Below are 69,914 nucleotides of genomic sequence, written 5' to 3' on the forward strand. Positions count from 1 at the left end.
GTATATATAACCTAATGGCACTTTGAAAAAATTAAAAGGAAACTGCCATCTGCCAATCAGCTCACAGGCTTGTGAAGGCAGGTGAGTGAACACCTGCGACACTGTAGTGAATTCTCTCTTATTTGGTGTTCACAGATCAGGGGTTGCGTTCCTAAAAGACTGCTTCCATCAGGAAGGAGGTTCTGCAGCATCCGGTCCCGAACCAGCAGACTGAGAGACAGCTTCTTCCATCAGGCCATCAGACTGCTGAACACGTCATAGACACCTCAGCTTCACTGCTGGAACTTTAACATTATGCACTCCATACTGTACAGTAATGCCACTGTTTTGCACATATTCAACTCTGTATATTTTATATATTTTATTTATTTTATTTATTGTTTACAAATTAATGTAAAATATGTGTATGCACACACACACACACACGTAGAAAAACATTTAGTATACACATCCAGAAATGCATATACTATTATATATTGTACATATATTTATTAGTTTCAGATGTAGCCATTCTTGTATTTTGCTTGTTTACATTATTGTATTTTGCACATCTCTGTTGCTTGTGAAGCTCGCACACAAGAATTTCACTCACATGTGCTGTACCAATGTACCTGCACATGTGATGTGACAATAAAAGTGATTTGATTTGTTGCCTGGGTGATTTTACCTTTGACATACCTGACACCTGTAGTGCTAATGCTAATGCTAAACTAAAATGGTAACCAAAGCAAACATTATATGTTCCAGTCATCTCGAGGGCTTTTGCATGCTGATATTCAAGGGTGGAGTAAAGGGTTGGTGATGAACACCATCATCTATTCAACATCCTGCCCTCTGGATAAGGTTCAGATCCATCAGGTGCAAACCAGCAGACTAAAGATCAGCTTCTTCCTGTGAGCTGTCAGACCTCTGTGTGAGCACACTTCTCCCATACAACCACTCTGACGCTGTTATTGATCAACTGCTATGTGCTATATCTCAGTCTTTCCTTGTTCGGTGCAATATTTTGTTCTCAGTGAATTACCATCCACCATAGCTCCTTCACCATTATTCATTTATTTAATATATTATATAACTGCCCTTGTATACAGCCCAACAATGTTTCTGTTTCAGTGTTTCATACACCATGTCTACAGTTTACTCACATATATGGATACATATATTTTGCTTTTTCCTCGTTGTAGATTGTTTTCTTTACTTTTGCACCTTTGTGGTCCTGCTACCCAATTTCAGTGTGCAAGAAACCGAACAATAAAAGCTCTAAAGTCTAAAGTCACTGGACACCAGTCAGTGATGAAGGCTAAAGGGGCACGTCCCTTGAACCTGAGTTACATCTAGTAACCACTGTTTCTCTCACACAACCTTTTTGCTTCCTCGCAGACACAACTTGTCAGCTGTGTTAGATAGCAAACTGGAACTATCTCCTAAGCTTTAGGCAACATCAAAAAAGGGACCTTTCATATTTGAATCTTTTTTATTGAGGTTTATCACCCACAACCGTTCACAACAGATGGTTTCCCCTCTCTGAGCGTGGCTCTGCTGGAGGTTTCTGCCTATTAAAAAGGAGTTTTTCCTTCCCACTGTCACCAGGTGATTGCTAAAAGGGCTGGTCTTATTCAACTTGTTCAGCCTGCTTCCTCAGGGAGGCGCTACAGGGCATCAGCACAAACACCCACAGACAAAGACCCTGAACGCATACACGCACCGATAACACAGTCCCACCCACCCATTTTCCCATTTCCCTCTATAAACCACCACTGTGCTCATGTATCTCTACACTGTTGTTACGTGCCAAGGGGTGTGGCTTTGCTTTTGTGCTCTGTTTTGTGTTCTATTTATCTTTCAGGCGTCAGGCCTCCACTGATTGGCCAGTTCAAAGTTGATTGGCAGGTGTCTATTGGCTGGTCTGGGCTCAGTTGGCCAATCACACTCCAAAGAACACTACAAATGAGCAGCTCCCTGGCCAGCTGGGGCTGCTGGCTTCTGCTTTGACAAACATTTGCGAACAGGCGTCTTTATAGTAGTGATGGGCAGATGAAGCCCCATGAAGCACTGAAGCTTTTCATCCAATTGGTTCACCCCAACGCGAAGCTTCATGAAGCTTCATTTGCTCTAGCAGGACACCTACTGGACGTAAAAATAATAGCTGGCATGAATTTGAAGAGTGTGGCATTTTGCACACAGCCTGTAAATGTCAACAACAAAAGGAGTGTGTAAAACATGTATATTGTAGTGATGGCAGTATACTGTGTATATTTATACTGGCAGTATGGGAAATGATTATTTGGAAATGCTTAAAATGGAAATGATCATTTACTGTGAGGTGAGGTGTGGTTGGGGTGTGGACAGTGGTTGTGCTTTTGTAACGTTGAGGTATGGACAGCTACACACTGAGGCTTTGAGCCTCAGTCCTGCCTGTTCACATTTTATTCTGTAAAAACTAAATTTTCACTGCTTTTACGACCTTTTTAGTGGGGAGAACATAGCTAGGATTTAATGATTTAACAAATCTTTTGAATCCTTTGTCCTCCACAATGCTAAATGGCTGTGAGTCCTCAATCACCATGCTGACCAGGTCTTCATCTATTTGAGATTGTTCTCCTGAGGAAAGACAATAAAGATAAAGCACAAATATAAATATCACACACGTAACTTATTACAGTTGTATAATATTGTTATATCATTTAGTAACATTACTGCATCCTATATTATCATTGCATTTGATGGCTCACCTGGTCTTGCTCCACAATCGGTGTCCCCCTTATTCTCATGCAAAGCTCTGTAGTGCCTAAGCATGGATGAGGTGTTGTTGTTATATCCCAGCTCCCTGGCACATAGCAAACACTTCACCTTGTACAAAAGTACAGACAGCTTAACATAGGTTTTATTGCACCATCAGTATCAGGAAAATACATCTTCTGTAGAAATTTACATACCTTGTTGGGAGGAATAAGATCAAAATGTTCCCACACAGGGGAGGACATCCTCCTCTTCTTAGCTGGCTCCATTCTCTCCTGACTTTCTCTCCTCACTCTCATAAACCTCCATACGGTCTCCAAACTCTCACTAACCGCAACTCTCCATCAAACACCCACATTTTTGAATGAAGTCTGAGGGGTTTATCTCTGTCATATCTCGCGGCAAAGTTCGAACCACTTCATGAACCAGTCACGTGGTACAGCCGGGCAGCGAGGCTTCGGACGTCATCATTTTCAGCTCCTCCCATAAATGAAGCAAGCCTCGATACGCGCTTCGCGGAAACGCCCCCTCCAGTACTCGACACACGCTCCGAAGCCTCGATACAGAACGTCACATCACTACTTTATATTGTGTGTGGTGGGAGGCTGGACAGGTAAGCTGGGGTACCCTGTACACTGGTTGTAGATTTTACTCTGTTAGTCACACTAGGTTATGCGATTGATGCCACTCTTGTATGTTTTCACTGACCTTTTGTCGAGTAGCTAGGTAGGCCTTTTGTTTTGCATTTTTCTTTCAATTAGGTTAGGCCCTGGAAGCTATCGACCTCTTTTTGTTTTATTAATTTCTTTGATTTGGATCAACCGCCCAGTCCTCCTCCCCCACCTCTTTTCTGTTGTTAAGTTTGACTATCCAGGCAAGCAACCAATAAATCCTGCCTGATACTTAACTCTTCTGTGGTCTTCCTCCTTCATTGATTGTGGTTGTCCAGTGTTGCTGTCTCCTTCCTACCTTTGCCTCCGCCATGGTGGGGGGGACGTAACACTGTAGTTACAGATTCTTTAGCGCTGATAAGATTAAATGGCCAAAAAAGGGGGGAAAAGGCTATTTGGTGTAAATAACCTGAGATTAAAGTAAAAATAACTAGTAGCTAACATGACTCTGTAAATCCAGGCATGGTGACATATTCTTACTAAGCAGTACTCAGCAGGAGGTCCTCGACAGGTTCTCACTTCTGAAATATTGTGTTTAGTTTAGGATGGAGCACACAGGAACAGGATACATGCCAACCAATGATCCATCGTCATTTCACTGGACAATTACCAGGACATCGTCAAACAACATATAGACTTTGTGCACCCTGGATAAAGTCTGCTTGATGTCTAACACTTATGTTCTCACATACAGACACACCTGGCAATGACGAGAACGGTTCAGGGTCACAGTGCATAAAGAAAACTGCTCACCTTTATACTAGCAGTCTTTTTCTAAATTAAAGTTGTGATGTAATCCCGTCGTGATTGCTCAGGGATCAAAAAGGGAAAGAATCCAAAAACCAACCATGCAGAAGGTAAAGAGCATAGAGAGCTTTCCTCCCTGAGGACAGGAGAGGATGGTTAACAGGACAGAATTTAATAATGTAACACAATAAGGCTACAAGGTCAGTACAGAACTGCTGAGAGCACCTGAAACTACGGCAGACATTCAGAGTTTCTCAACATGTGCTTGGATACATTATTAAAGACGTTTTAATGGGGAAAAACTCAGTTATTCTAATATTTGTCTCAGTGTGACGTGTTTGTGCATCTCATGTTGTGATTGGCTTTAAAATAGGAAACAAACTCACTGTGATGCTTATTTGAACGCCAGTGTTCCACACACACATAAGTAACAATAATGGATTGCATTTATATAGCCCTCAAAGCGCTTCACAATGCCACTATTCATTCACTCTCACATTCACACACTGGTGGAGGCAGCTACAGTTGTAGCCACAGCTGCCCTGGGGCAGACTGACAGAGGCGAGGCTGCCATATCGCACCATCTGTCTTACCGGCGATTCCCAACCCCCTGAGCCACAGTCGCCCCACATAAACACACACAAACACACACACACACACACACACTAACAGTACACTGACTAAACTGGGTCCTCGTGAGAAAACTGCTCAATAAATCCATAAAGTTGTGTTCAAAAAGCTCAGTTTGTCCTGTTTATAAGATTGAAACCTGCAGTCAGCTGAGACTGAAGACGTCACCTGGATGAGTGACCAAACGTTTCTCCCACTGAAGACGTCCAGATGAACAGAATCAACTTTTGGAGATGTGTTTATTTTACTGTAAATGGTTTTCCAACACCACATGAACTGTGTTTTATGTTAACAGACCGCACACTTTTACTATAGCATGTAATGAATCTCTTGCATTACCTGATACACTGAATTAGTTCACAGCTCCAAATAAAGAGAACAAAATCATCTTCGACATGTGATCGGGCACCTGTGCAGGTTCTCATTGTTGGTATCCAGCCAGTTATATAATCACTTTTTATCTGGGTGAGAAGCAGAAAAGCAAGTTTTGTGACATATTTAGATGTCAAAATAAATTAACTGGCTTTCACTGAATTCAATGACCTTGACCCAGTGACTAAGTAGAAAATAAAGCTTTGTATGTTATAAAGCACTGCTGGGTGGGGCTCTTCCCATCATGCATTTCTCTTTCATTCATAGTGCTGTTGAAATATGACTGGAATGAAAGGCAACATCATGTGATCATGCTCATAAAGCTTATCAGCTCTCTGGTTGATAAGATTTTACAGTGACAGGATGTGTCGCATTTCTTTCTCTGCTTTGCTTCTGGTTTCCTGTCTGCTGATAACGAGCACATAATCTTTAACATCACTCGTAAAACTGTGTGACAGTGCATCCTGAGGTCACGAGTAATCTCTTTTAAAAGCTGCGCTCATAATATTTAACTGTAAAGATTTCATTTGCAGATGTGTTAGCCACATACAATCATACATGAAAAAACATGAAGATATTAGCTCTCATTGGGCCTCTTATTGTCTAGACGTCTCCAGAACAATCAGAAAATCCCTTTAATTTAATATTTTCTATTTGCCTCATGAAACATTTAGACCAGGAACGTTAAATTAATTTTACACATACCACTGAAACTCTTTCTGCTAGTGTAAAAACGTTTAACTGGACATCCAAAAGTTACCCTAATATCATTTTTTTAAATCTCAGTTTTCTGCATGATAACTGTGTAAAATTAGCGTCCAGACTGTCCCATATTTAAAAAATAGAAACTTTTGTTTGATTGATGAAAATGTTAGCCAAACTGTCGCAGACAGTAAAAAATGGTTTCTGTCATTTAATTATTAAACTGTCGCTCTAGTGCGCACACAGCCGTGTGTGTGTGTGTGTGGGGGGGGGATCTCTGTCGGCAGGAAAAGCTGTAAAACCTATTTTGAAAAAATACAGTTAAGCCATATTTTGCCCTCCTTCATATTTTTCTAAGAGGCCGAACTGAAGTTATTCCTGGCCCATTTTGGCCCCCGGGCCTCATGTTTAACCACCAAAATTGCGATACGTTGGAAACCCCCCAAAATAAACAGAAGTGAAATTACAACCCGAGCAGAAAATCTCATTTGAACGCGTCTCCTCTCGCCCCCTGTCGGCAGCACGTGGCATTGTCCCCGTGAATGGCTGAGCAGATTTTGGCTGGTGAGAAAATACTACGATCCTCGTGTTGTGGCGCAAGATCCAGAGCAGAGAATGATGATGATGATGATGATGATGATGATGATGATGATGACAGCACACGCCCGCTCTCCGCCCTCGCTGGTAGGAGCGGGTGCGTCCACACGCCCCTCCTCTCTAAATTGCCGCTGTTGCCTCGCTTTCCATCTCCCATCACAGGATCGCGGACAGGTGAGCACAACATCTCCTCTCTGCGGTGTGTTAGATACGCTGTTTCGAAGCTCTCTGCGTGGTTTGTTGAATGGTTGATGGACCCGTGGGTTTGCTGTGCTTCCGCGAATAACAGCTGATGGATCAATTATTGCGCGTTTTAATCTGGCGCACTCGCCGTGCAGTCGGCGCACAGTGGTTACGGTCTGTCTGGTCATCTGACTGCGCAGGCTTTCACATCTGCGCTCACGTTCCTCCACAGCTACGACCTGATCGATACGCGGATCGATTGGATCTCAGCAGCAGCAGCTTTTAAACCCAGACCGTGCAAACCGTTTACAGGGAATAACAGTAGTGAGCTTACAGCATACAGTGTGTGTGTGTGTGTGTGTGTGTGTGTGCAGACAGAGACTTGAACGCATGAAGGCTGCGCTGCGCAGATTTTGCTGAAAAGCAGGCACAGACACGTCTGCTGATAATATCGATGCGCTGCTCAGGTGTTTGGACCTGAACACGAGGTGTCTTTTCTGAAAGGCTGATAAGCTGATTGTCCCATTGAGTCAGGAACAAGCGGGTTTGCATCTGATTCATGTTTGTGACAGGCGGCAGCTGCTGCGCCTCTGTGGTTACATTTAACAGGAGATGTAACCTGTTAAAGCCTGAAACAGGAAATAATTCAAATTCATTTGAAGGTGTCGTATTTGCTGCTGTGCTTTTTCATTTATTGCTTAAAAATGTTTTGTGAATATTTTCTGGGGGAAACACTGCACTGCTGATAAACTAGATGTAAAGAGGTGAAATCACCGTCATTGATCATGTAATCGAAACATGTTGCCATGTGAGCTGATGCAGTAGCAGCGATGACACTGTGCAGTTGTTCTTTTCCATCATTTCTGTGCGTGAGCAAACAGTTTCCTCTTGTCCTCTTTGTCATTAATTTGAATCCACTTCCCGTTCTGGTAAACTGTGTTTGTGCGGCCAGACAGTACTCACCTCTTCCTCTTTCGTGCCCCACAGAATGGAGGCCCTGCTGAACGAGTGGCTGTGGCGGGAAGAGTTCTGGATCCCTCCTGGGAATCACTGGAAAGACATGGAGATGAAGGAAGGAGAGGGCCACTTCCCTCTACCCAGGCATCTCATCTACACCTTGCCACTAGCTCTGATCTTTATAGCCATCAGATATATCTTTGAGAGGTGAGGCCGAGCTCACGGCGAGCTCTGGTTTTTGGCTGTTGTCATTAAATAGGCTGAAATCAGCAGAGCAGTAAGTTATGTGGCGCACAGTTTTGTCCTTTTCAGTTTTACCTAATTAGTTGAAGGAAGCAGTGTGATGCTGTTTGTGGGGGAAAAGTAATTTTCTGCTTGACTTGTTTTGGTCATGGTGGCTGGCTGGAGGGTGTTTGCTGCTAAGCTGCTGAGGAACGCCTCCTTTTCCCTTTGTTCATGTGCTACATGCTGTGTGAGAGTCCCGTCTCCCCCCAGGCTCCTTCCAGCCTTGTGTTTAAGTGTGTCCGAGTGTTTTTGAGGGAAAACACTCGGACATGGCAACTACAGAAGTTTATAGCTGAGGTTTTACGATGCATGGCTACTAATGCTGATTCTCTGTAAGCTGCCTCTGCAAGGTGTAGTGCACACCAACCAGTCAGTGACTGCTGTCGGGGTGATCGCACAGAAAGTCCTACTAGTGCTTATTAAATGTGTCCTCCCGGTGCTTCAAGAGGTTCCCTAGAAAAGGTCAGAATATTTCTGCTGTCACAGCTGAAGGGATTTGAATGTTATCTTCAGATACCTGACACTTCTTAAAAGACTGCGTTTGGTTTTCGAATATTTCAGTTAGAAGAAAGTAGATCTTCACTCCTCTTTATACGCATTTCATAGCGTTCTACTTTAACGTAACATTTGAACACTTTGGATGAATTAAAGAGAAATAATAATAATTCGAGGCTACAGTTAATCTGTGAGTGCATCTGGTCTGATAATGCGTTTGTCTCAGCGTCTCAAACACTTTCTTGGTTTTACAGGATTGAATGTTTCAGAATGTTAGTGGCACAAAATCAGACAGACGAGAGCTTTCACAGTATTCTGCCCATCACATTTATGCTTGTGAGCAAAGCTGCTTTAAAAGAAACGTCACAGTAAACCTGTTTGTACAGTTAACCAGTTCCTCTGGTAACAGGACAAGAATTTATTCGGGGCTGGCAGAGACGCGGCCCACATGACCACAGCTTGAACGCCTTTCCATTATCATCATCGTCAGCTGCTGTATTGTCTGTGAGAGCTGAAGATTAGCATCCTCGTCTGTGCCTTCATCAGCGATGTTTTAGCAGATTGGTAACATTAGCTGTGAGAGTAGTCCGGGGTCGGAGGATGATGGCGTGTGCTGTGTGCGAGTCGTAGAGGTCGTAGAGGTGGGCACCGTCATTTGTGCTCGCGTAGACGTCGGCCAGCTGGAAGGTGTCTCCACGCAATCTTCTCAGGCCACAGCTGTGTGTGTGTGTGTGTGTTCCTGTAACCAGAGCACTGTGTGTCCCTCTGTGAAGCTGCCCTGACCTTCTCATTATCTCCGATCTCTCCCTGCGTGCACACTTCAGGATCATTATCTCTGAGATAGAATTACACACACGCACATTTATCTAAACATGTATTCATTGCTGATACCCTCATATTGTATTATTCTGTCGATCTTTCTGTCTCCTTCCGTCTGTAACACACACACACACACACACACACGCACACACGCACACACACACACACGCACACACGCACACACACACACACACACACACACGCACACACGCACACACACACGCACACACACACGCACACACACACACACACACACACACACACACACACACACACGCACACACACACACACACACGCACACACACACACACGCACACACACACACACACACACACGCACACACACACACACACACACACACAGATCAAGTGTCTCTTGATGCTGGATCGGATAATGGCTGTCTGGGCACAACCCGCCCACGGCAGCAGCTCCACAGGCTGTCAGGAGTAACGAGCTCCTCTGTTGCTCTTCTGTGTTTGGAGCACATCGAGCAGCTGTTGATGACATCACACATTAATCCTTCAAGTACTGCAAAACGAATTACTCCCGTTTGTTTTATTAACAGGGTTGCATTTGCTATTATGCACATATATGCATATAAATATAAAACAGCAGCAAAATGCATTTTTTCCCCTCCTCATCTCTTCTGGTCTCTGTCTTCTCAGGGTCATCGCCATCCCCCTCAGCAAAGTCTTAGGTGTGAAGGATCGGATTTGGATTCGAGCCGCTTCCATCCCAAAGCTGGAAGCGTTCTATAAACAGCACAGCCAGCAGCCATCGCAGGTTGGTGTTCACAGGACCCTCTAACTGTCCGTGGAGTGCACTACTGTAACTATGGTACACGTAACAGGGAGTCATTGCTTTAAATGTGACACTCATCTGTATAATACAGTAAATTTTCCACCAATATATGAATAAATGAATTGTTGAAGTCACTTATAAGCATGCAGCCCAATAGGTTAAAGATCAGTTTAATGCACCGATTTTTCTAGTGTGCTGAAAACATTCAATTCAATTCAATTCAATTTTATTTATATAGCGCCAAATCACAACATAAGTCGCCTCAAGGCGCTTCATAGATACAGAGAAAAACCCAACAATCACATGACCCCCTATGAGCAAGCACTTTGGCAACAGTGGGAAGGAAAAACGCCCTTTTAACAGGAAGAAACCTCCGGCAGAACCAGGCTCAGGGAGGGGCGGGGCCATCTGCTGTGATTGGTTGGGGTGAGAGAAGGAAGACAGGATAAAGACATGCTGTGTAAGAGAGACAGAGGTTAATAACAGATATGATTCAATGCAGAGAGGTCTGTTAATACATAGTGAGTGAGAAAGGTGACTGGAAAGGAAAAACTCAATGCATCATGGGAATCCCCCGGCAGCCTACGTCTATTGCAGCATAACTAAGGGAGGATTCAGGGTCACCTGGTCCAGCCCTAACTATATGCTTTAGCAAAAAGGAAAGTTTGAAGCCTAATCTTGAAAGTAGAGATAGTGTCTGTCTCCTGAATCCAAACTGGAAGCTGGTTCCACAGAAGAGGGGCCTGAAAACTGAAGGCTCTGCCTCCCATTCTACTTTTAAATACTCTAGGAACAACAAGTAGGCCTGCAGAGCGAGAGCGAAGTGCTCTAATAGGGTGATATGGTACTACAAGGTCATTAAGATAAGATGGGGCCTGATTATTTAAGACCTTGTATGTGAGGAGCAGGATTTTGAATTCTGGATTTAACAGGAAGCCAAAACAGGAGAAATCTGCTCTCTCTTTCTAGTCCCTGTCAGGACTCTTGCTGCAGCATTTTGGATCAGCTGAAGGCTTTTCAGGGAGTTTTTTGGACTTCCTGATAATAATGAATTACAGTCGTCCAGCCTGGAAGTAATAAATGCATGAACTAGTTTTTCAGCGTCACTCTGAGACAGGATATTTCTAACTTTAGAGATGTTGCACAAATGGAAGAAAGCAGTCTTACATATTTGTTTAATATGTGCGTTGAAGGACATGTCCTGGTCAAAAATGACTCCAAGGTTCCTCATAGCGTTACTGGAGGCCAAGGTAATGCCATCCAGAGTAAGAGTCTGGTTAGATACCATATTTCTAAGCTTTTCAGGGCCGAGTACAATAACCTCAGTTTTATCTGAATTAAGAAGCAGAAAGTTAGCGGCCATCCAGGTCTTTATGTCTTTAAGACATTCCTGCAGTTTAACTCATTGGTGTGTGTTATCTGGCTTCATGGACAGATAGAGCTGGGTGTCATCTGCATAGCAGTGTAAATGTATGCTATGTCTTCTAATGATGCTGCCTAAGGGAAGCATGTATAATGTAAACAGAATTGGTCCTAGAACTGAACCCTGTGGAACTCCATAATTAACCTCAGTGTGTGAAAACATGAAAACCTACAAAGCAATTCCCATTTTTTAGGATTATACTTATACTGAGCTCAAAAATGACATCTGTGCCCAGACCTCCGTCTTGGTTAAAGAACGACTACATAAACTGTATCTCATGATCATCTATATAAATATGTAAGCATCCTGCAAAGTCTATGCAAATTTAAATGGAAAATCTCACCTTGAGCCAGGCACTCTTAATGTTAATAAATAGGAACATCTGTTACTGTGTGACACAAACAGTTTATGCGTGCTGGGTGTGGCTCCATCCAGGAGAAAGAGTGAGATTGTGTGCCAGCTTCCTCTGGAACGAGGAACAGTTTGAAAACGGGCCGTCCCCACAGAGATGCAGCTCAGGCTGCGAGGCTCGAGCTTACAAAAAGCGTGTTCGCTGCACTGTGAGAGAAGCAGTTATCTTCCTTTTAAACATAATCCCGTCTGTCCCTTTGATGGTAAATGGACTGGTTCTTATATAGCGCTTTTCCACTCTTCTGAGCACTCAAAGCGCTTTACACAACTTGTGCATTCACCCATTCACACCAGCACAACTGACATTCACACACATTCATACTCCGATGAATGCATCGGAGAGCAATTTCGGGTTAGTATCTTGCCCAAGGATATTTGGCATGCAGACTAGGGGAAGCCGGGAATCGAACCACCAACCTTCCGATCAGTAGATGACCTGCTCTACCACCTGAGCTACAGCCACAGTTTATCCAGCCACCCTATTAATCTTTCCTATTATGTTGCTGATAATCAGAATAATTAGTTAAAATCTGAGGACAAACCAGCGCTATTAGTCTGTAACTGTTACTTTTCTCCGAATCATGGAAGTCCTCCACCCTCCTCTTGGTGTAATTTGGCATTGCAGCAGAGCAGCCGTGTTGCTGTGCAGACAGGCAGGGGTGTACACCTGTCAGGACGAGGCATGACTGAGCATATCGAGTGGAGACGCACCGCTCCACGAGCGCCTTTCTACATTGTTTTTACCCGTGTGTGTGTGTGTGTGTGCGCATGCTCTGGCTTATTTGCAAATCTATTTCCATGGGGCCGCGAGCAGCAGCAGCAGCAGCAGCAGCAGCAGCTAACGACTTTGCTGTTCCCCATGTAAATAACTTGGCCACAAACACGCTGTGAAACAAAGTAGATTTATTTCCTGAATACAACGACTGTATTTCTGTTGCACAACGCAATCGTGGGAAAATCATTTCACTGCTCGGTGTGGTGTCACAGTTTATCCTTTGATACAGTGCTGGAGCTGATGCTGGGGGTGCAGAGAGCCTGTGTAGCCAAATAAAAACATGCATGTGTCACACTGAACCCTGTAATTAGGTTTCACTCAGCAGAGGGACCTTCGGCGCTGTGATGTAGGATGTAGGGAGGGAAGGTCACGCTAACAGTGGTCGAGCACATTTATCTCTGTGGGTGCAGAGCTACACGTCGACAGGACGAGAGCTGTGATGAAGCTGTAACAATGCCTGCTATGAGAAAGCAGCTCGTATTTACATAGTGTGTGTGTGTGTGTGTGTGTGTGTGTGTGTGTGTGTGTGTGTGTGTGCGTGTGTGTGTGTGTGTGTGTGTGTGTGCGCGCTCAGAGTGAAGTGGTGGGCCTGGGGAAGCAGTGTGGACTCTCGCAGAGAAAGATCCAGACCTGGTTTAGACACAGAAGGAACCAGGACAGACCCAGCAGCACCAAAAAGTTCTGCGAGGCCTCGTGAGTTTTTCTTCTCATACACTCAGTCGTTGAGCAATTTCCTGTTGGACAGATGTCACACGTGTGCCTGGTCACATCTTTGTCTGATCTCATAGAACTATGTAGTTCATTTACACAGCATCCGCTAATAAGGGGTGTCAAACATAAGGCCCAGGGGCCAGAATGGGCCCAGCAAAGACACCGATCCGGCCCACTAGATGGCTTTGGAAAATGTGAACAGAATTTTTACATTTTCTTACAACATTTAAGTTTTATAGCTTTTCTGAATGATAAAGACATCCACAGTGGAGCTTCATGCTACACCAAAGTAATTACCACCATATAAACGACATTTTCAGTCTCTCTGTTGATTCATCTACAAAACTATCATCCAGGTCATGATAGTTTTGTTCATAAACGAAAACTTTCTTGTCACTCGTCTCGCCCATTTAAAATCAAAGTGGGCCACTGTGACATCCCAGCGCTAATCGATGATGCGTCTGTTCTTATCTGCAGCTGGCGCTTTTTCTTCTACCTCACGTCGTTCACAGCAGGGCTCGGCTCTTTAATTGATGTAAGTGTGTCGTCACTTTTTTCTTTAAAAGACTTTCACTGAATTTTGAGAATCTACATCTGCTTACTACGCTGTTGAAGTAAGATCGAGGCACAGAGATTTATCGTTTCCTCCATCCTCTAGACGCCGTGGTTCTGGGATCAGAGCGAGTGCTGGAGGGGTTATCCCAAACAGGTAGGACACAGATTTTGCCGTTGGGGTGTAAATGCTGGGGTTTGCAGCAAGTGTAACATGAGTCGTAGATTCTTTAATTCATGGTCATTTGATTCTTTGCTCTGTTGTTAAGTTAACATTTATAGTCATGAAGAATTAAGTGGCAGAGATGTCTGTGAGCTAAAACTGAAAATCTGCATCACTCAGGTCATAAGAACAATAGGATCTACTTAAAGCAAGGAAAGTGCAGAAAGAGCACGCTGATCGTTTTTAATGCAGACTCCATCCACAATGTTTCAACTGCGACTTCCTTGACTGCAAAGCTCTGAATGCTTTTGTGGTTTCCTTCCTGCCTGAGTTTTTAACTTGCCGTGTGGATGATGGCACACGTTCTTCCCTGGAAGCCACGGCTCTCTTTATCTGCATTTAACCGATAACAGCTCTGCTACTGCAGACTTGATTTTTTTCTCAGACGGGTAGAAAGGACGTATTTTAGGGTAAATACCTCAGTCAACTTCCTGTCATTGTGTCGCTGCAAACTTTCACTTTTGAGTCTTCTCCAAATGTTTTTCTTTAAGATTACACCATGACTTCCTGTGCATGAAGCACGTCCTCTGTGCTTGTAAATGAGAGCGAGGAGTTCTTACGTGGCCACTGAACCTTTGCTAGACTTTAGCCCTGAAGCTATTAGACAGGTGAAGCTGTAAATACTCAGCAGAGTTGAATATCTGCCTGCACTACCCCAAAAAGTCCAGACCTGCTTCAGCACACTTAAAGGAATCAGTTCAGAAAACTGTTTATTAAACTCTTTCAGTTCCTCAAAAGCATGTAGTTAGAGTTCACGTTGGAGTTCAGTGATTAACAGTCTAACACATCTGTCTGTGAATGCTGCTGCGTGCATCACCATTGTTGCTTTCTAAGTCTGGACAAATAAGCATGGTGTTGGAAAAGCTTCTGTTTAACCACTGAATGATCACACTGAGCTGCTCTCTCCCTCTCCTTCATCAGCCTGTGTCTGAGGCTCATTACTGGTATTACATGTTGGAGATGAGCTTCTATTTGTCGCTGCTTCTGAGCATCTCTGTGGATGTGAAGCGAAAAGTGAGTATTAACTGAAAACACATAAAGAACCTGATTATTATTCCACATTTAATCCCTGAAATGTAACGTTTTAGTCCAATGGTAAAAAAAGCAAATGCAGATTATGTTCTGGATTATCTGTAACTGTAATTATCTATAACTCTGTACTTTGAGTGTTACAGTATATTGAATATTCAGTTCAGTCTCTCCACAGAAACCTGAACTGTACTGAATACTATAATCATTTCAGTGCTTCTGTCCTTCAGGAGGCTTTGCTGCTGTCATATTTGTATTATTTAAATTAACGAATCAGTGCAGACAATCATGCTGGTTTCAAACGGCACCCGTGCAGCTGCTGTTTATGCTGCTGCATGTTTTTAAATGCGTGCATGCATGTGTGTTTGTGTTTTAGGATTTCAAGGAGCAGGTGGTTCATCATATTGCCACCATAATTCTCATCGGTTTCTCCTACATTGCCAACTATGTGAGGGTGGGCACTTTGGTGATGCTGGTCCACGACTCTGCCGACATTATTCTCGAGGTAAAACACCACACCTGCCTCCAGATACACTGTGAGTACAAACGCCACTACTTCATTCTTTGTTTTCTAACAAAAGGGAAGTAAGTGCAGCATATTTGGAAATGAAAGTGACTTTTATACGCTGCCTCGTTCACAAGCGTCTGCCACAGCAGGGAAGTCAATGTTCGTATGACCACCTTTATTTTGGAACACAGCCTGAACTCTGTGAGGCTTCACGAGGCACATCCCAAAGCTCTCTTCTTGGAGGCTGTACTTTGTTCCATTCCCTGTCAGGATGATACCACACTGGAAACTATGAACAGGCTCTGGGAGGCTGGTCCATGTTTTCCATCCAGGTTCGTTTTGACTGCAGTGGCAGTTTGTTTGTCAGTGCTGCCAATCGGATGCTTTCCAAATGGTGAATCAAAATTTGGATCAAATGTGGATTCATCACTTCACAGGACTTGTTGACACTGATTTTCTTTGGATTTCTTGTGTCATTTGGCATAGCCCACCCATTTCTCCCTGCTTCCCTGCCTTAAGAGTAACGTTTTGACAGCCACCCTTCCACTGAGACCATTTTTGAGGAGGCTTCAGTGAACAGTAGACGATTAGCTGAAGGGACAGATGTATCCCTCGGGTCCCGGAACAGGTCTTTGCTGGTTTTTCCCAAGTTTTCAAGGACAGGATTTCTTCTCGTCCTCTGTGTGTTCATTTCCCTTAAAAATATTCACAGAGACACTTCACATGATGCTGAAATATTCCTGTCAAACTCTGTTATGATTGGCCTTTTTCACAAGTTCAACAAAAGAAATGGGAGTCGGTCAGCAGGCTGCTAATAACCTGCAAGTGCCTCGAGGTTCAACTTGAGTTGGGTCTTTGCCAAGTTGTCTGCTGTGTGTAGACACAACACTTGAGTTGCATTTTTTTCAAGCTTGACCGATTCATCAGTGTGAACTAGGGCTGCCACGATTAGTCGACTAGTCACGATTACGTCGACTATCAAAATCGTCGACGACTGATTTAATAGTCGACGCGTCGTTTGAAGCTTTGTAAGATCCCAAAAGACGCAAGAATAAGAAGCAGGATTTAAGAGTGTAATAACGGACTGAAACAGAAGATGGCAGCACTGCATGTACAAGGATGCCAGCTGCCGTTAAACCCCGAAGAAGAAGAAGCAGCTGTGTCCCAGAATTCATAGCGCAGCCCAGCTCAGTTTCCAACAATGGCGGCAGCTGGTTAGTTTTAATATTACTCTTATTATTCTTTCTGGGTCACAAAATAAACGTTTAACATATTTTCAGGCGAGAATGTAGCTGTGTAAACCTCAAATATCTGCTCAGTTTATCAGGACACCGCATATTTTCAAAAGCGCTCCGACGTTTTCGGAGACGTCTGTTACCCACTAGCTCGATAGCTAGCCGGGGGCTAGGCTAACTAGAGCCGTGAGAACACCGGACTCCCGGCTAATCGTTTTCAAACCCACCGCCGTCTTTCGCTACTCAGGTTAAACATGATATATGAGTCACTTAGATAACTTCAAAATGTTATTGTTTGGCTTTTTTTAGTATTTTATTTGTTCCTGAGTAAATCGGTTTGGCTGAGATTAAAGTTATAGTCTTTACACAGCTGAATAAACGTCAAGCAGACAGCTGATCATCAGAAGTGTGAGATGCTCCAGAATTTACTCCGGTGTCCTGTTATATTTTAGATAGCAAGGAGTTTATTAAACTTCACCGAAACAATCTGCAAATTTCATTAAAATTTAATAAACTATCATCTTGTCTTTATTTTTAGTTAGCACCGTAAACACTTAAAGCTGTAAGCTAATGATAGTTAGATAAGAGCAGATGCTGCTGGTGCAATAAGCTGTACGCTGTATGTCCAATGGATGCATGATCTGAATAGTCGACTATCAGAATAATCGTTTGTGGCAGCCCTAGTGTTAAGTGACTCAGGTCCAAGGACTGGACTGAAAATGGGTGAGAAAGTTTAAAACCGCTGCTCAAGGCTACTTTTAAAAATTCCAGGAGCGCCTGGCACCTCGGAAGCAAAATATAAAACACTGAGTGGTGGTTCGAGACTTTTGCACGGCGCAGTGTGGAGGAGACTGCATCGTTATGCTCGCACACAAACGTTTAAAATGGCAGATTATTGCACAAACGAGGAACTTGTGTATTTTTGTGAATTTCCTTCTTCTTTCATACGAGCACACACGTCCTGTGAGCCGCGCACAGCGAGAGGTTTCGTTCTGTTGTTGCTTGTCCTGGCTGTAAAGGTTTGACCACCTCGGTGACAGTTGTTCCTTTGTCCGTGGGTGTTGTGAGGCTGTTTCAATGATAAGAAGTGACGATGATGATTGTTTCCGCGTTACATGAGATGAGGAAATATGCAGTCGTGTCAACTCGGGCGTGACAGGGTGTCGCCTGGACGCTGATAAAAATCATAAAGGGAAAACGATGCTGGCTTCATATCCAATAGATGATTAGTTACTGAGTGCAGGTGAGTTCATCAGTGAGTCTGAGGTTTGATTTCGAGCCAGCCACACCCACTTGTTTTCTCTCTCGCTGCGCTAAAACCACCTGGAACAAAGAGATAACGTTCGAGTCAGTAAACTCAGGTGACGTCTTTACACTTGAACCTGTTCAGATCTGAGACCCCTGCAGGACAAACACACTGAAGTGCTCGATGTTTAAAAATGACTTTTTATATTTAAAAGTGAAAATGGGGGTGGAGCTGACCCTGGCGTACGTCCGAGATTAGAACATCAGTAATTGTATGACCACAAATCAAACCTGATGACATAACCTGAAAACACCTGAGCAGGTCGTTACTGTCAGGGGCCGATGAACAGGAAGCTGTGGGGAGGTGGGCTCACACCCACAGCACTTAACCTAAACGTCTTCACTGTCTTTTCTAAGTCACAGGAACTTTTACCTTCCTTTTTCTGACAGGTGGGTAAGATGCTACACTACGCCTTGTGGGCGAAGACATGCGACGTCCTGTTTGTCCTCTTTGCTCTGGTGTTCCTCGTCACGAGGCTGTATGTCTTTCCAAGCAGGTAAGAAACTGTTAAATCAGACGTAGTTTCATGTGTTGGTGTGCAAATGTCCAACTAGGTTTGATGTACAGTTTGTCTTAGAGCACAGATAAAGTTTCCCGTTATCGGTACGACACACGATGCTCTGAAGCCCGAGAGTTTGTAGGAACAGCTGATCTCACTGTTTCTGTGTTTGCCCTCCAGGATCATCCACAGCACCCTGATCGTTTCAATGCAGTTCTACGAGCCTTTCTTTGGTTATTATTTCTTCAACGCTCTTCTGTTCGTGCTACAATTGCTGCACATCTACTGGGCCTATCTCATCCTGCGCATGGTCTACAGGTTTGCCTTTGTGGGCAAGGTGAGACGAGAGGCTGTTTAAGCAGCAGCGGAAACGAGGAATCGGATGGTTAACTTTTATTCTTCTCCACAGATCGAGGGTGACGTGCGCAGCGACGAGGAAAGTCCGGTAGATGACAATGAAGAAGAAGAGGAAGACGGGGGTGAGTGCAGCTGGGAGCAGAGGAAGGATGCGATTAACTCCAGACTGGCATCGCTGGCTAACAACTGCGTCCTGAACAACCTGACCAACCAGACAAATAGAAACAGCAGACTACCCAAAACCAGATAGTGGCTTCACATCGAGTCCACGGCTTCGCTTCCACTTCCATGTCTCCAACATGGTCCGTTGATGATTTCAGGTCAGGGTAGGTTTGCCTCTGAGCAAAGAAGCACAGATGATTGTTGATCCACCGAATGTGACACCACTCATAACACTAATATCAAAACAATAAGAACACGTATGATGAGAGCGCGTGATCACTGCGATGCCGTTTCTGGTCCCTGTAGTATAAGAACTTGAAAATATTCAGGACAGCGTTTTAGTTCATCTTTGCTTTTTTTTGAGTGAGAGCTTAAAAAAAATATTGTTTGTATTAAAACATATTAATTCTTGTGTATAATATGGTGTAATCTATTTTAAATGGAACAAACTACTCTGACTGATTTATGTCCACATGGCTGCTCATGCACACAGTTCTGATTGTAGTAAATCTGTTGATAAATCACTTTATTGGCTGTTTTTATTCATTATTCACTGTAATCTGTATTTGAATCCCTCGTATGATTGAAGAAGTTGTATTTTTCTGCGACAGATTTAGACTTTTTAGGAGAACTATGGCGCCCCCTGGTGCACAAAGAAGACGCTGCCCTTTCTGATGCCTTTACAAAAAGTATTTCTTCTACAAACACGGACGTGAACCGTGTGCGTGTCTGTGCATCGTGTCTTTTTCTCACAGGCAGCATGATTTCCTACTCGGGTCTTTTGTTTTGTGCCTTGGCTGCTGTGTTTTGAACACTAAGATATGAAGTCTATGTGCTACTAGGGTTCCCCTTTTTGGAACAACACACAGAAAAGGCCTTATTGTAACGTGTGTTACGTGTTTTTGTGTTGTCATTTCTACCTGATTCACACAGATGGGCATTATTGAGCTATTTTAGACAGTGGCGTTAAATGCATCGATGCAATGCTCCTGGGTAAAAATGAATGTAGAGATATTAGGAGCTGTATATTTTAATATTTACCAAATTGTGTTCTGATGCTTGCTAGTGTGATTTTACATGTGTCTTCCCGCCGTGCTGCTGCAGGTGAACATGCTAATCCAGTCATCATTTATGTAACGATGGCTGTGATAGGGCTAGAAACAGGGCGTGTCTGTGCAGGGGTGTGATGTCACTGACGCCCACCGCACAGCAGGGGGTTTAAAGTGAAATGCTGGAGCGCTAAACGGCCGACGCAGTGAATGAGACTCACCTGGATGTTGTTTTTAAGAAGATATAAAAGCAGGAGACACTTTATGTCCTCATGAAACCTGCATTTGACTTTTATTATGAGTGTTGATTTGTGACAACTCGAACAGTTTAAATAAATGACTTCTGAATAAAACCTGTACAAATTCAGTCAAGCTTTTATTAAACACTTTTACATTTTGTTCATACTAATGAAGACCCCCCCACACACACACACACACACACACACACACACAGACAGGTAACCATACACAGTACTGTGCAAACTTTGTTTTGCTATCGAGGTGACTGACACCCTCTTGGTATGTTTGTAAAGTGCTCTTGAGCAGTATTGCTCCAGGCTTCATGAAGGTTGGAGGTTGGCTGCTTTTTCATTCATTTTTATGTTGCGCAGCGAGTCCTTAAACATCTGTGGAGGATTAAAGAGGTGGCAGGCCTGTCTACAGCAGATGAACAGTCTCTGAACGTCCTGTCCTAAAGAGTTACATGAAAAAAACACACAAGCAAAGCCGTGACACAGGACCTGAGAGATGCATCTGGCCCTTCAGCTGATCCATCTGCTGTTCGCTGAAGCCTCCTCAGAAATGTTCTCAGTGGCTGTCCACAAGCCATTCTTAATGAAAGGAAACAGGGAGAGGTTTGCCAAATTGGACTTAAAATTAGTGGCAACGAGTCTTGTGGAGTGAATCTACATTTGAAATTTTTGGTTCAAATCGTGGCCAGTGTGTACAGGAGAGGTCAGGAGAGAGGTACAGCAGTGTGTCCATCTGTGAAACACAGTGGAGGCTCTGTCATGGTTTGAGTCTCAGCCAGTGCAGTTGGGGATCTGCAGGAACTCCACCGTGTGACAGACAGCATCCTCCTCTGTCACACCGAGCGTCTGCATGTCCTACCTCACTACATGCATGAATCTTTTCTGAGGTCTTCCTCTCTGCCTCCTGCTTGGCAGCTCCATATTCAACATCCTTGTCCAATATATCTACCATCCCTTCTGTCATAGCTGGACTGGCCAGTGGCCCACTGGGCATTTGCCCGGTGGGCCGCTGGCGACTTTTTGTTTTTATGGGCCGATGGATTTTTTTTTTTTTTTTTTTTTTTTTTTTTAAGGAAGGGTATATGTACTGAAAGGTGTTGGATTGGCCAATTGGTCATGATCGACTCTGGGCTGGACCAATTACAGCCGAGGAGGCCGGATGCACCCTCCCCCTTGTTTAGCAATCACGTGATTTTCGCGCATTGCATGCCGGGAACTAGTGGCAAAACAATCAAGTATCGCATCAAATGCAAGCGTTTGCAGCACCGCAAAACGTTCATTCTCCGGTTCCAATACCTTCTTGTTTTTTCTTTGCCGCACAAAAAAGGTATGTACAAAACAAAAAGAAAAGATACGAGGAAAAAATCAAAGGAGTGAACGGGTCAGACCCTTACGAGCACACAGAGTGGACAGAGTGCCCAACTTTCACCACGCTCAGATTTATAATTATAGGTTCTTGGAGTGAGTGCACACACTCGTGAAGTTTAGTAACTTCAGGTCACTGCAACAAGCCCAGGTACAGTTTACCGACGGATGGGTGCAGGACCTTGAAATGCACCGTGTAGAACGAAAGACCATCGTACGTATCATAAGTTTACCAGTCTCACAAATCGTCGTCATAAATACACATTCCTTAACCGTTTATTAATAGGACCTTTGAGCTCAACGGTAATTAAATTCTCTGACTGTGGTTCCAGTCAGAGAATTTAAGACTTTCCCTAATAACAAACCGTGGCTCTCTAAAGATATTAAGGATCTGATTCTTAAAAGGAAAATTGCTTTTAACGAGGGAGACGTTCCCACTGTGAGAATATTGAGGAAGGAGGTGAGGGCTGCAATAAAGATTGCCAAGATGAGGTATAGAAATAAGATTGAGGCAGAACTCAGCAGTAACAACCTCAAAAGAGCTTGGCTTGGTATGAAAACAATGGCAGGGCTACAGACGAAAGGTAAAAGCAGCATTACCTTAGAGGGGTTTACCTCTGACAAACATCTGGCAGACAGTCTTAACAGTTTTTACCTTCGTTTTGAGAACTATGATTGTTCTAGGCAGACCAGCACACTGAGGGAAAGGACTATCACTCCCCCATCTATTTGTATTGATGAGACAGGGGTAGCTAATCTTTTTAGACATACCAAAAGCAAGAGTCCTGGACCTGACAACATCTGTGGACAGGTACTGAGAACTTGTGCTGATCAGCTGAGTGGGATTTTTCACTATATCTTCTCACTTTCTTTAGAGCTACAGACGGTACCTAAAATTTGGAAACATGCGATCATTGTTCCTGTTGCTAAGGGCAGTTCTCCTAAGGCACTGAATGATGTTAGGCCTGTGGCTCTGACTTCTTTAGTGATGAAGACATTTGAGAAGATAATTAAGAAGGAGATTTTAATGCATGTTGAACACCATCTTGACCCCGTCCAGTTTGCCTATAGAGCAGGGAGAGGTGTGGAGGATGCTGCTGTCACACTCCTGCATCTCTTGTATAAGCATCTTGAGGCCCCCCACACCCACGCAAGATTATTATTTGCTGACTTTTCATCTGCATTTAATACAATTCAACCCTCTTACTTGCTGACAGGCTTTACAATCATTTCAAGCTTGACACTAGTCTGGTCGGCTGGGTGACAGACTTTCTGACTAATAGGTCACAATGTGTGAGGGTGAATCATGTCTTTTCTGATGTGCTCTCCTCCTCTACTGGATCACCCCAGGGTTGCTGCCTCTCTCCCTTCTGTTCATTCTGTTCATGTTCATCACCCTAACCCTAACCCCAGCATCTTGTAGCTTCTTGCTTTTATCCTTCTGTCTAAAATCACTCCTGACACTCGTCTCCACCCACTCCACCCTGACTGCACTCTCTTCTGGACTCTCCCTTTTCTTGGATGGTTGATATTTAAACGGATCTACCTTCACCATCACTGCTCTTTGCATGTCTCCCTCTTGTTCACACATATGTATTCTGCTTCTTCTGACTTTCAAACCTCCGCCTGCCTCCTGCTCTCCACAGAGCCTGGAACTCATCGTTATTGATCTCTGGGATCATCTTAACAGAGAATAGAATAAAAGAAGAGCTTTGCATGTCCTCCAAGAAGCCTGGAGAACTACTCCTGAAGACTACTTAAAGCTTGCCTGATAGTTCAGCCTGTGCTGAAAAATTAAAGGTGGTCAGACCAAATATTGACTTTCCCTTCAGGTTTGCATGAGTTGCTGCACCCATTTCCCATTTTCCTGACCAAATATAAAGAAAGAGGGATGGCTCGAGAGATTTGCACAATTCCACATTCATTCAACCATCATAGAGCATCATGGGATCATTCTTACGGTGACACACCCTCTGAGGGGCACGGGACAGGGTATAGCATCATCTACCTCAATGCAGGTGTCTATGTAAGGGTCCAGCAGCACCATGTTCGGGAATGCTTTGTTACTCTTTCTCTCGCTGAGCAGGTATATCTGCCCAGTGACTGAGGAGCAGCCACAGAAGAACTTTTTGTTCAGACATTCCTCCTCCAGCTCCGTCCACTCATCTGTCTCCATGTCAAAACGAAGGGCTTGGCCTCCGAACAGGTAGAGGGCACTGTTGAGCTCCGTGGCAACCAGGTCGTATCTAAAGAAAAACATATTAATCTTTCTGTTTAATTGTCAGCTGATCATCCTGTATCATTTAATTTGAAAGCTCAAACTTCATAAGAATGTAAATCTGGCAGTGTCAGAAAGATACTCACCGTGGAAATGGAGAATAGGAGACCACATCCCACTGATCCTCCTTCGCCACATACCTCTGAATTCCACCATAAACCTCGCCATTTTCATCCAGCCCACACGCCACGTAGATACACGACCCCAGAGCAGCAGTGGCTGCCCTCTCTACGGCCCTGACCATGGGACTCACTGCCTCCCAACCCTCCTCTGACCCAAGGACCAGCCTTTCTACATCATCCACAAGACCTTCGTCCATACTTCCCCCCAGGACATACAGTACTGACTCGAGCCCTATGGAGCAGTGGCTGTGTCTGGACTTCTGCAGGGCTGGCCCGTCCACCCAGCGCTGGTTCCCACATTCGTAGATCCGGACCCAATCCACACTGAACCACAGAACATCCCGGAAGTAGCCACCTGTCACGACCACACTGTCTCCTAAATAAAAAGGAAATTTTAAAAAATCAGTGAAAATTTAATGTTCAATATTCATGTAAGATCATAAAAACGAGCACATGAAAAATAAGCACACATCTAACTTTTGCCAGTTTCATTATGCATCCATTACCCACTGCAGCCACGGAGTACTGTGTGAGGTTCTTCCTCTGCAGGGGCGCGCAGCTCTGCCATCTACCACTCATCGGGTGATACTGGAACAGCGCCTGTTCTTCCTGATCATGAGGCCCGCCCAGCACGAACAGGGTCTCTCTGGCCCTGGTCCTCATCATTGACCTGCCCACTGACCAAGATGCTGGGAAATGTTCATTGAGCTTTATGATGAGCCTGGCTCTGGGATCAGAGCTTTTCATTCTGGTCAAGAGTTCAGTGATGAAAGGCAACGACAGAGACTCGGGCCTCACCAGCTCAATGAGCTCCAGGAAATATTCTTCTCGTTTAGGGTCAAATGACACCCAGCGCAGTATTGCCTCCAGAGCCAGATCGTCTTTATGGATGGTTAGGTCATCGCTGGCAAGTAGATCTGCTACTGACTCTTTTGAGAGTGACAGAAAATCCTCTTCAGCTGAAATAGCGGAGAAGTGAGTGAGCACCACCTGTCGTGCTGCGGCATAAAGCTGAGTGCAACCCAGCTGCCAGGCGTAGGCCATCATCCCCAAACAGTTGCTGAGGTGCAGCTCACGCTCCAGGAACTTACAGCACAGCAGCCTGGCTCGCTCCAGCTGCAAAAAGTCGGACGTCTCGAGGATGCCCGTAACATTTTCTCTGTCCAGAGACAGGCTGCATGTTGTGGTATATTCCATCAAGGTCCTGAAATGCTGCAGACTCACACCTTTAATCTCTACCTGCCTTTTGCTGCTCTCCAACCCACGGCCAAAGAACAGAGCCCTGAAGTAAGGGCTCTGCAGGGCCAGATGTTGACGGTTGACATAAAAAATCTCTCCTTCTACTTGTAGGCTAGCATCAGGTGTTATATCAGCCTCAGAGTCCTTCACCTGTGAAGCAGACTCATCCTCTTCTTCTGATACAAGCGTCAATTCAAAGCTCTGCAGTTTCAGCTCATGGTCACCTCTGTCAGCCATGTCACAACAAACAGCCACCCCTCCTCCTGTGTTCTGCTCGGATCCTCGTCCTCTGCTTTCCAACACACCAGCTGGTGCTATTAATAGACTTCCCCCCCTCGACTGACAGCAAAGGAAAAGGGGGTCAGTTCCAAAAGCAGATGCTGATGATAAAACTGTGAGTTATAATATAAAATATTATAATATAAAAACTAACTCACCCTATCATACCAGCCCCATTAAATTAAATCATGAAGAGTCATTTTAAAAAGCAGTGACGTCATGTAAAGGCGCTCGGTGTTTTGATTGGTGGAACATTCTTGTGGTCGAAATTTCACTTCCGTGTCACGCAGCTAACATGGCGGTGAGTTCGTACATTCAAATACTTTTCTGCCTTTGCACCTTTAACGTTGTCGGATATGCTGTTAGCCCGTGAGTGTGTGTTTCAGCCGTAACCCGGGTTTAAATCAGCACGTTCAAAGTAATATAAGGTGTTTTTGTTGTATCATGTTAGCTAACACGGCTAGCCTAGCTAGCTGGGCTCATGCTCAGCTGGTGTTTGTGTGCGCGGCTAGCACACATGCGACTCACAAACGGCGTGTTTTGTTTTCTCTGCGCAGGATAAAGACAAAAAGAAAAAGGAGAGCATCTTCGACTTGTCCAAATACATCGATAAGCCGATTCGTGTAAAGTTTCAAGGAGGACGAGAAGGTAGGTGGATCAGTTATGATAACAAGCTAACAGTTAAGCAGCGCTGCGGGATTTGCTGTCCTTATGTCCAGCTAATGGAGACTTTACACCGTGTATTTGTTTCCTCCTCAGCCAGCGGTGTCCTTAAAGGATTTGACCCTCTGCTGAACCTGGTGCTGGACGGCACTATTGAGTATATGCGCGGTAAGTGTGCGCTTTAAAGTCAAGACCATGCGAGGGAAAAATGATTTACAGGAACAAAGAATGACACAAGACTGCGCCAGCACTGAAGTGTTTTGCGTTTCCTTTAACCTGAACCCAAATGAGTCATTTGCAACACTGAGGCAGTGCCCAGACTAACCTGAGTGTTTCTGTGATCACATCTACTGAAGGAGGACCCAGTAAAATAAAATAAGGCTACTGGTGATGGTGAAAGTATTCCGATGGTCCCACAACTGGGAAATGTTATTTAGTATACTGAGTCGAGCTGTGTGTTTCACCAAGCGTTGATCCTTAGCTCAGGGCTGACCACCAGCCTCAGTGTGAGCTATGACAGCTGTAGCCTTCACTCACACTGAGGAGTTTTCATGCTAAAGTCATGTCAGCGTGTGGGTGTAAGTGTGAGCCCAGCTGAGTTAAATTAAAGTTTTGTTGTTTTTTTTAACTTAAACTGAGCCTCATGTTATTGACTGTTTGAAATAGCTACTCAGCTCCTCTCCAGCAGGTGGGTGGAGCTCCTGCACCTGAGATATTAAGGCTAAACCTTCTCAGCGACACCACAGTGAAGTTAGGGTTGAAAAAACTGAAACTGAGTAGCTCATAGGAGTTACTTGAACACTGGTGGGGCTTACTGTTAAAGCCGTGTCTGTATTTAAACTGATCGTGCAGCATCGACTGCTGTCGTAGATAATGTGACGCTTACTTGTGTGCTCCTGCAACTCCTGTGTTTAGATCCAGATGACCAGCTGAAGCTGACAGAAGACACCCGGCAGCTGGGGCTGGTGGTCTGCAGAGGAACCTCCGTAGTGCTGATCTGTCCTCAGGATGGCATGGAAGCCATACCAAACCCATTCATACAGCAGCAGGACGGCTAACACACAAGCTCTCCCCTGCTAACTTACACGTACTTGTACACACTTGAATATTTCGTTGTTTCTTTTCCTTAGTTTTTATTTCGTTTTAACAATAACGGTGATCATTAATGGAGCCAAGACGATTTAGTTAAGCAGCAAAAAGACGTTTGAATGCACTTCCCTTTTATTTCAGTCTGATGTGCAAATTTGTAAAGATTTGTGTTGTAAAGAGCCCATAAATGTGGGATGTGTAAACAGTACCATTTTCTTTTTATCCAGAATAAGTGAACTTTTTACTATTCTTTGTTGTTTTGATAAGAAAATAAAGTGAAAATGTAATTATGCCGACTTTTGGAAGTTTTGCTCTACTCTGCTGGCTGCACATCTTTGCCTTCAGAATTACATGAAGGTTGTGAAAACGACCACTTTGAATGTGAGTTAGATTCCTGAAAGTCGCTGTAGTTTAACAGCAGCATGACTCAGCTCAGATGTGGTTCCATTTTTATCTCGTACACGGAGTGTCACGGGTTCTCTGCCATTTCACACCTCGCACTTTCAGTTTTTAATCACTCGGTAAAACCAAGCAAAGACTCAGAGACACAGGCATGACTGCATCAGCAGTCTCGTGTTTATCCTGCCTAAAAACTCCTTTATTGAATTGAGTTCCCGCTTTATTTTTCTCTTTTCATCCAGACTTCTGTGGCTCGCTCCATACTTTTGGAGCCACTGCTCTACAGCTGAGCGTCACTGCTCGCTGTCCAGCTTAGCCAGCAAAAAAATACGTCAAATGCTTAACAATCCAACGCCAATTCCAAAAGAGTTGGCGCGTTCTTTAAAATGTGCACAAAAACAATGCAATGATTTGCAAATTTCATAAATCTGTAATCTGTTTGTGTGTAGTTGTACGAAGCAGCTGTTGCCAGTTGAGGCCCAACATGATCGGCTGTGGAAGAAGCATCTTAGAGACAGTTTCGCAGAAATTGTGAAATATGCAAATCGTGATGAAAGTTTTAGAACTTAAAGACTCAATATGTCTACAGTGCAAGACATCAAAAGAGGCCAAAAATCAAAAACTTTAATAAAAACAGACATGTACCTGTTGTGGAAATCACTGCACAGAGTTCACTGTGTCATCCACAAATGCACATTAAAGACAAGAAGAAATCTGAAGAGAAGCCACGTGATCCAGAAACGTCCCGGCCTTCTCTGGCGGAAAACTGTGATGGAATTTAAATTCTTATTTGAAAACTTGGCCTAAAGACGAGAGGGTCCATCAGGCTTGTTGTCGGCACCAAGCTCAAAAGCCTCCATCCCTGCTGTCACGGGGGGGGGGGGGGGGGGGTCAGTGTCTGTGGACGTGGACTATATGCTGAAAGGTATTTACAGGTTTTAGACCAACACATGCTCCCACCCAGTGGTGTCTTTTTTCAGGCAAGGCTTTGCATATTTCAGCAATACGATGCTGAAACACATGAATCTGTTACAGCAGCATGGCATCATAGTACACAGTGTGCTGATCGATGTGCAGTCCAGTTTCACCAGCTGCAAACATCTGGAGCACCATGAAATCACAAAAATACAACAAGGCCAGAGCTGATTTCTGTTTCAGCCCCCTGACTTCACAGCGAGTGATCGTTGTACTTAAACACCAGCTGGTTATGTTCAGTGATCCGTGTGAGCGGCCAGTTAACAGTGTGATGATGTCGGTCATTAACTTAAAGTTTTGAAAGGAATACTGGGAGTGTGTGTTGAGTGTGAGAAGATAAACTTCAAGCCTGTAAACACACCAACAAAGAGGCTGTTGCACCTTTGTGCTTTAGCAGGGCGGGGGAATAATCCCAGTTTGCACCTCGAGCTTTACAGCAGAACGTGTCCATTGTTTGTTAAAAGTTGACCCATGTGCTTTGAAATGAGGGACAACTGTTCCTGTTCAAATAATTACAGAGTAGTTAAATTGTGTTTTCAGTTATGGAAACTGAATAAAGCCTTAAATACACTTTAAACTTGTGCACCATTAACCTCGATGCAAGAGGTCAGTAAAGTGTCAGACTGGAGGCGCTGTGGGCCTTAATGGTTTGCCAGCTTGTTGTAAGTGCAGAACTTGCAGCCAGGAACAAAAAGGCCGAGTTAAAGGAGGCTCGGCCCCTCCTCCTCCTGTTGCCCAGTCACTGTCAGTGGAGCACTGACGAGCAGCACCGGAGCCGCTCTGGAGCGTTTCGAGCCATTTTCATCTCTGCTTTGTTCCAACTTGCTGTACTGAAGGATGCGTGTTTGATATTTACCCGGAGACTGTGGACAGCAGGTCAGCTGCAGGTCAGCTATGAGGTAACAGCAGAAACACCTGTGCACACCGGGGTGTAACCAAAGGGATCAACAAGCATGGAAGGAGGGTCTGCCAGAGATTTGTGAAGACTTACCGACTTTCAAAGGCAAACAGAAAAAGGTGGGTTACCTGCGGGACGGGGGAAAGGCACGCCTCCTGGCCAAAGGAACAAATAGCGGACCTCTTGGTGTCCTCGCCCGGTCTTCAGTCTCCGTGTCTGTTCTTGCTGGAACTTCGGGATGTTGTAAATGTCAGTGCTGAGAGCAACAGATGAAGAGGTGAGTGAGTCTACCTCAGGACATAAAGCCTGCATTGTTTAAAGCTCCGCTGTGTGAGACGTACCTGAGACGCTGTGTGGAGTTTATCTGCAAAGATTTACGGACGTTTTCTTGTCTTTACTGTGACCTTTCCCCACATCTGATTTGTGATTGCCAAGCGACATGGCCTCCGTGGTTTATTTTACGCGCTCCTCAGGCTGCGCCGCCGGGCGGTAACTTTTTTTGTACTTTTGAATAGTTTGAGTATTTATGATCATTATTTCTTTACTGACAAACAGTTTGTGAGAACTAAAAGTATCTTTAAATGTAACTCTGTGTGTGTGTAAAAGTGTCTGTTTAAAATCATGCTCCCAGTCTCATGTCGCACTAACTGCAGTGACACGCAGCACGTTTATTTCACGCAGGCTTGAGTCGTTTTGCCTGTGAGGCATTATGCTGCTGGAGACAGTCGACGGTGGGTTGTGACGGCTGTGAATCCAACATGGAAGCGCAGAAGGATGAAGGCCGAGGGCCGTGGTCATCTTCGCCTCCCGCTCCCTCCAGCTCTGTCTGCTACAGGAGCGGTCTCATACTCTTCCTCCTCTTCTTCCTTATTATTGGCATCTTTGTCGGCCTGGTTATAGGTGAGCCTGCACACGAATGTTGGGTGTAATGTTTTGTGACTCATTTATCAGACGTTTTTAAACCAGCACGAACCGTTTAAAGATTTCACTGCAGATGCATCACTTACTGATAACTTCCTCCTGTTTTACCCGCAGCGTACCTTGTGCAGGAGCAGCATCATTTCATGGAGACAGTGGAGCTCAGAGGTCTGAAGTACGACGCTGCACTGCAGGATAAGAGCTCTGGTTTCTCCATAGTACTGTCCTCAGTTTTAAAGTCCAGGGTTAGTGCTGATTCACAACACAATGAGAGCGCAGGTCTTAATGTTAAAGGTGTTCAACTGTTACTGATTCTCACCTTTCAGATTAAAAACGTCTTCACCGCCTCACCCATAACACGTCACTTTGTCGATTGCAGCATTGTTGCCTATGGGTAAGCACGGGGTCATTTATTCAACACACAAACAGGATGTAAGATGGAACATTGCCAGTTTTCTTCTCGCCTTCCTAGTAACATTAACGGAGATGTGATGGCGACGCTCCGACTCGTCTTCAGGGTGTCCAAGATCCAGCAGTATTCAGAAAACTTTGTTCAGGACTTGCTGAGTGCAGGACTCAGCTCATCGATGCACGGGAAACCGCTGGAGGTGCCGGAGTTTGGACAGATCGACGCTGTCATCCTGCTGGGTAGTAAAGCTGTCACCAGTCTGTGTGTTTCACCAGAGTCTTTACGTTTACTAGGAGTGACGAAGATCGTAACTATCACTCCTCCTTCTTTGTAGGAGCCAGTGGAAAGTCATTTTATGTTATTGGAGACAGTATGATAGGTAAGTTACACACTCGCACGCACAAAACCAAACACACAATTGTGCTGCAAATTTAACAGTAATGTGCTGGATGCCAGAAAATGACTGTAAAAGTACTTACAGGAAAGTAAAGTTACTGTAAATGAAATTTACAGTGAAAACTGTAAAAATGTTTTATAGCAGTGGAAATGTCGTTTATCATTTACATCTTTATTTGTATAAGAAACGGATACATCAAACTCTTTATCTGACTTCCATAACCTCAAAAAAGTATTTTCATTTCCTTTATTATTAGCCAAGCTAAACTCAAATGTTCACCTAATGATGTCACTTCCATCTGGAATGAATGGCTTTGCCGCACAGACATCCGTCCTCCTCCCAAACATCCATTCATTCATTATCCTGTTAAATCGTGTTCAACAAAGTCTCAGCTTTTCACGAGCCAAAACTGGGCCTTTGTGTTCTGAAACAGTCCATTTTTCAGCTCATCCAGCAGGTTTTCAATGTGCAAATTTATCTTTAGAAGTGAGAATTGTAACTTTAATAAGTCACCAGTTTTGCAAAAACTCTACTATGTATTGTTGTTGTTATTTATTCATTTATTTCATGCGTAGTGAAAGTATTTTTGGCTCTGCAGCCAGCTGTCCTGACAACACTTTCACCTGTGACAGCGGAGAATGTGTCACTAAAGTAAACCCAGAGTGCGACTTCGCCCCAGACTGCGCAGATGGATCTGATGAAGCTCGCTGTGGTGAATGACTCCTCAAACTACAGCAGACATACACAGTAGCTCCGTTACTCCTTCTGTTATTAACGAGTGTGCATCGTTACCACAGACCTGAGCAGAATATACTGGGACACATCTGCTTTTAATCACTTACACTAGTTTTTCTTCACCCAACCCACAGCCTGCGGTACGCGTCCTGCCACGGGGAGTCGGGTGGTGGGCGGTGAGGACGCACGGCGAGGGGAGCTGCCGTGGCAGGTCAGCCTGAGGTTCCATGGGCGGCACATCTGCGGAGCCACCATCGTCAATGAACGCTGGCTCGTCAGCGCAGCTCACTGCTTTGAGAGGTAGCTCTGATTTAAACCCGTTTAAAAACAGTCGTTTGAAAATTTTGGATGCTAATCAATACAATCATTAAGCTTTCGACCTTCACATGCTCAATGCCATCGTTTGAGAGTATGGAGAGGTGAAATGTAGCTCACAGTTTACAGGTGCTTTACAGAAGCACAGCACGGACTTACTGTATACAGCACTGTAGTATTTCTATGCTTTGCTCCTTCCGCGCTGTTTTGGAGGTAAATACTGTGCTTGGTTGTCCATGCTATTCATTTTAAAGCTTTAATTATAAATTGTTTTTCAAACACACGTCTACTAGTATTCTTTGCCTCGTTGGTACATCATCATCATCATCATCATCATCATCATCATCATCACCTTTATTTATAAAACACTTTAAAACAACCACAGCTGACACAAAGTGCTGTACATTTGAACTAAATAATAAAATTACATAAGATATAAATAAAAGCAAAAATAAAATAATTAAATAAATAACTAATTTAATTACAAGAGAAACTAAGTCTCACTGAGGTCAAAAGCCAAAGAATAAAAATGGGTTTTAAGACATGTTTTGAAAGTGGACAGTGAAGCGGCCTCTCTAACTGCAAGGTCAGGTTATTTCATAATGTAGAAAAGGCCCCGCCCCCTGGAGCAGCTGGTGCGTGGGGATGAGGCTCAGAGAGGTAAGGCGGGGCAAGACTGATGAAGATACCCAGCAGTACACAAGTAATAAAGTTATCTACCAGTGCACCATTAAATTAATTTGCATATTACGTCATCATTAATTGTGATGTATATGTTTCTGGGTACTTTTACTTTAGCAATGTTTTGATCCTTAGGTTTTCCCACTATTACTTAAACAGGACTATGATGCTTCTTTCACCACTTTGCAAACAGTTACATAAAACACATTTCCTCATGTGCTGTCCTGCAATAAATCAGTATTAGGACACATCTGCACACGAGCCTGGAAATGATTTTCAGTTTTTTCTGTTTTTGATCAAATATTCTGTTCTGGCTTTTGAAAAAATGCTAGAAAAGTCCTTAAGAAACAACAATCCCATTTCATGAATATACACCATCATTTATGATTGCCTCCTCTGGTTTTAGGGTCAATAACCCCAAAGAATGGACAGCCCTGGTTGGGGCGACGCTGGTGAGCGGTGAGGAGCCAGAGTCCAGAACGATTAACATCAAGTCCATAACTGTGTCTCCAGACTACAACCCCATGACCACGGACAATGATGTAACTGTGCTGGAGCTGGAGACGCCTCTCGCGTTCAGCTCTTACGTGCAGCCTGTCTGCATACCCTCCCCATCTCATGTTTTTGCACCTGGTCAGAGCTGCATTGTGTCCGGTTGGGGTGCCGTACACCAGTTTAGCTGTGAGTCTGCAGGAATGCACACAAAACGCAACAGACGAGTCATTTAGAAAAGAAAATCCTAAAAACTTGTTCTTGAAAGCTGTCGTCTTGTCATTTAAGGTGAAATATGACAAGTGGGAGTAATCAGTGTGTCGTGTGTTCTTCTGCAGTCACGCTGCCCTCCACGCTGCAGAAAGCTGTGGTCAAAGTCATTGACTCCAAGGTGTGCAATAAGTCATCTGTGTACAGAGGAGCGATCACTCCAAACATGATGTGTGCTGGATTCCTGCAGGGCAAGGTGGACTCGTGTCAGGTCAGTGGTGAAAACGGTTCACATGCAGTGGGGCATGTCTATACCTATGACCTATGACCTATGAAGGTCTGAGGATCGCTAAAAATATTCACACCGTTCTCACCTTAAAAACTGAGACTATGAGCCATCTGTTCATCTCAGCATAACCGTGTGCTGTTGATTATACCGTGAGAGGCTCAGTCTGAAAGAAATCCACTTCAAAATATCTGATGTTGCATAAATTATCGAACACGTTTTGGAAATTTTATCTCTCTGTACGTAAAATGTTACTTCTTTGGACAAAAATATGAACTTTAAGAATGTGTAAAATGCACTTATTACATAATTGTTTCAACATTTAAAGCAATAGCTGTGAATTACAGCAGCTGATATTTGACAGTCGTACATGTCGTGCCCCTTCTGTCGTGTCGTCTCCCTGATAAAGACAACATGCTCTGAGACATATCTCCCAGTAGCTCCGTGACTTTCAAGGTTCAGAGCTGATGCTTAAAATTGTGGTGATTAGCCTAATGATGCTAATCCTGACCAACCAGGACGGATTACCTGATGCTGAATAGTTGAAAGTTACCAAAAATGACACTTTTCAGAGTATCTGTCAGCTCATGTGTGTCATGTGCAGGGGGACTCCGGAGGACCTCTGGTGTGCGAGGGGGCCCCGGGAAGATTCTTCCTGGCCGGGATAGTGAGCTGGGGTGTGGGCTGCGCTCAGGTCAACAGACCTGGGGTTTATTCCCGTGTTACCAGGCTCCGTAACTGGATTCTAAGCCAGACTGATCCCACCTCGGTTCATGATTATGGCCAGCATGTTCCCACAGTGACAGAGTTTAATACCCCACCAGCACTCGGGACCTCAGCTGATAACGTGTCGTCTGCAGCAGTGCTACCACTGTCTGGTAATGTCAGCCTGAAAGCTCCTTAATCTTAAGAGCTTTATCGGTTACTGAGATTCATTTATTTAATGAATGTGTTTTTTCCAGCCTTGAATTGCAGTGGAAACTTTGAGTGTAGCTCCACTTCCTGCATCAGCAAGGTCAACCCGGAGTGTGACAGAGCCGCAGACTGTCCCAATGGGGCTGATGAAAGAAACTGTGGTAAACTTAAAATGCACGAAGCACGGAGCATGAGGGACTTACGGGTCATTCTTCTTAACTGCGTTTTGGTTTTTGGTTTTTTAAGACTGCGGCGTGCGCCCTGCGCTGGGCTCCCATAGGATCGTGGGTGGAGTCACAGCTCGGAGGGGAGAGTGGCCTTGGATCGGGAGTCTTCAGTACCAGAGGCTTCACAGATGCGGTGCCACGCTCATTCACAATAGGTGGTTACTGACTGCAGCGCACTGCTTCAAAAGGTATTTCATACATTTATATCAAAACTCGTTTCACTGAAAGCTCAGGAGTGATTCTAATATTAATAACTTACATCTAAAGTGACTCTACTCCCAATAACTGGGCCGTGAGCCTGGGATCTGTGCTGCGATCGGGGGTAGGAGCCCTGGTCGTTCCCATCCAGAGGGTAATCATCCACCCGGCCTTTAATGGCACCAACATGGACCACGATGTGGCTTTGCTGGAGCTGGCCGTCCCAGTCCCGATGTCTTACACCATCCAGTCTGTCTGTCTTCCATCACCAGTACACCGCTTCTTAAAGAGCGCAGAGTGCTACATCACAGGGTGGGGATCCATGAGAGAGGGAGGTGAGAGATGAACCCACGAAACTAAACGTCCTGCATTTAGAGGTCACACAGGAAAAAAATGAAATGTCTTTACTAAGAAATAAAGTCAGGGGAGCCCGAGAGGTGAGATCATTTTCACGTTATTGACGTGACTCAGCCTTCAGAGGTAGAAAAGCAGGAATAGCTCCGTGATCCGTGGCCTGTTCGGCCTTTCACGAGTGAATGTGATATGACTGCAGCCTTTATCAGCTTAGCTTCTGCCTTATCTGCCTCTGAATGGAATTTTGTTTCCACAGCAACAAAAACACTGGTGCTCAGGTGTTGCGATCACACCTGTTCTGTGTGCAATGCTCTTTCCTCAGGTTCATTGACCAACCTGCTACAGAAAGCTGCTGTGAACATCATTGACCAGACGGACTGTCAGCAATCATACGGTAGCGTTCTGACTTCAAACATGATGTGTGCGGGATTCATGGCGGGAGGTCGGGACACCTGCTTGGTATGATGTTCACACAGACTTCTGCACTTCCTGTTTCACAATCGTTAAAAAGTTCCTAACCTGCAGACTTTTAACATCAGGCTGGTGCACTGCATGCAGTGCTCGGAGGCTGGAGGAAGTATGACTGTGGTGTCTTTACAGTGAATGGTTAACCAGGCCGGAGCAAAGTCAACCTTGATCTCCCCCCTTACAGGCTTCTCTGGTTCACCTTTGGAAAAAGGCTGACGAATAAATTAAGGTTTAAAAGCAAGAATCAGATGTAAGAGAAAAAACTCCAAAAAGAATAAAGCTAGAAAATGTGACCTGATAGAAAATGTACGCTGTCTTCCTCAGCGAAGGCAGGCCACCCCGCTGCACCCTCTCCATAATCGTCTTATGTAACGAAACCCTCACGCATTCCTGTTTCGGTCAGAGCACCGGGCTCAGCTGCAGACTGACTGACATTTACTCCCCTGCTGCCATACTCATCTTCAGTCTGCTCTTATAAATGAGTTAATCAATCATCACTGTATTTATAGAGCACATTTATATAGAATTTAAAGTTATTTAAATTCCAAATGAAACTGTTGATGTGTTTTGATATTGCAGGGAGACTCTGGAGGGCCGCTGACGTGTCGTCAGCCCTCCAGTCAGTGGTTTATCGCTGGAGTAACCAGCTGGGGACACGGATGCGGCCGAGTCGGTTTCCCGGGAGTTTACACTCGTGTGACGTCTATCAGGAGCTGGATATCCACATACCTTCCCTTCTGATGAAGGAAGAACTGTGTCTGCAGAGAACTGAGGTCATGCTAAACACTGTGTACACAGCCCTGACCTTTGTGACCCTCCGGTCACGGGTGCTGGCGGTAGTGCTGTGCTTTACCTGAACTGAGGAAACAATCCTGATCTGTGCCTTAAACATTCATTCACGGATCATTTGGAGTATTTATTAGTTATTTATTGTCATGGATGGTAAACACACAGCACGTGGCTTTGTGTATTTTGTGTGGACAATATGGGATTCATTTATGGGTAAATGTAAGGGTATTGTGATCTTTTACTGCAACGTGGATTTGTGGGGAAAGTCTACTCTGTACAAAGTCAGTGACGTGGGACTCGGTGTCGTTCTGTTGGTGGATATTTTTGATCAGAAACGAGAGAACACCTGATTGATTAATTTATTATTAGTCTGATTGCAAATGATGTTCACAGCTTTTCTGGCTCCTCACACAAACTCAGGTTCCCAGACATCTAACAAACCGCACACACACGAAGCTGAGAAAGGTGCAGTACCCCGTCAGGGCGAGGGAGACCCCGCTGGAACAAACCCACTACTGTGGAGGGCAGCAGATAGAGTGACAACCAGAAAACACGTCAGACAAAACAGTGTTGTTCTCCAGGCGTACTTTGATATAGGTCTGTTTGGAGGCTTGGAAATGTCAAATTCATGCTGGTGAAAACACCAAAACGCTTCGATTCTTCCTGATGATTTTTAAGCACTTTTTTTCCTTTAAGGCTCCAGGAAATATTTAATCTCTAAACACAATCACCCAGCAAAGAATGTGAAGCAGTGTTTAAAGGAGAGTCTGCAGTGACTGGGAGACGTTTACTGTTATTGGTATTACAGGCAGAAGCATTCGATGGGCAGGGAGATGAGTCACAGGAAGTAAGCTGGGCCTATTGAGCCAAACTGCACCTGGAGTCCTTATAGCAGCACAGCAGGCTCCGCCTCCTGCCACAGCATCAGCAAACACTTTAAAACACATTCACACCTAAGCAGGTAATTTAGTGTTTCCAATCAGCATGGCAAGAACCCGCAGAAGATGACTGATTATATTTCTAACGTAAAACACACAATCGATTTAACATTGGTAGTGAACTGTTCCTCAGAGCAAAATAAAAACTGTCCACAGAGACACCGTTATGGCTGCAGTCCACAGGCTGTGCTCTGCCTGTCAGAGGTACTGTGACAGATGTTGCGCCGCTGCGTGGCAAAGTCGTGCACGGCGCGGGCCCTCCTGCAGAGCACTGCATCGGCCCTCGCTGTGTGCAGCAGCCTGAAGAAGGGAAAGATGAAGAGAGTTCACATGCGAGCTCTTTCTCGCTGCAGTCTGGAGTTGTATGTTCGGGACACGGTGTTCCAGGCGTCCATATAGCGGTCCATACACATGGCGATACACTTCTGTTAGGGACAAAGCAAAAAGAGTCCAGAGAAATAAACCACTCGTGGTCTACAAAGACTTTAACCGATTTAAAACTGTGATTAATACAAAAAATGTTTCTGATGCACTCCTCTATCTATCTATCTATCTATCTATCTATCTATAGATAGATATATATATTAGGGGTGCAACGATATTCGTATCGATATTGAACCGTTCGATACAGTGCTTTCGGTTCGGTACGCATATGTATCGAACAATACAAAATTTTTAATTTATTTTATAAACTTTCCTTCTGATGATGCTGTCTGTGTTGAGCGCTCAGTGAATCTGCGTTCGACTACTCCGCCTAGGCTGGACAGTGCAGCCTAGGCAGAGCAGTCGAGTGCAGATTCACTGAGCGCAGGGCAAGCTAGCGAGACAGAAGTTAAGCTCTCCTTGCAACATGGCAAATTGAACCTCCCGCACCCTCATTCAGATCTGGCCTTTGGAACTATTTTGGTCTTCATGTGACGTATGACCCTGAAGGTAAGCGAGTCATGGACTAAAGTAAAACAGTATGTTGGATGTGCCACGCAATGCTCAATTACATGGGTGGGAGCTAGTGTGTTAGCGCAGTTAGCTCGTTAACGTGTTGACGCTGTCCAGCCCCAAGCACGGGGCGATCCGCGGTAGCTCGTTAACGGAGATTTGCCGTGTTGTGGCGTTAACGTCATTTCAACGAGATTAACCTGAAAGCACTAGTGGGAACACAACAAATATGACTGCACATTTACTCCGACATCATCCTAGTGCAAAGACAAGTGGAAGCAGACAAAAACAACAAGCAGCATGCTACACACTGTACCCGTTTAGACAGCCGTTAGCACAGGATTCTCCTTATGGGGACCTGATATGTTTAATATGCTGCTGAGAATATAGCCCAGAAGAAGCGTATAGTAGAGCTTTTATTTTGAAAGAGCCATTTCTCTGTAATAAACTCTCTTTTCCAAAGATGAGTGATTCCTCAATCAGATACAGGGCTTGCAATATCGCTAGCCCGACGTCCTGGGGCTAGCGATTTTTCCAGTCTGGCTACCAAAATCTATCTCTGCCCTGCCCGTCGGGCTATTGTAGGAAAAATATATGTCAATGCTTTTGCATTCTTTCAGAAATGTAGCTGGGTAATTATGTCATTGGCATCGGTGAGCCACTGTCAATATGTGACATATTGAAATCGCGTTTGAATTTGCGCTTGTTTTTTGCTTTCACTTTGCAATCGCGCGAACTGTGTATAGAGAGCGACAGCACTGATCTGTGAGTGATGATAATTTGTGCACCAATTCCTCTGACATCGTCTTATTAATCGTTAGCTTACTATGCAAACATGACAAGTGAAATCTCCCGCAGCTTAAACATGTGAGAGGTTGATCGCGCAGAGAATCGCTGAGCTTATGTGAGTCCGTGTGTAAAAGCAGCAGGATATATATTTTAGTTCTGCTGAGCCAAATAAGACAGGTCAGGGTGAAGAAGTGACAGCCAAAGAAAAGCTTACCACAAAACGGAGAAGTTATGACAAATCAGACTATAAGGCAAAAAGAAAGTGCAGCTTTATGGTTTCATGGACAAAAGAATTTCTGTGGCTGCAATATGACGAGCTAAATAACCAGGGCTGCACATAAGTGGTCCGCAGGTGCGTATTCGCTGTCAAAATAAAAAACGCGCACAAGATAAGAAGTTGCAACGCGTGTTTGCGTACATAAGCTTTTCAGAAGGACAGACATTTGTTTAGAACTCTTAAAGATGCCGAAGAAGCTCATTTAAGCAATTACTTTGGTGTTCCTCCACCTCCAAAGAAATGTCAGAAGGAGTCCGAACCACAAAAGAAGCGCATATTCTCGGACAAGTAGTTGGTGGAGGTGAGCTGGCTTCAAACAAATGATGAACGCACAGAGATGTGGTGCGGAATGTGCCGTGAAAATTTAATAAATGACAAATTAAAAAGGCATGAACATTTTTTTTGTATCGAAAAAATATCGAACCGAACTGTGAATTTTGTGTATCGTTGCACCCCTAATATATATATATATATGCATGCAAGGAGCATTTCTGCAGAGAGATAGACCAACCCAGATCAACTCTAACCTGGAAACGAGACACTGATGAAGACTCAGGAGTGGATACATGTTGGTCCACCTTATCCTACGATAAACCTGATATATTATTCTACAAGATGATGCAGTACCTCAGCAGCACCTTATGTTTTTGCGCTTGCCCCACTCAAAAGCACCTGTCAGGTAAGCCTTAGAGCCCTGCAGCACTTTTGTTATGCCCTCCTGCTTTCTTAAAACGTGATCACTTCTTTGCTCTGGGCAGCAGGGCATCACTGAAGCGACTCAGCCAGTGCATACCTGCTCAGAGTTGTCCAGTGTGCTTCCAGGCTTGCCTATGCACTTCTTGAAGCATTTATCGGTCATTCTCTGAAATAGAAACAGTGTTTTATTAGCATTTACTACTCTGACAGCAGCAGCGCAGAATATTTGCATGACTTTTTAAAAAAAACAGATATGTATTAAAAGACCCTCCAACGTTGTGGCTCAAAAGGATCTTTTTGTGTCGGCAGCATTTCAGTGCTGGCTCGTGTGTTTATATGAGCCTTGTATTTACATGCTGGCAGGATCCATCAACCTTATTGAAGTTATTGCGGGCTAAAAAATAAAACAGTCTTACACACAGAACGAAAAACGAAGCTACTGTAAAGCTGTGTAGCTCTGACCCGTGAGGATAAAAGCACTCAGCACTTCTTTGAGCCTCAATGTGCGCTTGCTAGCTTAGCAGCCGTGTTCATTGATCTACCTGCAGCAGCTCCTGAGCGTTAGCCACGGCGATCTGGACCTTGACCTGCTCCATGATGGTACCGGTGTCCATTTTCCCGCCGGACCCTCCTGCTGAGAAGTCTGAACCAAAGCCGTCCATTTCCGCCTCAGTCGTGTTCTTCAAACTCACCTTTGTGGAGCTTCTTCCAATACACGTGCAAACAGCCGCTGCTAGCCTTAGCCGGCGTTAGTTTCCGATGCCCTTGACAGAAGCTGTGCTTGTTGCGTCATTTCCGTGTAAGCCACTCGGTTTCATGGGAAATGTAGTTTTCCCCCCCAACATAAGCTGTACTGCTACAAGTAGCATTTCTCCTACAGATCAGTACTACTATGTATATTTACATTTGAACATTTAAAAACGGTGTTTTTGTGGGACCATGTGGGACATGTTGGCAATACAGGGAGGTACTGTGCGGGTTTGCATGTAAAGGCCAAATAAATGGCATTTAAAAGCAACTGTCTTGCTAAGTAAATAAAATAAGGATGAAGCGGATCTGAACTTTATGTCCTGTTATTTCTCCTGTCTGTTAATCATCATTAGATTTCATCATCTATGCAATGTTTACTGAGCCAACGTTAGCATTTTTCTAGCCAATTAAGAGACACGTGTAGTGTCACTTTACGCCACATTTTTCCTTGTGTGAAACTAATGAAATTATCCAGAGGGAAAAAAAACGATATAAACTGCGGCTAAATTTTCTGTTGGATAATTTGATTCAAAATCTGCAAAGCGTGTAACGTTTAGGTGGCTTTCCCCCCCTATTGGTTTCAGAGTTAGCGCATTAGAGTGTTGGGCATAAAAATCCAGACTTTAACGCATCCCGCAGAGCCGGTCAAAGTGTAGCATCCCTGGCTGAATGATGGTCTCTTATACTGATGCTTCACAGAGGTTTTATTGGAAATGTTTTTATTGAAACATTCAGTGAAGACACCGTAAGAGCTAGGAGCAAAACAAAACCAGCAATATTAATACCATAAGATCAAAGGAAACAAATTTCTCCTGCTCACATATAGCATATACATCAAATTTACATCACTCAATTCATTGTATCACCTCACTAACTTACCACTACACATAAAGGTCAAGTTCAAGGTTAACAATATAAACTCTATTAAACGACATTTTGATTGCATGTAACTTATTCCGTTAAAGGAAACATTAACAAACCTTGTGCCACTGTCAGCCAGGTACTAATTGGCAAAGTAAACGTACATATTTTTCACTTTAAGGCACACTATTTTACCATATCCTAAAAGAAACGTTACTAACAGCCCTTTAACGGTTTTGTGCCAGTTTCCTGTTTCAAAATAAAAGCATGGATTTCAAAATAAAACCGAAGTGCCTTTCAAACAAACGTAAAAATATTTACCAAATTTAAAGGTCATTTACACTCCCACCAAATCATGAGTGTTTTAACAAAAGGGAGAACTATAACACGAATGAATTTTAAAAACAAATGACCTTAACCACAAGGCCTTTTACATAACGAAAACAAAGAATTATCCATGCATGAGCCTGCAGGTAATGTCCACAAGTCTTCATACAATAAAGGGTATAGTCGTTGTCTTAGACAGCCTCTAAAAGCAAGATCAGTTTCTGAATGGGCCGTTCAACAATGGATGGCTTGCCAGAACATTGACCCTCCCTTTTCATTTTCTGGTCTCCAAGACGAATCTTAACTTTCCTCACAAGCCCATCTTTATCAGCGACTGTTTCTTCAACTCTGGCTAATCTCCACTCGTTCCGTGGCAGATCATCCATCCTTTCGATAACTATGTCACCAACTTTCAGATTCCTTCTAGAAATATGCCAACGTTGTCTAGTGGCAATATTAGAGAGATACTCTCTTCTCCAGCGGTTCCAGAATTGCTCTGCTAGATACTGGATATGACACCATCTCTTACGAGCATACATGTCTTCTCTGATGAACGTCCCGGGAGGTGGTAAGGCTCCAGTGGGTTTCATAGTGAGTAGGTGATTAGGAGTCAGCGGTTCTGGACCATTTGGATCATTCAGGTTATCCACAGTGAGTGGACGGCTGTTCACAATAGACATTGCTTCGTAAAACAATGTCCTCAAACAGGCATCATCTAATCTTCCAGGTGAGAGTGAAAGAGTGGACCGAAGTACATTTCTTACTGTTCTGATCTGTCTCTCCCAGACACCTCCAACATGGCTTGAATGGGGAGCATTCATAATGAAGTCGCACTGCCTCTCAGCCAAGAATGCAGTCAGACGATTGACATCCATCTGTTTCAGCGCATTATACATTTCATTCTTAGCTCCAACAAAATTGCTTCCTTGGTCACATCTTATTTGTCGTACTGCTCCTCTTATGGAAACAAAACATCGGAGGCCATTAATGAAGGCATCTGCTGACATATCATTCACCATTTCAATGTGAATTGCTCTACAACAAAGGCATGTGAAAAGCAGACCATAACGCTTATTCACCTTACGCCCTTGCTTTGTAAAAAATGGCCCAAAACAGTCCATTCCGCAATAAGTGAAAGGTGGAGATGGATCCACCCGCTCAGATGGCAGGTCTGCCATTCGCTGCTCTTCCACTGATCCCCTGAGTTTCCTGCATTTGACACACTGATGCACATAAGATGCAACAGCTCTGTTCATTCCTGGGATCCAGTATCCATTTGATCTGATCTCGTTGATGGTTATACCCCTTCCTTGGTGTTTAACCTGTTCATGATGATGAGCTATTATCATCCTCGTTATGTGGTGGTCCTTTGGAATGATCATTGGATGTTTCTGAGAGGCAGGGAGAGATGCATTTTTCAGTCTTCCTCCCACCTTGAGGATTCCATCTTTGTCAAGAAAGGCATCCAATCGAAACAGTTTACTCTGCCGTGAAAGTTGTAAGCCATTACTAAGTAGCTGGATCTCATCTCGATACACTCGTCTCTGTAAATCTCTTATAATGATGCGCTGTGCAACCTCTCGCTCCTGAACTGTGCTGTGGCTTGTTGACTTGTCACTCTTGGTTCGGCGAAGAAGTCGCGCAACAGCTTGTTTGACCTTACACCATGAAGAAAACTTTGACAAGCGGTCTGAAAGAGTCACTTGTTCTGCGACTCCAAATTTAGTGCTTGAACCCTTTTAACTTCAGGGTCCCCAACTGGGATTTCTGGGATTACCTCTACCTCTGGTGATACCTCTTTCTCCCATAAGAACTTGGGTCCAGTAAACCAGTTCGATGTCAGAAGCTTGCTTGCACTAGAACCTCTCGAAGCAAGGTCTGCAGGATTCTTGTCAGTAGAAACATATCGCCACTGCTGAGGAGTTGTACTGAGATGTATTTTCTGAATCCTATTTGATACAAATGTGTGGAAGCGACGTGCCTCGTTGTTAATGTACCCCAGTACAACCTTGGAGTCTGTCCAGAAGTATTCATCAATCCCTGAAATTCCCAGTTCTTCCTTTAGAGTATTGCTTGCTGCAACTGATACAACAGCAGCAGTCAGTTCTAACCTGGGGATGGTCACAGCTTTGATTGGAGCAACTCTGGACTTTGCCATAATCAGAGCACAATGAACAGTTCCATTTCCCTTCACATGTCTCAAATATGAGCACTGGCCATAACCATACGTGCTTGCATCAGAGAAGTGATGTAGCTCTCTCTTTGTGACCTTTCCAAAGTCAGCTGGTACATAGCATCGGGGTATGGTGATTTTATCCAAATTTGCCAGATCACTCTTCCAGGATCTCCAGACTGGTTGCAGTTTACTGATGAGTGGGTCATCCCAACCTGTACCATGCCTACACATTTCTTGAAGAACCCTTTTCCCAGTTAGCAGGAAAGGAGCAATAAGCCCAAGTGGATCATAAAGAGAGGCAACAGTGGATAGTATACCACGCCTGGTTTCTGGTTGGTCCTTCAAACGGGCATGAAACCTGAAACTGTCTGACTCAATGTGCCAGTGGATTCCTAAGGCTCTTTCCAGTGATGAATCACTAAAGGCAAGATCAAGAGCCTTTACTTCAGTGGCACGCTCAGATGGTGCTATACTCTCAAGCACCTTCGCATTGTTACACACAAATTTGTGTAGTCGCAGACCACCCATAGCACAGAGCCTTCGGGCTTCTTTTGCAAGCTGAATAGCCTCATCTACATCTGCTATGCTTGTGACACCATCATCCACATAGAAGTCCCTCATAATGAATTGGGAGCCCAGAGGAAACATGCTCTCGTTCTCCTTAGCGAGATGTTTCAACCCATAGTTGGCACATCCCGGTGAAGATGCAGCACCGAAAAGGTGAACTTTCATACGGAATTCCTGTGGCTCCACACTGAAGTTCCCATCCTTCCACCACAGGAAACGTAGGTAGTCTCTATCCGCTTCGCGCACATGAAACTGATGAAACATCCTTTCGATGTCGCACATCAGAGCAACATGGTTCTGTCGAAATCTGATAAGAACACCAGTTAGAGTATTTGTCAAATCTGGGCCCGACAGGAGATGATCATTTAGGCAAGTTCCCTTGTACTTAGCCGAGCAATCAAAAACCACTCTGAGCTTCTCTGGTTTTTTGGAATGATAAACTCCGTGGTGTGGAATATACCATGTTTCACCTTCCTTCTCTTCACAGAGAACTTCTTCAGCATCATTGTTTTTAATTACCTCATTCAAAAACGTTACGTAGTGAGTCTTGTAGTTCTTGTTGTTCAGCAGCTTTCGTTTGAGATGGTTGAGCCGGATGATAGCTAACTGCTTGTTGTTGGGAAGGTAGGGTCTCTCTTTAAAAGGGAGAGGCATCTCATAGTGACCATGTGCGTTCATGTAAATGCTTTCCTTTAGCATATTGAGGAAGAGGATGTCATCTTGAGACACTGTTCTGTTGTCCTTGCTGATGTCCTTAAAGTCAGACTCAAGTACTTTAATGGCATCGGATGGCGTCACTGGAGGAAGCTCTTTGACAGTTACTCTATGGCATATGTTGGCGACAGGAGGAGATTCAAGGTGAGGTGGTGAGCAGCCTATGATGCTCCATCCTAGGTCTGTGCGGACTGCATAAGGCTCATTATCTCTTCCTAGGATGACCTGTCTTGGTGCTAGTGCCTGTGAGCAGTTATAACCTATTAGAAGACCAACTTCACAGTCTAAATGTGGTGGAATATCATCTGCTATTGCTTTGAGATGATTCCAATGCCTCGCCGTTTCACTGGTAGGAATGTGCCTTCGATTCACTGGTATGCAGTCTTTGGTATAGGCAGGAGGGAGATCAATGTGATTTGTGGAGGTATAGCCACGCACTCTGAGACCTGAGACTCTTTCACTGTGTGTTACTGTGTCCTTTCCGATCATGGTGGTTAGCTTTAGCCTTACAGGATAGGTCTTGGTTGTCAAGCTACGACTAACATCTTCATCAATAAACACAGTGTCACTCTGGGTGTCAAGCAGAGCATAGACAAGCCTTTCTATTCCTGGGTTGTTGGAAGAGGAAACCCAGACTGGCAAAATCATGGATGTAGTCATAGATGTGTGCTCAGTCTCTGTATTGAGAGACAATGTCGTAACTGCTTCGTCTGTATTCTGATTAGAGGCTAACACAGCATTCATGTTGGAATATCTGTCGTCATGAAGGCAAGTTGGGTGTCGTCCCTTACAGATATCACATAAGTGTCTGTGGCAGCAGTCTTTAACATTATGGCCTGGTTTCAGACAACCATAGCAGAGTTTGTTTTCCCTTACATACTTTCTTTTCTCTTCCAGAGGCGTTCCTTTAAACTCTGGACAACTATGTAGGCGGTGTTTGTTATCATGACAGAATGTACAAGGGGGCTTTAAGCTTGTCTTGGATGGTACATTCTTCTCATTCTCTGTAAGTGTCTGTGTATGAAGAACAGTAGATTTATTTTTCCTTTCTTTCAGATGATGTTTCTCTGCAGGTAAGTCTGATAAACGTAATGCATGGAGGGAAGTTACTGGGTTACAGGCAATCTCTGCACTTAATGACATAAAGTTGACAAAGTCCTGAAAGGCTGGAAATTCCTGTCTGTCCTTCATAAACTGGGTCACCTTGCGGTTCCACCTTGAAGCTGCCCACTCAGGTAACTTTTGGACCAGCTTTTGGTTCTCTTCACAGTCATTCAGAATGTCCAGCCCTTTAATATGAGGCATGGCTTGCTGACATGCATGTAGGAAGTCGGCGAATGCTCTGAGTTGTTCTGCATCCTTTGAGTGGATCTTTGGCCAGCTAGCTAGTTTTTCTCTGAAAGCTCTCTGCAAGACGAATGGTTGACCGTACCTGCTATTAAGGCGATCCCATGCATCCTTATACGCTTCATCATCCTCCCTGTAAAAGATACCATCAAGTGTCTTTCGTGCTGGACCTCCCACATATCTTCTCAAGTAATGCAGTTTGTCAGCTGAACATATGTTCCTTTTATCTATGAGGGATATGAATGAAGATTTCCATTCAATGAACTGGATTGGGTCGCCGGTGAATACAGGTGGCTCTGGCATTGGAAGTCTGTTCATGGCTATGCTGTCTTGTACTGCTTGAGCTAAGTGGGACACATCTGTCTGTGGAGGTGAAGCTGGAAATCTTATGAGATGCTGAACTGGAGCCAGAGACACAGCTTGACGTGGGTGCATATGTTCCTGGTTCCTTAGTTTGCTGTTAGCAGAGCACAAGCTGCCCTCCTGCATTACATCTTGGTTGTAAATTGACAATCTTGCTCGTGCTGCTCTTATATCCTTTTCAGCCCTTAGTCTTTCTAGTTCATGTTTTTGAGCTTCAAGATCCCTTTTCTGTTGCTCTACTAAGAGCTGGATCCTTTCCTTTTGTTTTCCTTCCGCCAATAACAACTCATATTCTGCTTCCTTTGCTGCTAATTCTGCTGCAGCATCTGCTCTTTTTACTGCGACAATGGAGTCTATAGTGTGTTGACTTGGAGGTGAAACCCTGGATCCATATATGGAATGAGCATAGTCTCTGTTAAGGAGCTCACGAAGGCGTTCTTTGACTGCTTCACTATCATAGTCTTCGTCTATGCCTGATATTCTTTCATATGCAATTTTAATAATGTCCTTTGTTACGGCCTCACATGCATCAACACGACGTCTCGTTTCACTGGATGGTGTGAGGTGATCTCTGATTTGTACATAAATGTCCGTAATATCATTCATGCATTTCTCTAAGATATCAATGAGAGCTGCGATTTCACTTTCTGGAATGTCTAGCTTTAGCTGATTTCTTGCCTTACGTGCCTGGATCTTCCATTGATCATAAAGGTGCATGAGCCGCTTCTCCCTTTTGTATGCCTCCTCTCTCTGAAATGTAAGCATCTTCTCCGTGGGATTTCTTGGGCGATCAGATCTGCGAAGTTCCTCATCCTTGCTTGCTTGACAGATGTCTTTTATTTGATCTGAGCCTTCTGCTTCTGCAGTTAATATCTGAGATGCTTCCATTTTGAGCGAGTGTCACATTTAGACCATCACAATGAATCCCTCTTCTTTCATCATAGACTTTGGCAGTCAGGTGAAACTCGTGAGGCTGAAGCTCTTACTGTAGCATCCCTGGCTGAATGATGGTCTCTTATACTGATGCTTCACAGAGGTTTTATTGGAAATGTTTTTATTGAAACATTCAGTGAAGACACCGTAAGAGCTAGGAGCAAAACAAAACCAGCAATATTAATACCATAAGATCAAAGGAAACAAATTTCTCCTGCTCACATATAGCATATACATCAAATTTACATCACTCAATTCATTGTATCACCTCACTAACTTACCACTACACATAAAGGTCAAGTTCAAGGTTAACAATATAAACTCTATTAAACGACATTTTGATTGCATGTAACTTATTCCGTTAAAGGAAACATTAACAAACCTTGTGCCACTGTCAGCCAGGTACTAATTGGCAAAGTAAACGTACATATTTTTCACTTTAAGGCACACTATTTTACCATATCCTAAAAGAAACGTTACTAACAGCCCTTTAACGGTTTTGTGCCAGTTTCCTGTTTCAAAATAAAAGCATGGATTTCAAAATAAAACCGAAGTGCCTTTCAAACAAACGTAAAAATATTTACCAAATTTAAAGGTCATTTACACAAAGTGCGGCACATTGTCTCAATATGCGTGACAGGAGCGCAAGGGGTAAAAAATGCGGTGCAGTCCAACATGAAGAAGGGCATCTGGTCACCCCTACGATTAGCACGTGATCCACCTTAACAAAAGTGCTTTTGTTTGCCACACGGTGGAGCTGTTCTCCGCTAAATACTCCCTCGAGTTTGACTAAGTTCAGTTAGGCTCTTTCACAGTGTGCTGTAAACAGTTACATGTGTCGATACATGTTTGTGACTGTTCATGAAGCAGATGCTCTTTGTGCAGATCAACACCATGTGAGGTCAACTTTCCTGTCACTGCACATAATAAGACTTTAATCTGTAACGAGGCTGATTTTCCTCTACTGAAATTAATTTTGTATTCATTTATTTTCCACCCATAAGTCATAATTTTTATTTATTTTATTATTAACTAAAAATAATAATATAAAATATTTAATGCACCCCTTAAATTTAGATTGAGATTTATTTAAAATAGTTACACAAGGACATCCTTTGAAAGGAGCAGTCACTCTTTAAATTGTAGTCCGAGCACAAGTTTTCCTGATTCTCTGTGTGTTACTTTGATCAGGATACACTTTATCCTTCTAATGACTAAACTGCATTTCTCTTCCATCTATGGATGGGCTGTCACTCTAAAAGGAGGGACAATTCTGTCAAATCTACTTGTTTAAAGATAACATCATTTTCAATAAATGTTAGGACTAAACATGTCAGCTGTCCTTGATAAGCGGGTCATGAGCCAAAACATTTACTGCAGGCTAAAATAAATGAAAAGCCAGAGTCGCCTACAGGAATAGAAAGTCAGAAGGAGCTCTGTGCTGTTTGCGTTGGGGCCCAGGGTTAAGGATGGCCTCTCCAAGGACCCCCAGCTTTATGTTTCACACTCGATGACCTCACTAAGAAGACCACCTGCCTTGAGCGAACAAATAAGTGGTACAGTGTAGGCAACAATGGAGTGGCGGTTACTGTCATCTAAACAGACGCTCACTGAGTGGTTTATTGCACTGTCGGGGGTGTTGATGAACAATCGTAGGGGGTCTGATTAGTGTTGCGCCTGCCCAACAGTAATTAATGACCAGTCATACAAAGCTTGGAACAACACACACACACACACACACACACACACACACACACACACTCCACAGACCAGTTAGGCTTCAAGCCCTGGGGGTCGAAAGGGCCGGGGGCGGGGAGGAGTGGGTTAAAGCAAAATGAATTAACCCTAGATTACAATCATGAGTTCATTAATCTAATCTGCTTAAATTCTTAATCTCCTTCAGGCACTTGTGTGCATAAAAGCATTTGGCTCTTCCAGCAGTAATGAGTAGCGGCTACAATTGTTATAAAATTGTGAATTACCAGCCAGTTTATGACTGTCAGACTTTGAGGTTACTCCAGGACGTTTCGCTGTATAAGAAAGAGACGTCTGCTTACTTGATAAATGAGATGCACTCAAATGTAAATCCCCTGTCAAGCAAATAATAGGAGAGGAAATAGTGGATAAAAGGGAAGACGGCTTAAAACACTGCTTCTCTCATCCACACAAATTCTGAAAGCTAAGCAGCAGCAGCAGTTTGTAATCTTCAAAAGCAGCTGCTGAGCGACACTAAGAAGGAGTTCAAAACAGGAAGAGAGGCAGAGGAAACCCGAGATGTGTGGCACCCACTCTGGTGGACTTCAGTCTTCTTGGTGCACAAACAAACCAGTGTTGTTTAAATCCATGAGGTTTTCTCTGCTGACTTCTATTACGCTTTTCCACAGCAGACACTGTGGCCTGTCAAAGCACGACAATCACTAATAACATTAGCAGAAATTCAAATCCATTTAAATTCACCCACTGGAACAACGTGAGAGCCTTGAAACTGACACACCTTAACAGAATAAATTGTTCACATCATCAGTCACACATGTCAGGGCATGTCCCAGCAAAGGCTGGCGCATAATTGTTACATTTTCTCACTTTAGTCTCTTTTCTAAAATTTTGAGTTGCAGACAAGTACAAGCGGGCTTGACTTAGACGACTCCTCACTGACCTGCTTCTCGTCCTGAGAGGCTGCTTGGATCCGAGGCGCATTCTTTATGAATTGTTGCAAACCTCACGAGTGCTTAATTCCTGCAGAAAATGCCAAGAATTCAGCTGAAGAAACAATCTCACAGCGCTCAACCTGCAATCATATGATCACTAAGACTGTTGTTCCAGATATTTTACTGATTGGCCGTCTTGTATGATGTGCAAAAATCCTTTAAGAACTTCAGTATGCAGTTTTCTTACTCTAATCATTAATTTTTTAATTCTTTCTCAACCTGTGGATAGTTTACATTCCAAAATTAAAATGTACACAGTTGATCTGTCCATTTTCTCCCACTTATCCTATTCGGCTTCACGAGGGGGCTGCTGCAGCCCATCCCACTGCATGGAATAGGCTCTGTTATCTACATGGTAGCTATTTTTGTGGTTTTCAAAAATAATCAAAAATTTGGGGATTTACTGCCACAATGTTTATTCTTGTGAGCATTATGGAAGAGTTGTGCAACACTGAGACCTCTGTGTTATAAAAATGGTGCAAAATAATGCAATAGCTGACCGAGTTGGAAAACAATCTGAAAAAATCTCAGTAATTTAAGCAAAATGTTTGTGTGGTTTCTGGACTATCTGTGGGTGGGGATGGGTGTGCTGGATGGACCTGTGACTTTCTGAAAACCTTCTAGAGAGCAGATTATTAAATCTTATATGATGTAACCTCCATGTAACTTTTTTACCTTTCATTCAGTTAAAAATCGTGGTTAGTTATTTACAACTTCACACCGCTGTCTTTCACAATCAATGCGTTGATTTTTTTTCTAGTAACAATAGTTATTTCATGAAATTATGTTTATGCTGTTCATCTCGGTCACATTTGACTCAGAGCTGGGTGAGCAGACTGGTCTGTGAAATGAAGGTCATTTTAAGTGATCTTTAGACTGTTTTGTGACATCAAAGTGTAAAAATCTCAGCAGCAACAGCTTTCAGGAAAACCTTTCTTAAACATCAGCCTGTATTACACGTGTAGTTTTAACCCTGTGCGCATTTACACCCAGCATCGATGCCGTCCTGGATAGTTTTTCTGTCTATCGTTATGTCGTCTTTTTTCACAGACTCCCCTTTTCCATTGTGTTGTTCCGCTAAATCCTTTACAAACACAGGCTGCTTGGCGTTCATTGATAGCGCTGAAATGGAGATTTTCTTCTTTACGCGCAAGCCAAGGAAAGGCGAGAACAAAGCAGGCAGGTGAAACATACAGTGACAGGTGTTTCGGGTGATTCATGGCGATGGTTTCTGAATATAATGACGGACACTGATCCAGGTTGGCTGGAGAATAAAGGAAAGCTTTGCGCTGATGCTTGAGCCCATTGGCCGGCGGGAGCAGGAGTGGGAGGAGCCAGAGGAAACACCACCGCTGCTGCTTCGACTCTTTCTCTCTGCGCTCAGCTCGTCGCTCTCCGGCACGCTGCTTGGCTTCACCCACAGAAAACAGCGAGCGGCTAACTTTCCAAAAATTGTTTTGTTTCGGGCACAAACCCAAGAGTGTGAAGACAAACAGATGGCTGAACCGTCTCCCGCGAGTTTAGGGTGTGATACAGCTTTAAAGTCGGGAAGCGGACTCGCCTGAAGTGTGCCACAACTTCAAACACAAACCCGACGACGGGTGGAAGTTGTAGCGGAGATAAAGAAAGGAGTCGGGATCGCTGCCTTTCCCACCGAGGTAAGATCCAACCGTACCACGGCGCTCGCGCGCGTTATTACTGAGCTGTAACACTGTTTCCTTTGATCTCGGCCGATGCTTTGCAGCTGCTAACTTGGGAGGAAAGTTGAGCGCATGCTGGAAGTGCTGACCAGAGTTTCACATTTACTGCACACACGCTGTTTCCCCCCCACCCCCCTGCACGGAAGTCCACCGTCCCTCTTTCAGCTGGGTTGAATGGCCGATTTAAATTTATCTGCTGTGAAACAATGGGCGCTTTAAAGCGGAAGATATTTATTTGGTCGTTTTCAAGTTATATGTGGGCTCTTTGTTAGCCCGCCGCGCCGTGCCAGGACAAGTGGGTAGCTGAAATATTTCCTAGAATATTAAACAAACCATATAATGTCACTCCCACTCAAGCTTCATATATAAACGATCAGAAAATGCCCCCCCCCCCCCCTCCTCTATTTCTCCCTTGTTGCACTGCGGTTACATAATTTTATCCTAGAGGAGCTGCTCTGAGGTGTCACATCTTATGTGGGCTTGAAAGCTCCTGTATGTGAGCCAGCTGAGAAACACAACAAGCTGGCAGGAATTTATTGGCTTTGCCGAGTTTGGAGGTGACTCACAGCCCTGAAATGGAAGAGGGTGGAAACACCCAGGTGTTGCTTCTAGCCTAACCTTAATCGTTGAAGGTTATTCTAAGAGCCGGTTGTTCTCACGGCTCTGACAGTGATGCATGCTTTATAGATTTTTGCACTGTGTAAATCACTGGTGCACTAACACACACTGGGTTTACGTGGGAGTGCGCCTTATCTGATCTCCTTTCATCTCTCCACAGTCTGAAGTCCGTTTCCGCTGCAGCCTGACATACTGATAAGAGTATTTCATGTACAGCCCATTCATCGGTGGCGGCAGAGTTTTTGTTTAATCATCAAATGGGAGGAGTGCTCACATCAAAAGATTTATATCTGGCCAACTGTAATCAAAATAGAATTAGCTGTAAGAGTAACTTATCCATGTTTTTTTGTCTCTGTGTTCCAGGTTCAAGTCAAGATGTCTGTCAGCAACCACGAAAACAGAAAGTCTCGCTCTAGTTCTGGCTCAATGAATATCCAACTCTTCCACAAGACGTCCCACGCGGACAGCCTGTTGACTCAGCTCAACCTGCTACGCAAACGCAGAGTCTTCACAGATGTCGTGCTGAAGGCCGGCAACCGTTCCTTCCCCTGCCACCGCGCCGTCTTGGCCTCCTGCAGCCGGTACTTCGAGGCCATGTTTAGCGGCGGGCTCAGGGAGAGTCACGACGGTGACGTCAACTTCCACGACTCTCTCCACCCGGAAGTGCTGGAGCTTCTGCTTGACTACGCTTACTCAGCCCGGGTCATCATCAATGAGGAAAATGCAGAGTCACTGCTGGAAGCTGGAGACATGCTTCAGTTTCACGACATCAGGGACGCGGCGGCAGAGTTTCTGGAAAAGAACCTTCACCAGTCCAACTGTCTCGGGATGATGCTGCTGTCCGACGCCCACCAGTGTCAGAGACTGTATGAGCTGTCGTGGAGGATGTGCCTGGCGAACTTTGCTACTCTCTTTAGGACAGAAGACTTCCTAAGCCTCCCCAAGGACAAAGTTCAGGAGCTCATCCTTAGCGAGGAACTGGAGGTGGAGGACGAGAGCCTGGTGTACGAGGCCGTTATCGACTGGGTCAAGGCGGACATGGAGCGTAGGCACAGCGAGCTGCCCGAGCTGCTGCGCTGCGTCCGCTTGGCGCTGTTGCCTGAATCGTACCTGCTGAAGAACGTCGCTTCAGAGGAGCTGGTGATGTGCCACAAGGTGTGCCGGGAAATCGTCGAAGACGCTGTGCGGTGTAAGATGCGGATCCTCCAGAACGATGGGATCGTAACCGGATTCTGTGCACGTCCAAGAAAAGTCAGTCAGGCCCTACTGCTGCTCGGAGGTCAGACTTTCATGTGTGATAAAGTCTACGTGATTGATAACAAGACCAAGGAGATCACCCCCAAAACAGACATCCCCAGTCCCAGGAAAGAGTGCAGCGCCTGCGCCATTGGTTGCAAGGTATTTAAGCAATGAATCGACTTAAATGTGTCATTTTTCTTTTATGACCCCTCGACGATGTAAACACGCTCTCTCTCTGTCCCTCAGGTCTATGTTACTGGAGGACGTGGATCTGAGAATGGAGCGTCCAAAGATGTCTGGGTCTACGACACATTACACGACGAGTGGTCTAAAGCGGCGCCGATGCTGGTAGCCAGGTTCGGACACGGTTCCGCGGAGCTCGACCACATGCTGTACGTAGTGGGAGGACACACTTCCCTCGCCGGATCCTTCCCCGCCTCTCCATCTGTCTCTCTCAAGCAGGTGGAACAGTATGACCCTCAGACCAATAAATGGACCCTCGTGGCCCCGCTCAGAGAAGGAGTGAGCAACGCTGCCGTTGTCGGCGCCAAAAACAAACTCTTCGCTTTTGGGGGCACCAGTGTAAACAGAGACAAATACCCCAAGGTGCAGTGCTTCGACCCCTGCCAGAACCGGTGGTCGGTGCCGGCCGCTTGTCCGCAGCTGTGGCGATACACGGCAGCGGCCGTGGTCGGCAACCACGTCGTCGTGATCGGCGGCGACACCGAATTCTCTGCCAGCTCGGCGTATCGGTTCAACAGCGAGACGTATCAGTGGTCAAAGTTTGGCGACGTGACAGCCAAGCGGATCAGCTGTCACGCTGTGGCGTCGGGAAACAGGCTTTATGTGGTCGGAGGGTACTTTGGGGCTCAGAGGTGCAAGACGCTAGACTGTTACGATCCAGCGTCAGACTCCTGGGACAGCGTGACCAGCGTGCCCTACTCGCTCATTCCCACTGCCTTCGTCAGCACATGGAAGTACCTCTCAGCATAGAGATGCACTGACGCTCTGAGGTTTTGCGGTGAGTAATTGTAGCTTCTTAAAGTGACGCAAACAAACAAGATGTCAATTACTGTATGTGTGCTATTCATAGTTCCCCTTTAAATCTTCAGATCATGTGTGGGACCTGGCTAGCATAAAGCACACTGTTACACAGTTACAGTTACACAGTTACACTGTTAGTTACACTGTTACAGTTTCACTGTTACACTGTTACTGTTACACTGTTACTGTTACACTGTTACACAGTCCAGGTGAATGCCTCTTTAAACCGTCCAGTTTAAAGACTCTTCTGTGTTTTCAGGGTTGCTAATGGTTACAGTGGTTACACATTATCTAGCTGCTGTGCCGGCTGGGTGTCGGGTAAACATGGAGGAGTCTTGGTTTAGAGAGCAGGAGGAATGTCAGTGGTGCTGATAATTACAGAGCGAGAGCTGCACAACAAGACCTCTGACACTGACGGGAGCGAGGTGGAGAGGCAGGCATCAGGTCTGTGCTTGTAGTGAATGGCAAAAGGGTGCAGGGAGCTCTGCAGGCCCAATGCTGCTAACGGGGTGCCTGTAACGAGGCAGTTTGAAAAGTCGATGCGTCACGTTCGCTGTGCTTTAGATAAGATCAGAGACATTCTGTTTGTTAGCTCGTGTGAAGCAACACTTAAGATGTGGACATTTTACAGGACGGGGAAACAAACAAGTCCTCGACTTGCTCCCAGGTTTTGAAGGATTTCAAAAAGGAAAAAAGAAAAATGAATTCCATACGTGCTGACGAGTTTTTCCCACGGTGACAAACAGTCAAACCAGTCATCAGGAATTCAGGAACAGAGAAAGTCTAAAGGGTATAAAAATATGACTGACTACAACAACTCAAGAATAATAGGAGCCAACTGGCCTGAAGGGAAGGCAGGGGCAGTTTTCAGTTTCATGCGAGTCTATCGATTGATGCTTTACTCCTGAGGCGTTTTCTGCTTTTACACGGTGCAATGACAAGCGCAGTGAGCAGCTTTATTTATTTATTTTTCACACGTTCCCGGTGGTTTGAAATTTCACGAGGCCCGTGCTGTGACCTTATTTCAGTTCTGGTGCGATCCATGGAAAACAGCTGAGTGCTGCAGTAGTTATTGAATTTGAAATTAAAGGGTTTTATCTTTATTACAGTAATAAAACTGTAAAGGAAAAAACAAGGAGGGGTTTTACGACACTGCAGCCAGCGGTCGTGTAGTTTAGCTTAGCACAGAGAGTAGAAAGAGCTAGCCTGGCTCTATCTGCTCTGTCTAAAGCTAACAAGAGTGTTTGCATGTCACTCTGCAAAAGTAACTAAAGTTAGAAGAGGTCCAACTAACTTCTACTCTTCATGCTAACTTAATTGCTTTCTACAGAGACTGTAAACAAAAAATGGACACGGCTAATATGACATCAGCCGTTTCTTTGTAAATGTCGACTACAACGTTTCAGTTTCAGTCGTCTGACAGTTGCCATCCCGTATTTTGGAAAAAATAGCTGTTGTGATGGAAATTGAAATTGTCTGTAGAGAGCAAATGTTTTCACTCCTGGCTGTTTTAATGTGGGAGTCTGAAGCCTAAGCAGTGACACGAGGATCTGTATTTTTGATGGCTGCACTGAGGACGTCAAAACAAGAAAACAAGCCGACTTCAGAGAAGCAGGAGTGACTGCTTGGCCTTCGGGTCTCCAGTTGTCCATAACCTCCATAACCAAAGTATAATCCAGGCATAAGTGGACTGACTCGCTTTTGGGGCCAGACTCAAGTGGCCTCTTGAGAAACTTCAGGTTTTGTTGCTTTGCGCTGGTTTTACTTTCCAGCCTGGGGGTTTACTGCTTGGTCTCCTCCAGCTTCATATGCTGTGCACCATGAGACTGAGAGATCGTGATTAAGAACCAAGTTGACTGAAACTAGACGGACTCGATCAGATAATCATAAATGCAGCGGTAAATGTGAGCTGTTCTTATATGTGCTTGACGAATGTTTGGCTAGAAAATAGCCAGAGTGGATACAGCTCAAGTTAAAATTCTGTGCATATTTTGTTATTTTCTGTTTGACAGACCCAGGTGCATCCTGGGTAAATCCTCCTCCCCCACAGTGCAAAAGCAACAGTAAAGGCACCTCCTCTTTTTATTCTGCCAGAGAGTTTGAAAGTAGAGTAAAGCAGAGGCGAGCGACAGTAAACAGCTGGAGATGATGGGGCTGGGGGCTTAGCATTATGGGGCTGCTGGTATGGGCCACTGTATCCATGGTAGCCAAGGTTTCTGGGCTGGGATGGAGACAGACAGGCTGCCTGTGAAAGATCAAGGAACCGCGTCTTTATGAACCTCGCAGTTACAGTAGCTGCCGTCCTGCTGCTGACTGCCTTTATGTTTAATTACTGCACAGATGGAGAAAGCTCAGATTTCCAGCTTGTTAAACACACTCCTTCCCCAGACCCTTGTTGACTTTCTCTCTCACACACCCAAGAAAGGAGGAGGGGGGCAAACACAAACGTACGCACAAACTGAAGGAGAGGAGGAGATAAGCGAGTAAGACCAGGAGAAGCAAAGCTATATTTTCCAGCGCTTGGCAGCCGAGTCTAACGCCTGCCTAAAAATACGTTGCTCCAAAGTTTTCAACTTTCAGCCGGGGTTAGAGAGAAGAATACTGTGTTTCTGCAAGTGTGTGTGTTTGTTTCCTCCCAGCAGTCTGGTGAGACTTTACACATTGCTGGCATTGCCCTTCCTAGTAAAAACCAGCCGTCCTCACTCTAATTTGGGAGGAATGAAGGTGTGGCTTGCTTTCCCATTAGTAAAGATTTGTTAATGTCGCCTTGTGGTTTGCGTGGCCTGTATGGGATTACCAGCCGTGCTGTGTCTTTCTTTTTCTTTTTTGTCACCACCTACTGCAGTTTGTTGCCCTGTGCATTTCCACCAGATGTGACTAACCGCAGACTTCAAGGCCAAGCCAGAACCCACTGTGGATGGGGGAAGAGTGTTTGTAAAGGCTCGTGTTTGTTCTGGGAATGGGAGTAAGAGCCTGTGACGTTCACAGACGGGTTTAAAACACGCAGAACTAAACGCGTGTAATTTTGTTTAGACTCGTTTATTTAGTCTTTTGGGAAATGATAAGCTGGATGGCATCCGGGGGGACAGCCTGGTCCGTCGTTGGTGCCAGACTACAGGCAGACAACACGTAACTGGATCCCGCTCTCTCACCACTGAACTGTAATAGCCTTGAAATGCCTGTTATGTTGCCTGAGCCTTTGCCCCCCCCCCCCCCCCCACAATTCAGCTTTTTAACGGCTTTAACCGACGGTCTTGTGAGGTGGGCATGGCTCTCTGTGATAGGGTACACCTGGAGAGGTCAGAGGTCACCGAGGGACTCCTTGGTGGTTTCTCTTCATCCCCAAACAGCTGCTGTGAAATGGAAAGGTCACGGTGGGATCGGGGAGGAGGACAGCAGAGGCCTCAGTCACTCAATACTAATGTTTTATTAATGCCTCGCTGTGAGGGCCACCAGGAGCACGGGCTGAATGAAGCTTTTATTGTGGCATCTGTGTACAACAAGGCCCGCCCCCCCAGCTCACGCACACGTGCACGTACAGTCAGAGTTAGCACGTGCACGCACACTTGGTCTCGGGTCCCTCGAGTAATCAATCTGCCACATTACAGCCCTCAGCACAAATGCTGAAATTTGCATAAACCTAATGGTGTTTTTATTGGTCTTTTCTCCACGCTGGGACTAACAAAAGGAGAAAAGGGAAGACGATGCTTAAAATGGCTGAATAATCACCCAGACTAATTCGATTAGACCCTTAAAAAGAGACGAGCTGTCATACAGTTACAGCGGCCCCCCTCAGAGAGCCAGCTGGGGAAGGAAACAGTGTGTCTGCCTGGTAATTAATCCAAATTGCGTAATATTTGCTGAAGTGGTGCTGAAAGTGAGGCTCGTCCAGTCACAGAGATGCTCTTTGTTTCTGCAGCGATTCATCAGGCGCGCCTCATTATGCTTTAGAGCCGTACCAAGATGCCTGTAAGCCGGAGCTCATTCCCAGAGTCCTTCACGCATCCCTGAAAACAATGCAAACTCATGTAAATGAAGTGACTGCGATTCATGCATCGGTCAATACGCTGCAGTTTCAGGTGGTCATTAGTAAACATGGCACAGACCTTGTTGCACACAGGGGACAGCTAAAGAAAGGACTGGGCTAAAGAAAGGACTGGCTTTGGTTCGTTGGGCTTCTTTTTCTTCTTTTTTTTTGGGTTGTATGGAAGCCCCAAACGCAATTTCATTGTTCTTGACAATGACAATAAATAAATAAATAAAGAAGATGCAGATGTGGGTTTTAGTTAAATGCAGCTTTTGCAACATGCCAGGTGTCATTCTGTGAGCCGCTCCTCTCCAGGTGTCTCAAACTGGACGTTGTGTAATTTCATGAGACAAGCTTTTGTGAAAACATGAGGCGAACCTGGCAGATCCAAGCAGAGCAGCATTTAGTCCCAGCCCATCTGTTTGGTCTGCAGAGGCACGCAGCAGTTGCTCTTGATTGGACGCACACAGCGCACCTGGATAATTCCTGGGTTACAGCTGTGTCTAATGAAGAGCCGTACTTTGAAATGTGGGCGAAAGGTGAACGCTGTAAACGATGCAGCACGGTGTTGCGCAAAACTGACCTTGATGTGACAGGTAACAAGGAAGTGACGGTCTGGAGTTCATCCAAGGTGACAGTGAGCTAAAGTTTGGTCATGTGAGACGAGGATATTATCTCTCAGTGGATGAACTAACCACGGCAGTACATTACCTCTTTGTTGCTTTGGTGTCTTTAAGCACTTGGTGAATGTTCTTCACTGTCTGGGCCGCGGTTCAGCTCGTCGTACCCTGGACGTGACGGCCTGATGCCGCAGTTCTTATGAAGCTTTGATAAACAGAGCTGTCACGGTCTGAGCAAAGTGGCGGCGTGTTTGGGTTTCATCATCTGCACAGCAACCGGTGCTGCCGGTGAGCCATGCACATGTGCACTGACAGAGAAAGCAGAGGCCTAAAGCTGCATGCGATGCAATGAGTGCTGCTGTTCTTGCTTTTCAAGGCAGGATGAGCTAAGCTAGCTGAGGAGCCTAGCTGTAGAGTCTTACTGAACCATGAACAGGTAAAATTGGAATGATATGATTATTTGCAATAAAGCCAAAAAAAGATAAAATAGTGGTTACAATTTAACAAAGCCAAGGTTTGTGTATATACAGTGTGTGTGCCAGTAATCACTGCAAGCTTCAGGCTGTTCAAATGCTCGACGGACGGCTTTCTCTTCCACGCTTGGAGCTCCACCCACCTGCTGTTTTAACATCTTCCGCTTGTGAAAAGCAGCCAATCACAGACGACTCATTTCACAAGGCAAAACTCCTCTGACAGAGTTCAAGAATAAATATCAGGAGGTGGAACGCAGCATAACAATAAAGCTCCTTTTCAAAGGAAGCTTTTATAGAGATTTGGAAATGTCACCGGCACGTCTGCTGCAGTGGTAGAATCAGCACGCTCGCAGCGATAAACAACTAGAGCCTGAACAGCTCCAGCCTATCACAGCAATCAAGAGTTTAAACGTGCAAACAAATATTCTCCAACTGTGTCTGACTGTTACGCTTCAGGCAAAGTATTCACAACCGTCACAGATGTGCGTGGATCAGTGAAGGCTTCTGAAGTATCATCGGGCTTTGTCAGCCGTGGAATTTAGAGTCTTTAGGTTATTCAAACAAACCCCCAGCAGAGCCCGAGTACGAACTCGCTGCCTCACGCTGCAGGCGGGTTATTAGTATCTCTGCAAATGTGCAGTATGCAAACCACCAGGTTCAGGTTTCTGTCCAGCGTCCCAAACATCCAGAGGACGACTTCCTCATACCGCCACGAGAGGAAAATTAGACAGTGAGGTTGCAGAGGAATATGAGATTCCAAAGAATTCATTACAGTGTTTGTATTTTTAAAAAATGCAGCTTGCAGATGCAGGAATTGCAGCATAAAGCCTCCTATCAGGATAAAGCAGATGGTTTTTGGAATATGTGCTTTTTATCTGAGTTCACTGAAGCTTATTTTCACTCACAGGTCCCAACTTCTGCACCCTCAGATATTCATCACTAAGCCACATAAATGGTTAAATGTTGCTGCGTTCAGAGGTGTTATTAATGCTCTGTGGCCAAAGCCTGATAAAACAGCACAGTGATAAGCTGCTGTGTAGCCTGGAGGTCTCTGCCTTCCTCTCCCTGAGAACGTCCAGGCCCTCTGGTCATGTGCCCGGCGTTCTCATACAGGGTCCTTGTACAGCAGAGTTCACGGGACCAGCACATTAATCCCTCTCTGTCTTTTTCCCTCAGATGAGCCTCAGAGTCTGGTATGCAGGAATGTGCCCCCCCTCGGCGGCTCCGAGGAGGAGGAAGAGGAAGAGGAGGGGGTTTTGCGTGTTCCCGTCGTTTCTCCATCCAGACTGATTCACATTATCTCCAACTGCACATGAGCGAAGGCCTGGAAACAGCACAGAGACTTTTGTTTTTTTACCCGATGTGTTTACTCGTGCTTCTTGTGTAACTTTGCCGTGTTGTCCCCGCGTCTGAAGTGGACTCGCTGGTGCGTGTCCAGCAGGGCCTTGTGAGCACGTCTCTCTCTCTGTAGCTGCTGTCGCTCTGTCAGCCCTGCACTGCTCGTCCGGAGACGTGCATCCTCTCACCAGTGCATCACCGCTCTAACTGACACTTTAGCTTGTTTCACCGCGAAGAAGGAAGTTGAGATGTCCCTCTTTGTCCCCGCCCACTCCTGACACTGTTTACTCAGGTGTAATTTATTCAGACTGAATTAGACCTTTGCTGCGGCCGGCATGTGCAGAGGGAGAGGAGACGTTTGGGGAAGTGTATGATTTTGTGAACAGAAACGATCTTCCTGTCTGTGTTTTTAGAAGTTGGACTTGGGCTTCCCTCAATCTTGCTGAGCTAAATTTGTATCCTCTTCCTAACTGAAAATACAAGCTCGCAAAAAAAGGAAGAAAAAAGAGGGAACGTGGCCCATCACGACTTGAAGGAGACACTCGTCTGTGTCGGCTTTCAGATGATGATTTCTGTCTGTTCTTATCTGTCTCAGGGTCATGTGTACTTGCTGAAGGAAGGGTTACATCTTTTGTTATCGCTCGTCTGAAAACAGATTTCATTCTAGTGAATGTACTTTTTTTTTTGTGATACAAACTCTTCTTTATGTCGTTTTGCCAAGTGGAAAATGTCTGATTGTGCTTAAAAGCGTCGGTCATATCTGAAACAGAAATGTTGCCAAAACCTGAATATCTAACTTTAGTGTTGTTATGGATTTAAATAACAAAACTTAGTGTGATAGCCTTGTAGCTGCAATAGTGATTTTTTCTTTCCGTGTCTACAGAAGTCTTTGGTGTGTATAGTTTTGTACATTTGCCTCGTAATTCATTTGTAGAAGGCTTTAAATTTGCACAACTCTCTTAATTGTCTTAATTTTGTATCTTTTGTCTTAACCCGGTCGGGTAGTGTGAGTAATCGAAGCCTTTTTGTAGCAAATCGTCAAAAATATGTTAATTTGCTCTCTGTGCAAGTCTCCGATGTATGGCAGTATACTCCAGATATACTGATATATTAAGCTATTACTGAAACAGTCTGTTACTACTTGTTCTATAGTTTGTTACTTTTCAATAAATGTCATCTTGTTGGACTCGTGCTCGTCCTCTGTGGAGTTCAGCAGCTGTACGATCACACAGGTGCTTCAGATAGTTTCCAAATGCAGGTTCGGAGCGCTTTTGGTATTTTACCAGCAACTGCTTCCTGCTCTCTGTGCACCGAGTCGTCGCTCAGATTAACTGCTCATGTTTGATCTCTTTGACAATATCACGCGTCAGGATCACATGGTATGTGAAGCAGAGAAGAAAACCCTTCTAAAATCACCATCAGAACGCTCAGATCTTTAAAATATACCCTGATGATTCTCACCAGCAGTCAGGAGATGCTCCTCCTGTGACAAACAGTGCAGTCGGGGCGTTGGGTGGGAGGAAGTGGGGCTGGCACGTTTGCGTAGAAGAGGGAGGAGAACCACCAGAGAGGAATGTACCCACGCTCAATGTGAGGGCGGAGCCTGTGAGTGCTGCCTGCAGCTCGAGGTTTGTAACAAACCTGCAGGATTTCCACTTCTGAGGTGTTTAAACAGTCGGGCAGCAGGGCTTTGACTTGTGCTTTAAAAGATAACAAAGTTTAAAGAGGACATTTAGAAAACTGTCACAGGAACGATAGACTTGACTGTTAACTCTGTAAAATAGCTCCACCACACACCCTGATATATGTACTTTTTAAAAAAGGAATTACTGCACAATGACAGATTTTAAGTTAGACATAGATCAACTAGATCAGAACAGAAAATACATGTTTCTCACACACACACACACACACACCTGTCATTAAAACAAAAACATTGCAATTGCATTATTGGATAGCCCTGCGACAGACTGGCGACCTGTCCGCGGTGTACCCCGCCTCTCGCCCTATGACAGCTGGGATAGGCTCCAGCGCCCCCCGCGACCTTGAAAAAGGATAAGCGGAAGCGAATGGATGGATGGATTATTGGATAACCTGCACTCGTGAATCAAGCATTCAAACAGGGACAGTGTTTTCGTTTTGGCTTTTTGGACACAGAGACTGTAGTTGTCACAGTTCGATGGCATCAGACTCCTGATCTCACAAACACAAAGTTAGAGAAAAAAGTGGAAAATCTCAGATCACAGTCCAGCTCGTCCAAGCTTCCTCCCCAGCTCTCACTCTCTGTCCTCTGGCTGCAGAATAACACACTGACTCTCAGTTTAGACCGTCACTATTTTCATCCCCTTCTGTTTTTCTTTCTGTTTTCTCCTCGCCTCGGCCTCAGTGGAGATGAAATGAGCTACCCTGACAATGCTTGAGAACGACAGATGGATGAAGACATCAGTGAGTGCGCCTGTGTTTGCCTGAGAGTGTCAGACACAAAGAGGGAGCTGGGAAAACAGATCGTCTGAAGGTTTTTATTTTCTTAGCATTGACTTCTTGTCTGCATAGTTCTAAATGTCTAAAAGGTTGATAAAAAAAATCCAAAAGACTCTCTGTACACCAACATGTTCAGTCTTTGCCTAACGCGAGTGACATAATGCAACAGCGTCGTTAAAATATTCCAAAGACAGACGAAGAAACTTCAAAGTGTGCTGTTACTGCTCAGCAGTGCACTGAGTGCTGTTAATTGGATGTAAGCAAAGACAAATGTGCCTCTGCAGCCGTTGCATCGTGGCTGTAACGGGCCGTGTCCAGTCAAGCATGTGCACACGTTTGTGCCACTGTGGGTAAGAGATTCATCAAAAGGTTAATTTATGAATTTTTGGAAACAATGCAAAGGCGCATTAAAAATGAAACGGCCTCTCTGAAAGGAGGCCTGGCACCATGAGCCGGTCGGTCAGTGGCTCCTATTGTGATGCTAACAGAACTTGCCGACAACACAATTAAACCACGGCGAATAAATAGACGTTTCAAAGTCCGCTGGACACAAAAGAACCTCAGACAGAGACACACACACTGGGAAAGGGGGATGGAAGGTTGGATGAGCTGTCATGACTGGATTGGAGGATATGTGGAGTCTCTGTTTATGTGTGTGTGGTTTTTGTGCACATATGCATTTATGCTTCATCCTCATGTGTGTCTGTGGTCGTGTGTTTGTGTGTGAAGCGGGGGGTTGTTGTGAACCCATAAGAAAAGGAGCAGTGAGGTGGAACGGACAGAGACGTTGCACTCTGCCTCACTCACCCAAATATTGGCATGCGTGCGCTGGCCTGAGACCCCCTCAGCTGGGGGCCGCGCCTGCTTTGGACAGGAACAAAAGGAGACGCCTTGATGACGCGTCGGCAGGAGGAAGCCCGATCGATGGATCAATAAAGGCCTTCTGGGCAGCTCAGATCTGAGCCGAGAGTAAAGGGGCTTTAATTCTGAATTTTAAACGCTACAGAGGGGAATAAATCAAGGCTATCGGTCTGCATCAAGATTGTTCAAGTGCTTAAATCTTCATCTTAAGATGCTTCAAGGCTTCCTATGATCTCGAGATATTAACGTGAACGGCTCCATTATAGCTCACCTGGTTTAGGTGGCCTGGGTTTGATGTCATTTCCTCTCACTCTCTCCCTGTTTTCCAGTCTACTGTCCGCTCTGTCCTGTCAAATAACATTTAACATGATCCCCCAACTTGCATACAAAAACTTGCAATCGTTTATAAGAAAAGTTACAAATATGTGGTCCAAGTGCAGACGCACAGGGGAGTTTGCAGACTGCATGTCTGCATGTGGAAGTTTGTCAGGACTGAAAAAATCAGCAGGCGAGTCGAACTGCAGAAGGGAGGAAACGTCCCTCCTTCACTCTTACATAAGTCTCCCTGGTTGCACAGGCACAAATCAATCTTCATCAACCGATGCCCCGCCTCACCGTCTACCTCGTTTTACTACTGAGAAAATGACCACAAGCCTGTCCAGCCTGTAAGAGTATACAATTACCAAACAATGCCGTCCCCCGTCTCTGTGCCGTCTCTGCTACTGGTGTCAAATTTGTCCTTCTGTCTCCCCCCTGTTATCCCCCCCTCCCCCCTCCATAGCTGCGGGCATCTCTGCTGGCAGCCGCTCCACGGCTTCAGAGCTGGCTGGGTAAGCAAATGAGGAGTAAACAGAGTGTGAGACAGTCAGACAGTCTAACCAGTGGAGCGAATGCAGGGGTTGTCTCGTCTCTGCTTTCTGTGTGTGTGTGTGTGTGTGTGTGTGTGTGTGTGTGTGTGTGTGTGGGGCTCTGAGGAGCTGACAGGTCGGCTAGCACCAAGCAAGGCAGAACTGAATCTCCTGAGTTAAATGTGTGCTGGCAGCAGACTGAGCCATATGCAGAGTGTTGTGTGTTTGGAATTTAAAGTAAATATACATTAAAAAACAGGACATTTGATTTAACGAGGTGGAATTTAGTCTTAAAACTAGAGGTGGTCTGATACCAGTACCGATATTGGTACCAATATGAAATGGGGAATAAAAACATGTACAGTGGAATTACGAAGACCCCATTTCACGATAAATTCAAGTTAGGAAGGCTGAACTCTGATTGGCTGAGCCTACAATGCCCACAATCATGTGACAACCCCTTGGCTTCCGTACTTGCGCTTCGCTGTTCCACTTGAACGATTTATTGTTGTTCTAGTTAACAATTAGCCAATTAGACAACAATTAGAAAATGTGACGTCATTCAGGGGTAAAACCGCAAAGAATTCTGGGAACTCGTGGCAAGCGGTACTAGCGCACGCAGGCTTTCAATCGAAATCAGTTATACAGCGATAAAAAGAAACACAAAAATGTCAAGAAGCTGTTGTATTATTAACTGCAATAGCCGGTCGCATGACAGCCACGGGAAGCCGACGGGTAAAGAGATCGGTTGTTATCGGATTACGTCGTTGAAGAGAAATTGTTCGAGCCATGTTTCCGAAGTAACAAAGAGGCGACGGATGGTCTGGATTGCAGCCATTCAAAGATCAAATATAACGTCCCAGAACACTCCAGCTCACAGGTTAGTCTGCTCCAAACATTTACACGAAGGTCAGTGTTTTTTAGTAGTTAATGCGTCATTTTCATAACATAATTGGTGATATAGGTTACAAGCAAGTCTGGCGCTGAACAGAAATTGTCGCGCTATGCTCCTTTGTTTATTGTGCATAAATAGTGAATTGTCCTGACACAATATTGTGTTTCGCTTCTGTTATTATGGTACATTGACAAAAACATATACTTTTATTCACAGGATAAAACAGTTGTTTTGTATCACTAATTGCCCAGTACGATTACAGCATACAGTCTTATTGTCACTGCTACATTTCTGTGATGCTACCAGAAATTATTTCCACTACTAATTAATTACCGTTGAGCTCAAAGGTCCTATTAATAAACGGTTAAGGAATGTGTATTTATGACGACGATTTGTGAGACTGGTAAACTTATGATACGTACGATGGTCTTTCGTTCTACACGGTGCATTTCAAGGTCCTGCACCCATCCGTCGGTAAACTGTACCTGGGCTTGTTGCAGTGACCTGAAGTTACTAAACTTCATGAGTGTGTGCACTCACTCCAAGAACCGTATGATTATAAATCTGAGCGTGGTGAAAGTTGGGCACTCTGTCCACTCTGTGTGCTCGTAAGGGTCTGACCCGTTCACTCCTTTGATTTTTTTCCTCGTATCTTTTCTTTGACTTTTCATCAAGTCTGTCTTTGTACGGACTGGCATTGTTTCCTTCGTTTTGTACAGAACCTTTTTGGGGGGCAAAGAAAAAGCAAGAAGGTATTGGAACCAAGAATGAATGTTTTGCGGCGCTGCAAATACTTGCGTTTGATGCATTGCTTTCATTGTTTTGCCACTAGTACCCGGCATGCAATGCACGAAAGTCACGTGGTCTGTCAATCTATCGTACAGCATCGCCTCACTCAAAAGGCGCGATGGGTGCTTCGACTTACAAAAGACCCTCGGGAACAAATTCATGTCGTAAGTCGGTGTTTCCACCTGAAACATGCACTATGAACAACATCTACAGCTGTTTGTGTGTACTTCGAAATCACAGTGATCATTATTGTTGTGAGTTAAAAGTATCACTATCGCTGTTATTGGTAACGGCTTGTTATTTACTCCTACATTTAAGCTTTTATTACCTCCAGTCTGCAGCTTTGTGAAAGCTTTGATTTAATTGCATTTTTAGGTAGACTTTAATGAAATCCAATACAGGTGTTCTGCCATGACGTTCAGGAAGCCTGTAATCAGCTTTGTCCTCCAACGCTTCTATAAATGGAAAGAACAATAAAAAGTAAACACCTATGCGTGCAGTGTTGTTTGGCACCTTTAATTAAGATCTCAGTGACAAACACACATGCTGTGCAGCTGAACTTATGCATGCGTGACATTGGAAAAACTGCATTCACATGTATGAACATTTCACTCTGCGCCTGTTCCTGTAGACTTCTGCAACCTTTGACCCTCCCTCTCTCACTTTCTCTCCACCAGATTAATTTCTGAGTGCAGCGAGGAGCTGTGGCTGTGAAGGAGAGAGAGAGGGAGATGTGAGCATTGTGATGGAAGCATCCAGACTTGCTACAGAAATAGCTGTTTACACAATGCAGTAATTACCCAGTAAACTGCAGGGGAACGAGAGGAGGAGGACACAGCCCATCAAAGCTTTCAGGTCTTTGATGGGCTTCATATATTTGCTTCCTTGCACTCAGGCTCGAGCTCCACCAAACAAGCATCTTGCGTTTTACTGCTATTTGCCTGCAGATTCAAATTTCAAGTCGTCATGACGATAACGACCCCTGATTGTGGGTTGGTCCAGACTAAATGGTACTAAGTGCTGCACTTACTGCAAGTACAACTTTGGGGTGCTGTATACATACTCAAGTATTTCCATTTCCTGCTTGTGCTTCCACTTGGCTCCATATGGCAGGAAAATGTTACACTTTTTATTCCTCTGCATTTATCTAACTGATGATCTATAAATAAAAAGTCAAAGTTTATTATGTAGCACATTTAAAAGGCTAGTGTACATCAAAGTGCTTCACATGAAACCGCAGTGCGGGCAGAACAAAGAACAAATAGTACAATTATACTTAAAACTGCATTAACACGGCGTGCTGCAGGCCGAATGAACGTCACACTAATTTGAAAAAAGCTAAGTTAAACTAGTGTGTTTTTAAACGGGATTTGAACGATTGAATTGATTCCGATGTCCTGATGTCAAC

At 44.6% G+C, this 69,914-nt stretch overlaps 6 protein-coding genes across 6 annotated transcripts; 4 read left to right on the forward strand and 2 right to left on the reverse strand.

The window, feature by feature from the left end:
- Positions 1–6,497: 6,497 nt before the first annotated feature.
- Positions 6,498–20,606, forward strand: cers4b (ceramide synthase 4b). Its single transcript, XM_082523040.1, has 11 exons — positions 6,498–6,632; positions 7,629–7,805; positions 9,864–9,981; positions 13,183–13,301; positions 13,797–13,854; positions 13,978–14,028; positions 15,016–15,108; positions 15,500–15,628; positions 18,562–18,668; positions 18,852–19,008; positions 19,081–20,606. The coding sequence occupies exons 2-11, from the start codon at positions 7,630–7,632 to the stop codon at positions 19,276–19,278; spliced, it is 1,206 nt and encodes a 401-aa protein (XP_082379166.1). The 5' UTR covers positions 6,498–6,632; position 7,629; the 3' UTR covers positions 19,279–20,606.
- A 2,700-nt stretch (positions 20,607–23,306) lies between these two features.
- Positions 23,307–25,949, reverse strand: LOC309701129 (kelch-like protein 23). Its single transcript, XM_082525128.1, has 4 exons — positions 25,932–25,949; positions 24,762–25,833; positions 24,220–24,631; positions 23,307–24,101 (listed from the first exon to the last, which is right to left on the reverse strand). Exons 2-4 carry the CDS (start codon positions 25,729–25,731, stop codon positions 23,798–23,800), a joined length of 1,686 nt encoding a protein of 561 aa, XP_082381254.1. The 5' UTR covers positions 25,732–25,833; positions 25,932–25,949; the 3' UTR covers positions 23,307–23,797.
- Positions 25,950–25,987: 38 nt separating this feature from the next.
- lsm7 (LSM7 homolog, U6 small nuclear RNA and mRNA degradation associated) lies at positions 25,988–27,815 on the forward strand. The gene is made up of 4 exons (XM_082525129.1): positions 25,988–26,074; positions 26,331–26,421; positions 26,533–26,604; positions 27,352–27,815. Exons 1-4 carry the CDS (start codon positions 26,069–26,071, stop codon positions 27,492–27,494), a joined length of 312 nt encoding a protein of 103 aa, XP_082381255.1. The 5' UTR covers positions 25,988–26,068; the 3' UTR covers positions 27,495–27,815.
- Positions 27,816–29,799: 1,984 nt separating this feature from the next.
- Positions 29,800–37,553, forward strand: tmprss9 (transmembrane serine protease 9). The gene is made up of 16 exons (XM_082522936.1): positions 29,800–30,074; positions 30,479–30,697; positions 30,833–30,960; positions 31,042–31,109; positions 31,188–31,363; positions 31,459–31,503; positions 32,120–32,233; positions 32,391–32,556; positions 33,659–33,933; positions 34,083–34,225; positions 34,845–35,118; positions 35,203–35,316; positions 35,402–35,570; positions 35,650–35,915; positions 36,257–36,393; positions 36,982–37,553. Exons 2-16 carry the CDS (start codon positions 30,556–30,558, stop codon positions 37,141–37,143), a joined length of 2,379 nt encoding a protein of 792 aa, XP_082379062.1. The 5' UTR covers positions 29,800–30,074; positions 30,479–30,555; the 3' UTR covers positions 37,144–37,553.
- Positions 37,554–37,945: 392 nt separating this feature from the next.
- Positions 37,946–41,624, reverse strand: timm13 (translocase of inner mitochondrial membrane 13 homolog (yeast)). Its single transcript, XM_082522937.1, has 3 exons — positions 41,370–41,624; positions 40,925–40,993; positions 37,946–38,554 (listed from the first exon to the last, which is right to left on the reverse strand). Exons 1-3 carry the CDS (start codon positions 41,487–41,489, stop codon positions 38,456–38,458), a joined length of 288 nt encoding a protein of 95 aa, XP_082379063.1. The 5' UTR covers positions 41,490–41,624; the 3' UTR covers positions 37,946–38,455.
- An 11,253-nt stretch (positions 41,625–52,877) lies between these two features.
- On the forward strand, positions 52,878–63,818 carry enc3 (ectodermal-neural cortex 3). The gene is made up of 4 exons (XM_082524596.1): positions 52,878–53,231; positions 54,255–55,289; positions 55,377–56,151; positions 62,471–63,818. Exons 2-3 carry the CDS (start codon positions 54,267–54,269, stop codon positions 56,121–56,123), a joined length of 1,770 nt encoding a protein of 589 aa, XP_082380722.1. The 5' UTR covers positions 52,878–53,231; positions 54,255–54,266; the 3' UTR covers positions 56,124–56,151; positions 62,471–63,818.
- The last annotated feature ends 6,096 nt before the right edge of the window (positions 63,819–69,914 follow it).

Source organism: Aulonocara stuartgranti (genome assembly GCF_965226115.1).
Source record: "Aulonocara stuartgranti genome assembly, chromosome: 23".
Taxonomy (NCBI): Eukaryota; Metazoa; Chordata; class Actinopteri; order Cichliformes; family Cichlidae; genus Aulonocara; species Aulonocara stuartgranti.

Coding starts and splice junctions, on each gene's coding strand:
- cers4b (XM_082523040.1), top strand. CDS start 7,630: ATGGAGGCCCTGCTGAACGAGTGGCTGTGGCGGGAAGAGTTCTGGATC. Junction 15,109..15,499: donor CTGTGGATGTGAAGCGAAAA/GTGAGTATTAAC, acceptor TTTGTGTTTTAG/GATTTCAAGGAGCAGGTGGT. Junction 15,629..18,561: donor CTGCCGACATTATTCTCGAG/GTAAAACACCAC, acceptor TTTTTCTGACAG/GTGGGTAAGATGCTACACTA.
- LOC309701129 (XM_082525128.1), bottom strand. CDS start 25,731: ATGGCTGACAGAGGTGACCATGAGCTGAAACTGCAGAGCTTTGAATTG. Junction 24,632..24,761: donor GTACTCCGTGGCTGCAGTGG/GTAATGGATGCA, acceptor CTTTTTATTTAG/GAGACAGTGTGGTCGTGACA. Junction 24,102..24,219: donor TCCTATTCTCCATTTCCACG/GTGAGTATCTTT, acceptor GTTTTTCTTTAG/ATACGACCTGGTTGCCACGG.
- lsm7 (XM_082525129.1), top strand. Junction 26,422..26,532: donor GTTTCAAGGAGGACGAGAAG/GTAGGTGGATCA, acceptor TTTCCTCCTCAG/CCAGCGGTGTCCTTAAAGGA. Junction 26,605..27,351: donor CACTATTGAGTATATGCGCG/GTAAGTGTGCGC, acceptor TCCTGTGTTTAG/ATCCAGATGACCAGCTGAAG.
- tmprss9 (XM_082522936.1), top strand. CDS start 30,556: ATGGAAGCGCAGAAGGATGAAGGCCGAGGGCCGTGGTCATCTTCGCCT. Junction 32,234..32,390: donor ATCTGATGAAGCTCGCTGTG/GTGAATGACTCC, acceptor CCCAACCCACAG/CCTGCGGTACGCGTCCTGCC. Junction 36,394..36,981: donor GAGGTCGGGACACCTGCTTG/GTATGATGTTCA, acceptor TTGATATTGCAG/GGAGACTCTGGAGGGCCGCT.
- timm13 (XM_082522937.1), bottom strand. CDS start 41,489: ATGGACGGCTTTGGTTCAGACTTCTCAGCAGGAGGGTCCGGCGGGAAA. Junction 40,994..41,369: donor ACGCTCAGGAGCTGCTGCAG/GTAGATCAATGA, acceptor TTTCTATTTCAG/AGAATGACCGATAAATGCTT. Junction 38,555..40,924: donor CACTGGACAACTCTGAGCAG/GTATGCACTGGC, acceptor TGTCCCTAACAG/AAGTGTATCGCCATGTGTAT.
- enc3 (XM_082524596.1), top strand. CDS start 54,267: ATGTCTGTCAGCAACCACGAAAACAGAAAGTCTCGCTCTAGTTCTGGC. Junction 55,290..55,376: donor CCTGCGCCATTGGTTGCAAG/GTATTTAAGCAA, acceptor TCTGTCCCTCAG/GTCTATGTTACTGGAGGACG.